This window comes from Apium graveolens, chromosome 9 (genome assembly GCF_009905375.1).
Source record: "Apium graveolens cultivar Ventura chromosome 9, ASM990537v1, whole genome shotgun sequence".
NCBI lineage: Eukaryota > Viridiplantae > Streptophyta > Magnoliopsida > Apiales > Apiaceae > Apium > Apium graveolens.
Window position 1 is genome coordinate 84,066,505 of NC_133655.1, and position 72,089 is coordinate 84,138,593.

The following is a 72,089-nucleotide window of genomic DNA, read 5'->3' on the forward strand; positions in this document are numbered from 1 at the left end:
ATTGATGATGAGGATGAAGAAGTTGGAAATTATGCACTTATGGCTTTTGAGCATGGAGAAGCATCCACTTCAAAATAAAAGTTACCAACTCTAACCACTATTGATGAGAATGCTAGTCAATATAAGGAGACTGTGGAAAAGATGAGTGTAGAGATGTTTCATATACACACTAGCTTAGTAGCAGCTACTGAGGAAGTCAGTAGGCTAATAAAAGCTAATGAGAAGCTTGAGAGTGAGAAACAAAAGATGGATCTACTGCTTATGGATTTTGAGTCAGTCAACCAAGAAAATGAATATCTGAAAAATAAGCTGAAGTGTGCAAGTGAGATTGAAGTTGTGTTAAGAGAAAAGATTGAGAAAAATGAGGTAAAACTGAAATCATTCAGGAATGCATCTGAGTTGGTTGGTCAGTATCATGAGAAGAACAAGCCACATGCTAACATAGCTTGGTCTTGATTATGATGCTTTGAATAACAACAAGAAAGCTATAGATGATAAAGGAAAAGCAACATAAAATAAAGATGTTCCAGCTATGCTGAGAAAGGTTGGTTTAGCTATGTTCAAATCATATGAAGTAGATTTCAGTGAAGAAGAGTTGATCATAAAGAAAGAAATTGCTGATGAAGATAATGAGAAGAAAAATATTGAAACAACTCCAACTTCCAAAGCTGAAAAGAAGCCCATGGTCAACCAAGATTCCAAGACACCTGTCAAGGAAACAAAAACTGAAGATACAAGAAAGAAGAAGAAGAATATAAATGGAAAGATTGGGATAAATAAGAGCAACAATTTTGCTTTTGTTGCAGATGCTCTAAGAAAACAATGTCAAAAATATGGCTCTGTTAATTATCTAACTCACCTTTGCAAAAAGGTTGTTAGTAAGCCAGGAGTGGGAGCATACAAGTACAATGAAGCAAAAGTTGAAGATCCCTACTCATTCTATGACAAGTTTGCATACCTTACAACATGAAAGTAATGACAAGTTGCCACAAGCTGAGGGTTGATTTTAAAGAAATCAATATTGAATCTTCAGCTAAAAAGGACAATGCACATCACTCAATGAATTCTATTCTTTCTGAATCATCAAACTTTACCTCTATCAAATCTGTTAACAAGAAGAAAGTACCCAACACTATTTGGGTTGCTAAACACACTTAAACTCATTGTGTGCAGGGAAAAAAGAAGAAAGTCATATTGATCATAGACAGTGGATGCTCAAGACATATGACAGCTAAAATGGCCCTACTATCACAGTTTGAGGAGAAGGCTGGCCCATTAGTGACTTTTGGAGACAACAGCAAAGGTTTCATAATGGGATATGGTAAATTAATTTCTGGAAATGTTGTCATTAATTATGTAGCACTGGTAGCTGGTCTTGAAGTGAATCTTCTCAGTGTCAGCCAATTTGCAAACAAAGGTTGTAAGGTTTTATTTAACAAAGAAGAATGCACTTTTATCAGCAAGAAAACTGGTGAAGTTGCCCTGAAAGGAGCAAGGAAATGAAGATTATTTGTTGCAGATTTGGAATCAGCAAATGAGGATGGAATTTGTTACTTCTACACCAAGGCATCTGTAGAGCAAAGCAAGCTATGGCATAAGAAGCTGTCTCACTTGAATTTCAAGGCAATCAACACTCTAGTCAAAAAGGAGTTGGTAAGAGACATGCCTAATCTGGAATTTGCTTAAAATGAAGTCTGTGATGCTTGTCAAAAAGGAAAAATGAAAAGATCAAGTCACAAAAGTAAAACTGTGATTCTATAAGTGCACCTTTGTAACTTATTCACATGGATTTATTTGGACCAGTTAATATCTAGACTATTTCAAGAAAAAGACATGCAGTGGTGATGGTGGATGACTACTCAAGATATACATAGATAGAATTAATGCACTTTAAAGATGAGACTCCATACATCATAATTGAGCACATCAAGAAGATTGAGAAGCAGGCTGAAGATCAGAATTGTGTGAAAAGATTGAGGAGTGATAATGGAACATAATTCAGGAATGCAACCTTAACTGAATTCTGCAAAGACAAAGGCATTGTTCAAGAATTCTCAATTGCTAGAACACCTCAACAAAATGGAGTAGTTGAGAGAAAGAATAGAACACTGGTAGAGGCTGCTAGAACAATGCTGCAAGATGCAAAGTTGCCAACTAGTTTTTGGGAAGAAGTTTTGAACATTGTATGCTATACTTAAAACAGATATTTCATTAACAAGAATCTTGGAAAATCACCCTACTCAATCTTGTCAAAAAGGAAGCCTACTGTGAAGCATCTTCATGTGTTTAGAAGCAAGTGTTATGTTTTGAAGGACAACTCTGAATATGTGGGAAAATTTGACTCTAAAGTTTTTGAGAAAATTTTTCTGGGATATTCACTGGAAAGAACTACCTACAAGGTCTATGTGCTTGAACAAAAGAAAATTATGGAAAGCACATATGTTACTTTTGATGATGACAAGTGACAAGGCTTGGAATGCCTTGATAAAAATGAAGCAGAAGCCCTGAAGTTTGAAAATCTCAACATTGATAGTGATTCTGATGATGAAGCTGAAGTCAACGCAAATCACAGAATAGATGAAAAGTCGACTGAATAAGTGAATTATGAGAACTAGAAGTGCAACTGTAAATGAATGTCTTCATGCATGTTTTCTTTCACAAATTGAGTCAAAGAAAACTGAGGAAGCTCTTCTTGATCCTGATTGGATATCTGCTATGCAGGAAGAGCTATATCAGTTTGAGAGAAATAAAGTTTGGAAATTGGTTCTTGTACCAAAGAACAGAAGTATAATTGGAATAAAGTGGGTGTTCAGGAACAAAATGGATGAAAATGGAATAGTCACCAAAAACAAAGCAAGGTTGGTTGCAAAAGACTACTCACAGGAAGAAGGAATTGATTATGATAAAAATTTTGCTCCAGTTACAAAACTTGAAGCAATAAGAATTTTTCTTGCATTTACTGCACATTCAAATTTTAAGGTATATCAAATGGATGTGAAGAGTGCATTCCTTAATGGTGAGTTGGAAGAACAGGTTTATGTGCAACAATCACCTGGCTTTAAAGATCCAGAATTTCCAAGTTTTGTATACAAGTTACTCAAGACTCTCTATGGACTTAAACAAGCACCTAGAGCTTGGTATGACACATTGTCAGAATTTTTGATTAAGCATCGATTCACTAGAGGTACTATTGACAAGAATTTCTTCTACAAGAAGCATGGTGATGATATGATCTTAGTTCAGATATATGTGGATGATATTATCTTTGGTTCTACAAATGAAAAGTTTTGCCAAAAATTCTCTAAGCTTATGCAAAGTGAATATGAAATGAGTATGATGGGGGAATTAGGTTACTTCCTTGGACTTCAAGTCAGTCAAAGAAGTGATGAAATCTTCATCAGCTAAACTAAGTATGTCAAAGATCTATTGAAAAGTTTGGTATGGTTGATTGTTCACCTGCATCTACACCTATGTCTACTGCTACAAAGTTGGATGAAGATAAAAAGGGCAAGAGTGTATATATCTCAAGCTATAGAGGAATGATTGGATCTTTGTAGTACTTAACTGCAAGCAGACCAGACATCATGTTTGCAACATGTATGTGTGCAAGATTTCAAGCCAATCCAAAAGAATCACATCCGATGGTTGTGAAAAGGATTTTCAGATACTTGAGGGGACTCCAAACTTGGGATTATGGTATCCTAAGGGAACAGGTTTTGAAACTGTTGGATACACAGATGCAGATTTTGCTGGATGCAGGGTTGACAGAAAGAGTACTAGTGGAAGCTATCAATTTCTTGGACAAAGACTTGTATCCTGGTATAGCAAGAAATAACAAACCATACTGTGAACCATCAGTTTCATATAAGTATATAACTAGGTAATTTATCGACCGATCATTGTTTAATATTACTAAGTTATATTACAAAATATAACTGAAAGATACGTAGCTGTATAATTCGGTTAATTTGGTTAAAATTGAACCAACATTCTAAAAACCGAATCAACCGAATTTAATTTATTTCAAACCGAAAAATTGAAATAACCGATTTTTAAAAAAAAACTCAAATCAAACCGAACCGAAATTTATCGGTTCGATTTTTTGATTTTAGATCGGTTTTACTCAACCCTACTTCACTACAAAAACATAAATCCTGTTAATTTTTACTTCAACATTTCTTGCAACCTAATGGTGGTAAAATCATATACAATCCGGAACCCGACTCGAAACCAACTCGCAAAAGTACGAATTAGGGTTGGGGTTTTTGACTTTCGGGTCAGGTTCGGTTTGGATAAAAATTTATCCAAAAAAAATCTGGTCATTTTTGGGTTGACCAGAAATATCTGAACCCGACCTGCTTATTTAAATAATTCATATATATTATGTATTGTATATACATGTCTGGTTATATTTTATAAGATATTTGTAACATTATGTTTTGTTATATTTCTATTTTTGATGTGAATTTGACATAACATTTTATTTTTGTAATGTTGCAAATTACAATTTGTTAACTTTATTTTTATTGATTAATTCTAAACTTCGGGTCATTTTGGATCAAACAGGTCAGTTTCGGGTAAATTAGGTACCTATCAGATTAGGCCGTATCACAATTTTTGAACATGGGTCGGGTCGGTTGTGGTCAGACTAAAATTATTCAAATACATCCAACAGGGTACGAACCCTACCCGAAACTCAGAATTACCACCCTTATTCCAACCCCCTTCTCACTCTTTTCTCCTTCATTTATTTTCTAATTTTAATTTATCATCATGCGATTTAAGGGCGGATCCATTACAAAGTAAGAGAAACATTGTTCCCCTAAAGTGAAATTTTACACTTTTTATTGTTAATTTTTTAAAAAAATATATGTTTTTTTTTAAAAAAATATAAAAATATATTTACAAAATATGGTTATCGTCCCACAAAATTAACTTCTCAATCCGCCTGGTGCGATCGGGGAAATTTATTAAATTTTGATATAGAATACCTTGAATAGAGGTTTGTATGTGTCCATTGATGTAACATTAAGGCAATATATACAATTGTGCCGTACATATATTTAAGTATAACCAGGGCACAAATGTTAAGGTATTTAATTGGTTGTTGATAAAGTTAATCTCATCAGTACTAGTAGAGTACCGATTACCCTGAAAGCATTTGTTGAATCTAGGTTTTGATGATTGATGGATTTGAGGGCACAGGCTGTAAGAGCGTACGATATCACCTTTGCTTCTTAAACTGCGCATCTCTTCAAGCTACTAGCATCAACCAGTTTAGTTATTACACTGTACGGTTTAAGATTATATGCCGTAACATAACGTGCCTGTTGGGGCACTAAAATTACAAGTCACTTATAACTTACGAGCTCGTAAGAGCAACTTTTATAGAGGGCTAACATGTTTCTTAAAAGTATTATTATAAAATTGAATTCTAGTATTTTAGAATATTTTATTTTATGTCAACTCCAACAATATTCTTTATAAGTATATCCTAATAATATTTTATCAATATATTCAAACTCTAGTTATGAATTTGATATGGAGAAAGAGAGAGAATTGAATTTTTTATTATTAAAATGAAGTTAAGGATTCACTAGTGGTTACTTATAAATAAACCATGAGGGGATGATACTAACTTTTTAAGAAAGCATTAAGATGTTATTGGAGCTCTATTTTATATAATATTCTCTAAATTTGAGTTTAAGATCTTAAATAACTAATTTGTTGAAGTTGCTCTAATAACTTATCTATAAGTGTTTGTTGATCCAACTTATAAGTTGAATTTACAACTTATAAGCTGATAAAGTAAATGTTAGTAATGATGTATTTTTCCTCAACTCATTTTAATTTTTTGCTGATTTATTAAGCTCAATTTTAAAATATATATTTTTAAATGTTAATCTAAATTAAAATTCATGAATTTAGATAATTATATTTAATAATTATTTATTTTAGTTCATTTAAAGAAAAAAACTCTGACTTATAAGTAAAACTATTCAAACACTTATTTAACTTATAAATATTCTTCTCCTTATCACATATAATTCAGTTATTCATTTTAAGTCGTAAGTTACTTATTTTCAGACATTTATATAACTTATAAGTATTAATTTATTTAGCACTTATAAGTTACTTATTCAATTTAAATTATAAGTTACTTATTTTAAAATTTTAGGTTCAATATATTAATATAAGATTACAGATATTGAGAATGGCAGAACGTGAAAGGTGATGGGAAGAGCAAAATTAAAAAAGCCGTCGAAATGGAAAGTGACAATAAAAGATAAATTGTGTAATGCAAAGTCCAAAGGAAATAACTGATGAATAATTGATAGCTCATCAACTCTGGCTGCTGCTGCTGCTGCTACAGTGCGCCTCATATTGTCAATTCTAACGATTTTCCACAATCTATGTACTATGACTTTCGATTAGACCTATCTCTCTCGCTCACAAAATAATACTACTAATATATTTATATTCATTTTCCTTCTCCAAGAAGCAACTCTCCATGTTTAATAATATACATGTCTATTAATTTCATGACTTTTTTGCCTAATCAAAAAAAAGAAGAGAAAATACGATTTTAGTTCCTCCTCTCCCCCGATCCCAGTGAAACTGAACGACAATTTAACTCAAAATTTGAGATGAGATTACAACAGACTCTCTATCTTATTCAATTCTATATATTACTTTTTGATACGTTTGGAGATAATAATTTCTAATATGCATGACTATCCTATCATGCTGGATCATCAAATATTTGAAAAGAAGGGTTTGAGTCCGTAAAATGGTTCTTAAAATCCTCCCGCTAATGTGTAAGACATATTTTTGATAATTTTTTTGATAATGAAATGAAATTATATATTTAATAGCACACGTTTATAAAAAAATACTTGACAAATAGCCCATCATATTATTCAGCGAAGATTTTTAAAACGAATTTTGGATGTATTTTTATTAGAAATATTTAATGGCCCGTTTGGTAAACTGAATTTCATTTGAAATTCTGGATTTGATCAAATAAGCTGTTTGGGAATTTAGATTTGGAATTTCATTTGAAATCCAACATTCACATATTAGTAGAAATACGAGACTTTGAAATGAGAACTAAAATCCTGTCATTTGAAATATCTTATTTGAAATGAAATGTAAGTTTCCAAACGCCCTCTAAGTAAAGTTGTTTGGCAAAAAGTAAAATAAAATGCAGATATAGAGTAATTAATGAATTAGGAATAGGTGCGACTGTTAAAGTTAGATACATTTACGGTCTGTAGCAAGAACGTGTGTCAGTAGTAGAATAATGAATTTTAGTTTTACGTGTTCACATAGTTTTCCTTGTCCCCCTTTGTTTAATGCATATATCCTCTGCAAATTATATTTGTCCATTGTGTTAATCGTTTAATATTTCAAATTAGATCTTGATCCTTAATATCTGGTTAAGTGTTCACTTAATTAGCTATATAATCTCCATGATTTGAAATTTTAAATAACAATTTTCCAATAAATTTAATATTAGAAATGTGAATTGCATATTAATTTACTACTATCGTATCTTGTTTAGATTCTGGTTTTAATGAGCTCTGAATGCCAACTTTTCATTTAAGCTGCAAGCAATGGAAATTAATTAGATATAAAAAAGAGCATGCACACACTTTCCGGTTTTCAACCACCCCTTCCCTACAAAAGTTAAGATACAAAAACACAAACACTTTCCTATTAATTTAGAAAGAACGGTTAGTGTAGACTAATTGTATAAACGAAAAAGAATATAAAAAGTGTTGATGTTTTTGGTTATGTATTTTAATTGGAGAAAAAGTGAATAACTTAAAAGCTTATGAGAACAAGGAAAGGGAGGTGATCAGTAATGAGTAGTATTATTATGTCATGACCACTTTGGATGAAAGGTGCCTATTTCTTCATTTTGTCATGCCCCCTGTCTTTTTATATGACAAATTTGGTGTACAAGTTATGATTTATCTTATTCATCAATAATTACATTTTTTTGACTTACTATGTCTATTCAAATGGGTGAGAAATATCAAAATTACGCAGCAACAGTAACTTGCAGAACAGTTCTTATATTTATGAATATGTTAGGGTTTTCGAAAACATAATTTAAGAACAGTTCATATGTTTACGAATATGTTAGAGTTTGCGAAAAGGTGTCATCGTAAGGTTAACTAGTGTTTAATACTATTAAGCCTAGTAGTTTAAAATTAACAGAGATGGTAAAGATAGAATATATATATAAACTATGAAAGGGGGTGGGGTGGGGGTGGGGTGAGAAAGGCAGAGTCCATAATCCGACTACTCAATGCTTTGATCCGCGTGCTTTGATGCAGTTTCTGGCCTTATTGGAGTTTTTGTTCAAAGCCAGGGGTCAAAAGTTGCAACCCCACTTAGATTTCTTTTTCTCAGGGTTTTGTTCCTTTTGGTTTTGGATTCTTGAAGCATGCTCCTCTCTCTCTCTCTCTCTCTCTCTCTCATTCTCTCTCCAAATAGATTTGTTTTGTATTTAACTACTCCAACTACAGAATCTTTCAAGTGTTCTATTCCCCATTTCACCACTCTTCTTACAAATCCCACAACACTTTCATGGCTAGCTAGCTGCTGTCTTATTTCTCTTTCTTTTCTTTAAGTTATTATTCTTTTACTGTGTCTGGTCAACTTTGTGTTCTTGGATGTGAAGACACAGCCTTTTTGATCTTAGGGGCGTGAGTTGTTTTTCTTTTTTGAAGATGGGTTTTCTTTTGTTGTTCTTGAGCTTCAAGTAGACATACTACAAGGACTAGAATTATGAGTTGTGTTGAAGATGTTCACAAGCCAGCAGGGTTGATCAATGGATCACACACACTACTTGAGGATATTAGATTATTGAAAGAAATGCAGGATCATCCAGGTTTGCTTATTTTTTCTGTTGTTACTTTTTAATTATGTTATGTTATGTTATTTAAAATGATTGTTGAAACATTCTTGTGTGTTGTTGTAGGAGTTAAGAAGCCAATAAGTTCAGAGCTATGGCATGCTTGTGCCGGCCCACTAGTGAGCCTGCCTCAGGTTGGAAGCCTCGTGTATTACTTTCCTCAAGGACACAGTGAACAGGTTTTGTTTTTCTTTCTTTCTTTTTCTTCAACATTTTTTGTCATGAAATGTATCTTGTTTTTTCATCCAGACATGACTTTTGTATTTATTACGAGTACTTCTGTATTTGAACTTTAAATTTTGAAGTTCTTTTTTTTAAGTTTAACAATTGACTAGCAGTTTCACTAAGAAGTTTTAACTTGATCATAGTGCATTCAGAGTAGCAACTAGAATTTTGGTGTATAATGGTAAACATGTTGAATAAACTAATTTGGAATTAGTGTTGAGAGGACTTGTTTACAGTGTTATATTGTTTTTTTGTTGTACATATATATTAGCTAGGTTCCCACACTTTGTAGTGCCTTAATATGCTGCAGAGTGATCTGCGAGAACTACTGGTCTCGCGCAAAAGTAAAATATTCATGCTCTGATATGTTGCAGCACTGATACTACCTACTTTGAAACTAATCTTGTTTCATATTATCAAATCAAACTCAAACACAAAGTAAATATTCCTATAAAATTGTAATGTAGTACTACAGTTGGCTTATAACAGGGCTATTCATTAAAAATGCACATCTTTCTTTCATACTGATGCTTAATTTGTATACAAATTTTGTTTAGTGGTGATTTTTATTCTGTGAAACTAAATCCTGCAAATTGTTTTGTTGCTTTATGCTATTCGAGATGTATCTGTTGCAATTTTTTTCATCAGTTTTTATTGGACCTGTCAAGTTCTGAAATTACTAGCACCGTTTGCTTCTATTATAGCTTCTCAATTTGAAAAAAATCTTGTTCTTCTTAAGAGCTCCCTAATACGCGGGTTCCTCTAACAGGTGGCAATTTCCACAAATCGGACAGCAACTTCACAAATACCAAACTATCCAAATTTACCATCTCAGCTACTATGCCAAGTTCACAATGTTACTCTACATGTATGTTCTCTTGTCCAAAATATACACGCAGTTCCCTGAATGTGATTGTATTAAACTTTTAAACCATTTAAACAGTAAATTCATTTTGCTCTGCAATAAACTTGGACTTCTTTTATTTGTTTAATAGGCAGACAGAGAGACAGATGAGATATATGCTCAAATGAGCCTTCAACCTGTTAACTCTGTAAGTTCAGAGATCAAACATCCGTTGTACAAATGTAGAGTTTTAAAATTTCGCATGCACCACCTCAGCTTATAATTATTCCTTTACACTGTTCTCAAATCAGGAGAAAGATGTTTTTCCCATACCAGATCTTGGTCTCAAGACAAGTAAACATCCAAGTGAATTTTTTTGCAAAACTCTCACTGCTAGTGATACAAGCACACATGGTGGATTTTCTGTGCCTCGTAGAGCAGCAGAAAAGCTCTTTCCACAGCTGGTGAGACATCCTGCTAATGCTTTTTTTTATTAATACTTTACCAGAGGTGGGATGATGAACTTTTGCACCCACATCCTTTATGCCCCCACTCAGAAACGTGAAAAGATACAAATATATATCCTCATTTAATTTCTATTCTGTTTCAGGACTTTTCAATGCAGCCTCCTACTCAAGAGCTTGTAGTTCGTGATTTACATGATAATACCTGGACATTTCGCCATATTTATCGCGGTGAGATGTCCTAAAGTTCTAGTCCATTATCTCTTCCTTTTTAAGGCGGTGATAATTTTTTTTCCAATTAATGTGCATTAACAAGTGTTGCAAAGTCAAGTAACAAAATGTAGTTTTTCTTCTTCTTTCTGCATTCTTTCTTATCTTTCCTCTTACAGTTTTCCTTTTTTTTTGTTACTCCTTGTATAGGGCAGCCAAAGCGTCACCTTCTCACAACTGGTTGGAGCATGTTTGTTGGGGCAAAAAGACTTAAAGCAGGTGATGCTGTTCTTTTTATCAGGTACCCTCATACATACTTTCTAGTAGCATGATTTTAGTATTTACTTCAAGTGATCTAAACAAGCACTTAACCTAAAACAGGAAACTTTACCATTCAGACTAGATTGATTTAGTAATTCAGAGAGAAAGACCGGGGCACACTCAAACAAGGTTGTCAATTTTTTCGAGTGTAACCTTTTTGTAATGCCCTTGTACAAAAATTGGAAGCCTTAATTTCTGAGTTGGAAGGAGAAAATAATTATTAGAAATAATAATGAAAGCAAACTAAGAATTAAATACGGGTGATACGGGGTAGTCTAGTTTAGAATTTGAATAGAGATAAGATATTCACAAGACAGTAGTGTCTGCTGTTTTAACTCGTTGGTAGGTTGGCCTATTTTCGGCTTTCTGTAGACGATTTCAATGGAATTTTATCCTCCATTTTAACACCATTTCTTAATTTTCTGACAGGGATGAAAAATCGCAACTTTTGTTAGGTTTGAGGCGTGCAAAACGTCAGCAAACAGCTCTGCCATCATCTGTTCTTTCAGCTGATAGCATGCATATTGGGGTTCTTGCTGCTGCTGCTCATGCTGCAGCTAATCGAACTCCATTCACAATATTCTATAATCCTAGGTATTTTGATACTCTTGAAATTTATTTGACATAATTTTAATATTTAAAAAATTTTAATTTTAAAACCTGTATGCATTATGCAGGGCATGCCCTTCAGAATTTGTTATTCCTTTGGCAAAGTATCGAAAGTCAGTCTATGGAACTCAGCTCTCAGTTGGTATGAGGTTTGGAATGATGTTTGAGACCGAGGATTCCAGTAAACGCAGGTAAATGGTGATTTAAAGTTCCCATCTATACCATCTTTAGGTGTAATAATATTTTGAGTTGTGCACAATCCTGGTTTTTTTTGGCCAACAATCTCTATGATTGCTTGTGAGCCAAAATCTTTTTTGTAATATACAGCTCTGAAAGTTTGTTGTAGATTAGAAAGATAAAACTCGGTTTCTAGAAATGAAGTGTATATTTTATTATCTATGCTAATTTGTGCAGATATATGGGCACAATTGTCAACATATCTGACTTAGATTCTATTAGGTGGCCAAGTTCCAAGTGGCGTAACCTTCAGGTAAGCAAGAAGTTTCTGGAATATGATTTTGTTTAAACTAGGGATGAAAATTGAAGTTTTATCCTAGAAGCATCAAGCATTTTTCCCGCTTTTATAATGAATGTGTTGTTTTATTGAATTTCAGGTGGAGTGGGATGAACCAATGTGTGGTGATAAGCAGAACAGAGTGAGTCCATGGGAAATTGAGACTCCTGAAAGTCTGTTCATATTTCCTTCTCTGACATCAAGTCTCAAGCGACCGTTTCAGTCTGCCTTTTTTGGTAAACTTATCTTCAAGTCCTTTTCCTTTTGAACTGTCTTCGGTTCCAAGTATATTAACTAAAGACATCTGTTCAAACAGGCGCACAAAATGAGTGGGAGATGTTAAATAGACCGATAATGCGGGTCCCTGATCACATGAATCCGGACTTTTCAGACCTTCCAATTTCAGGCCAATGGTCAGAACAGCTGATCAAGATGCTCATGAAGCCTCAAACAGCTGGTTATTCCGGAACACTTTCATCAGCGGTGCATGACCCTACGAATAATGGAATTCCTTCTCAGCGGACGAAGTTCTTGTCTCAGGCTACAGTTGATCAGAAAACTCAAGCTACAGAACATTTTTCAACACAGGCAGAAAACCGTGCACAGTTTCACCGCGTCCAACCTGAAGGCATAGATTCAAAGTCATTGCAATCAAGTTTACAGGAAAAATTGCAGCCTCAAAACTTGATTGAGACACAAGCACCGCACAGAAGTGATAAAATGATAAAACCGGAAATTGCTATCTCACCAGAAGAGTTAAAACGATTTGCTTCTGGGGGACAGTGCAGTGAAATAAGGCATACCAATCCTAATGTCCTTGTGAATGAGCCAGTTCATGTAAATGAAATCCATGATTCAGCCCAGCTTCAGTCAAACTCGTGGTTAATGCAATCACAGTTCAATCCGAACCCTTTTCTGCCTTCACAAATCGAAGCTGCTACTCTTAATGAGCTACTTCCCAACATTGATTATACTGAATGGAACTCAAATTCTTCCAACTCTCAAACCGGTGCGGGATGTCTTAGGTCTCCTGGATCTGCTGGTTTGTTCGCTGAAGCAATTAATCCTACTTTACCTCCAACAGGTCATGAAATGTGGGACCATCAGATAAACAATTCAAAGTCTTTGTCTGATGCAAGCCAATTTCAGTCATCATGTCAGCAAGACCTATGCAAAGTGTATTCTATATCTAGCACCTACGGTCTTAAAGATATTTCAGAAGAGAGTAACACCCAGAGTGATTTATACAGTTGTCTAAACATTGAGGCTAGTAATGCTGGAAGCACTGTGGTAGATCCTTCAGTTTCTAGCACGACTATAGATGATTTTTGCTCATTCAAGTCTGGAAATTTTCAAAACCCTTCAGCTTATCTCGTCAGCAACTTTGGTTCAAACCAAGATTTGCAGTCACAAATTACATCAGCCAGCCTAGCAGAATCACAGGCTTTCTCGCTGCAAGAATTCCCCGACAGCTCCGGTGGTGCTTCTTCAAGCAATGGGGAATTCGACGATAGTAGTCTTTTGCAGAACAGCTCGTGGCAACAAGTAGCTCCAAGGGTGCGAACCTACACAAAGGTAAGAAATTCTGGTATATCAGTTGGTAGTGACTTGATTCATGGGGTCATGTGTATCATGGTTGTCCCAATTCACAAATTTTTTTTCATGGGTTCTTCATTCCTATTCAACAGATACAGAAGGCAGGATCTGTCGGAAGGTCAATCGATGTATCAAGTTTTAGGAATTATGATGAACTTTGTTGTGAAATTGAACGCATGTTTGGACTTGGGGGCCTGCTAAGTGACACCAGAGGTTCTGGTTGGAAATTAGTGTATGTAGATTATGAGAATGACGTTCTTCTTGTAGGAGATGATCCTTGGGAGTAAGTTTTAAAGCTTTATATATCGAGTAACTGATAACTAATAAACTCCTTTTTAGAATCTCTGATTTTAAATTTACGTTATAATTGCAGGGAGTTTGTAGGCTGTGTTCGCTGTATCAGAATTCTTTCACCTTCGGAAGTTCAGCAGATGGGTGAAGAAGGAATGCAGCTTCTGAACAGCACAGCAGCGCAAGGTATTAATGGATCGGAAGGTGGTCATGCTTGAGATGGAAGTTACTGATTTGTTGCAGTCCATCCTGATATATAGCTTGCTTCTTACAGCTGCATTGTAGATAGGGTTGCTTGTTAAACGTAGTTTGTGCTTGATTTACCTCAAGAGCTCGTCTAGAAATATCTTTTATCGATTGCCTAAAAGTCGGAGAACAATGGTTGTATGAAAACGTTGATGTCACTATAATATTAGATCTATTCTATATATGTTTGTCTGCCGAGTAAAAACGAGCGTAATGCATCATCACAATGACCTCTTTGTTGGAGAGTAGCAACACTTTTTAAATAGTAGATTTTACAAAAAGACCTGATCACACGAAAACAAAATTATTATATTTTTGTTATAATATGATTATCACATGGTCAATATTGTGAGCTTGTAATAGTAGGGTTATGAACTAGCACTTGAAATTACATACATGCAATTAATGCCTTATTCCTTGCATTGCCTATAAAAGCCATGTAAGTGTGAATGAAAACAATACACCAGCAACAATCTCTCATTTGCTTGCATTCCTTTTATCACCTCTATGCCCCTTTTATTTAATCCTGCTTGCATTCCGTTTATCACCTCTCTGCCCCTTTTATTTAATCCAGCTATTGTTATAATATAGTTAGTATTTTACAACACGTTATCAGCACGAAACCCTGCTGAAATTGAGAAGGTATAATTTTAATTTAAATATGCATATATATGAGTAGACGTGTTATACCCTCTACATATAATTTATATATATATGTGTGACCGAAGTAGACGTGGTTACACCCTCTACTAATAATTTAAATATATATGGCCGGAGCACCGCCTATTAAAATTATTTTACGGGTACCATTTAATTTTGGGTAATACCGAAATATAGTGGGAACCTTAATTTATAAATTGCATAATTATCGGATAATAACTTTGCCCATAACTAACTTATGCAGGATTGTCCACTTTAATTTATTATTGGTCGGAGATAACCTGCATACGCACGTCCGTATGGCGGGTAAAAATCCATTTGTCATTTTATATATAGATTTGTTTATATTATCAATGATAATAATGATATATATACATTGATTATTGCATACTTGTTAACGCACCCGATTAAGTAGGATTTTATGTAATATTTACATTGATGAATTAAAATTTAATAATTTTCGTGTTAATTCAGATTTAGTATGACAAATATTACAAGCTTGTCGTTCGTTTCCTTGGACATTTCTGGCGATAATTATTTATCATGGGTACAAAATGTAAAGTTGCACTTGGGTTCAAAGAAATTAAGCGATACAATAAAGGCAGAAAATAAATCCACGGCTGAAGAAAACTTTACCTCCATAATTTTTCTCCGATACCACATGCATGAAGATTTAAAATCTGAGTACTTAGAAGTCGAGGATCTTTTTATTTTATGGGAAAATCTAAAGGATAGGTTCGATCACCAGAAACTAGTTTATCTACCTGCAGCTGAAAATGATTGGGTTAATTTAAGACTTCAGGATTTTAAGAGTGTCCGAGCATATAGCTCTGCTTTGTTCAAAATAATTTCTAGGCTTATTATGTGTGGTGAGAAAGTTACGGAAAAAAGAAAAATCGATAAAACACTATCAACTTTTCACCCCAACAATATCAACTTAGCAGAGATGTACAGGGAGCGCAAATTCACTAAATTCGGGGATCTTCTATCAACTCTCCTCGTTGCTGAACAGAATCATGAATTGGTGATTAAGAATCATCAATCCCGTCCAACAGGATCTGCCCCATTACCTGAAGTAAATAACATGTCATTCCAGCAGAATGTACGTGGAAAAGGGTATAGAGGTGGACGGGGCCAAGGGCGGTACCGTGGACGAGGTCGGAGCCACGGGCATTTTCGTCCATATAACAACTCTGGTCACCGGAAGTGGCAATCTGAATCACAGAGTAAAAGAAAGGCACCGCGAGGAGGAAAAACTGAAAATGTTTGCTATAGGTGCGGCATGGATGGGCACTGGACACGTAATTGTCATACCCCAGATCATCTTGTTAAGCTATACCAATCTTCTCAAAAATCAAAAGAGAAAATGGTATTAACAAATTTCGCCAACAATAATATAGATGATTTTCCGAGAATCACAACTGGAGGAATAAGCATTAATGGTCCGAATGAACCTAGCGAAACTCCTATATGGGAGGCTGAAGATTAGTTTCATATAATTACTATAGTAGTATGTATTGTGTGCTTTATTTTGTTTGAACTATGTAGTGTGTTATGTTCTTATCAAATAAATTATGCTTCTTAATTATATACAGAATGGATTCTGAAGATATATGCATTGCTGATTGTGGTACAACTCATACGATTCTACAGAACCGAAAATATTTTACCCAAATAACCAAAACTGAAGCTCAAGTCGGAACGATTTCCGGCATATCTAATATAATCGAAGGTTTTGGAAAAGCTAGTTTCGTCCTATCTAATGATACTCACATAAACATTCCAAATGCATTATATTCTAGTAAGTCTACTAGAAATCTTCTTAGTTTTAAAGATATTCGACTCAATAATTTTCACATCGAAACTACCTCTGAGGCTAATAGAAAATATCTTCTTATTACTTCCGCTAATCCTAGCAACAAGAAAATCTTAGAAAAGTTTCACTCACTTTCCTCAGGATTATATATGATGAAAATTAGAACTATTGAGTCACACAATGTCATTGCTTCCAAACTCATAGATCCAAAATCTTTTACACTTTGGCATGAAAGATTAGGTCATCCTGGCGTCTCTATGATGCGTCGTATTATAGAGAATTCTAATGGTCATTCTCTTAAAGATTTTAAAGTTTTTTCCAACAATGACCTTCCATGTTCAGCATGTTCATTAGGAAAAATGATTACTCGACCATCTCCTGTTAAAGTTCGGCTTGAAAGTCCAACTTTTCTAGAAAGAATCCAAGGCGACATATGTGGACCTATACACCAATCATCTGGCCCATTTAGGTACTTCGTGGTATTAATTGATGCCTCAACAAGATGGTCTCATGTTTGTCTTCTCTCAACTCGTAATGATGCTTTTGCAAAATTACTTGTCCAAATAATCAAATTACGAGCTCAATTCCCAGATCATTGCATTAAGTCAATTCGTCTAGATAATGCCGGTGAATTCACATCTGCAACCTTTGTCGACTATTGCATGTCTGTAGGAATATCAGTTGAACACCTAGTTCCTCATGTACATACACAAAATGGGTTAGCCGAGTCCTTTATCAAAAGACTCAAACTTATTGCAAGACCGCCGTTATTGAAAGCAAAATTACCTACATCTATTTGGGGTCACGCAATACTTCATGCTGCTAATATTATTAGGATTAGGCCAACTTCCTACAACCAACATTCTCCGCTACAACTGGTACTTGGTCAAGTTCCTAATATTTCTCACTTCAAAATTTTCGGAAGTGTTGTATGTGTACCGATTGCTCCACCACAAAGATCGAAGATGGGAGCTCAAAGAAGAGTAGGTATCTACGTTGGTTTTTATTCCACATCTATAATTAGATATCTGGAACCTCTAACCGGAGATTTATTTACCGCAAGATATGCATATTGTCATTTTGACGAGTCTATGTTTCCTCCATTAGGGGGATATAAACATTCAAATAAAGTTAATCCATACCTAACGGAATGCATCAGGATTATATTTTCTAGATCCACGTACCGGTCAATTCGAACTTGAAGTTAAAAGAATCATCCATATGCAAAATATCGCAAACCAAATGCCTGACGCATTCAATGATTCTAGAAATATAACTAAATCTCATATACCCGCAGTAAATACTCCAGCTAGAACAGATATACCAATTCAAAAATCAGATACAAAAGAATTGGTTACAGAATCAAAGCCATGCCTGAAGCGTGGTAGACCGGTCGGTGCAAAAGATGTTGCACCACGAAAAAAATAAAAATAAAGAGAATTGCCCCTGAAGTGGCACATGCTCCAGAAGAAGCAAATACCCCTGAAGTGGTATTATCTCCTGAAAAGATTTCAGTCCCTGAAGATACGGGATTAAACAATCATGAAATTTTAATAAATTATGTGCATGATATGAAATTATGGGATCGAAGTAAAGCCATAATCGATGATGTATTTGTGTATTCCGCAGCATTGGATGTCGACATAAATTCTGATCCTGTACCACAAAGTGTGGATGAATGCCGTCGAAGAAAAGACTGGCCAAAATGGAAAGACGCAATCCAAACAGAGTTAAATTCATTGCGTAAAAGAGAAGTATTTGGACCAGTTGTCCAAACACCAATTGGTGTGAACCCTGTCGAGAATAAATGGGTATTCATAAGAAAACAGAATGAAAATAATGAAATTATGAGATATAAAGCCCGACTTGTAGCACAAAGGTTTTCTCAAAGGCCTGACATTGATTATCAAGAGACATACTCGCCAGTGATGGATGGAATTACTTTTCGTTTCATATTAGGTATGGCATCTAAAGAAAAATTGGAAACACGTCTTATGGACGTCATTACTGTATACCTGTATGGTTCACTTGATAGTGAAATTTTTATGAAAATCCCAGAAGGATTAAAAATGGATGAGTTCAAGAAACCTCGTCATATATACTCCATTAAACTTCAACGATCATTGTATGGACTGAAACAATCTGGTCGTATGTGGTATAACAGACTTAGTCGTTATTTACAAAAGAATGGGTATATTAGTAATCAAATTTCGCCATGTGTTTTTATCAAAAAATCACAATATGGTTTTGTGATTATTGTTGTATATGTGGATGATTTAAACCTTGTAGGAACAACTACAGAGGTTGATGAAGCTGCCATATATCTAAAGACAGAGTTTGAAATGAAAGATCTTGGAAGGACAAAATATTGCCTTGGTATACAAGTTGAGCACTTGTCATCGGGAATTTTCCTCCACCAATCTACATATACAGAAAAGGTTTTGAACAGATTTTACATGGATAAATCTCATCCGTTGACTACTCCAATGGTGGTTAGATCTTTAGAACCTGATAAAGATCCATTTCGACCACGAGAAGATGGTGAAGAGGTTCTTGGTCCTGAAATCCCATATCTTGGAGCAATTGGTGCACTTATGTATCTTGCAAATAATACAAGACCAGATATTGTATTTGCTGTGAATTTATTGGCTAGATTTAGCTCTGCTCCGATGGACAGACATTGGAATGAGATCAAGCATATATTTCATTATCTTCGTGGAACAATTGATTTTGGGTAATTCTTCCCGAAAAACTCAACATCTCAGCTGATCGGATATGCAGATGCTGGATATTTGTCAGATCCTCATTTTGAAAAATCACAAACTGTATATGTATTTACATATTGTGATGCAGCCATTTCCTAGAAATTCACGAAGCAAACTATAGTGGCAACCTCAACAAATCACTCAGAACTTATTGCAATTCATGAAGCCAGTAGAGAATGTGTTTGGTTGCGATCTATCATCAAAAATATTCAAGAATCATATGGATTACCGGATATCACAAGAAGTCCTACTGTCATGTTTGAGGACAACACTGCATGCATTGATCAACTCAGGGAAGGATATATCAAAGGAGACAGGACGAAGCACATCTCACCAAAATTCTTCTACACTCATGAACTTCAAAAGAATGGTGAAATTGATATACAACAAATTCGATCATGCGACAATCTTGCTGATTTATTCATGAAATCATTACCGAATTCAATATTTGGGAAATTGCGACATAGTATTGGAATGCGACGACTTAAAGATTTGTTACAACAAACTTCAGAGAATGATTAGTTTTTCCAAGGGGAGATTGTACTCTTTTTCCTTCGACAAAGTTTTTATCCCACTGGGTTTTTTTTTGACAAGGTTTTAATGAGGCAATCTATGATCCATAATGACAATCAAAGGGGAGTGTTATAATATGATTATCACATGGTCAATATTGTGAGCTTGTAATAGTAGGGTTATGAACTAGCACTTGAAATTGCATACATGCAATTAATGCCTTATTCCTTGCATTGCATATAAAAGCCATGCAATTGTGAATGAAAGGAATACACCAACAACGATCTCTCCTTTGCTTGCATTCCTTTTATCACCTATGTGCCCCTTTTATTTAATCCAGCTATTGTTATAATATAGTTAGTATTTTACAACAATTTTAAATTTCTCTCTTTCATATCATTTTTAAGCGTTCTTCTTTCAAAAATACTCTAATGACACCTAAGATGTGAAATATATTAGAAAATGATATTTTATGCACCATTAGAATTATACTGAGACCATAATTCAATTTTTGATATGCAACCCATACCAACTCATTTGACACTTGAATGACATTTCTCATACATTTTATGTTAAGACACCCTCTTAACATCCTTCATTTAAATTGCTCTGAGGTGAAATAATGCCAAATATTTGACTCTGATGCTACAAAATATTGGACCGATGTTTTTCTCCGTTCCAAAAATTTGATTTATTATTCACTTTACGTTTTGCATGCATTTAATTAAACCTGAGTCGATATCCGTGTCGTGTCGTGTAAGTCGAGTTTCCAAACAAGAAAAAGGACAAGATACGGTAGATAGATATAGAGATTAGTTTGCCGACCTCTGTAGAAAAAGAAAAAGAAAAAGGAAGTACATGATACACAACACGTATATAGGATAAAACGTGGCGTCCTGTGGCCTTGACACCACTACAAAATAAGGGAAAGCAACAGCGATACAAAATACAAAAATATCCTAAAACACAAGTAGAACAAGGCCTGAGCCAAAAATGGGAGCATCCTCATCGACAGAGCATGCAACACCGGATGAGCGAGATGCTGAGAACTTGGTAGCATCAACAGCAGGACAAAGCCTAACGCTTCTTCAGGCTGCGTTTTCTATTCTCTCCCATCCCCACACTCATTCTATTCCTCCTTCCTCTCTCCAGGTTTCGTTAACATATTTATATTTATTTCTTGTCCACGTTTAAGCTTAATATATCATACAAATTGTATAGCAAACAATTTTTGTGGTGCTTTTCTCAGCTACTCAGCTTGAAACTTCTTTTATATTAAATTTTGTATTTGTAGCATGTAAATTGTTTGATCATAAGTGGATTATGATTTATATACAGGATTTTTGTTTTAATCCAGTTGCTCCTTATAAGCTAAGCTTTGACTGCTATATATATGTTGCTAAGTTTTTTGTTAAATATAGCTCATATTATCCATATGTCGTCAAATTAATACACTGGAACTTATTAGTACCAATATTTTTACTCTATTGAAAATTCGAATTACATTACATTTCACTACTGGATTGCTGGAGTTCAAGTTATAACAGATTCACAGTATATGTGTTACTGTGTTGGGTTTTTAATTCGTAGTTATAATAATCGCAAAGTAAGCACGGAATGCTCTTCCTTTTAATCAGTGTGTATGACCGTCTCTCGACCTTTTACTTGCAAAGTAGAAACTGTTAATATGTACAAAGGAGAGAAAACAAGGGCAAATCTGGGGGAAAAAATTTAGAGCTTGCAGAGAATTTGAATTATATATAGTACAGGTATCATATATTGGATATCAAGTTAGGTAGAATTATTTAGTAGGGAGAGATAGTTTTAGTACTATTATGAAGCTAGGATGAACTGTACAACATACTATAAATTTTTCTTAATTGAAGTTAAATCTTTTTCCAGCAATGCTTTAGCATAGACTATGAGAAGGTTGTGGGTGAATCGACAAAAACTCCTGCCGGATTTTCTGAGTTGCTGAAACACATAGGTCCCTCTGTCGTTGAACTGTTTTTCTTGGCTGAAAACGGAGGAATCAGTTGGATTGAATTCTTAAGAGGATATACCAAATGCTGTGGAAGAACAAGTGCATCAAATTCTTTCAACACCCTATGTAGAGTGTTCGCCATTGCAGCTGAAAAGGCGGGCCTGTCTACGAAACTGGAGTTTGAAATGGATGATTATGAGTGTCATATGACTGGATCATTATGGTCCGCTGATCTGCTGAAGCTTCTTTGGGTTTGCTGGATGATGTCATGGCATTATAGAGATAAGAATAATTCTCAGCAGGACACTAATTACAGTCTTCCAGATCTCAATCATATAGTTCTATCGGCTGTAATGTCGTGTACTGATAGTAGTAGTAACATTGATGTAAGAAGCTGTAATGTTTTGGAGTTGAAGGGGGAACTTTCTGCAGAAAAGATCTATACGTGGGCCTTAAAAACAGTGCCTTTACTAGCCGATATCTTTCGGCAATTTGTACAGGCAAAACTACAGAAATATGTACTCCATCAGGTACTGGATTCCGTTATTATAAGTTAGTTTAGTCACGTCCTTGTGCAATATAGAACCTTCTGTATATCAATGGCATGCACACACACTATTTTTTAGCTGCATATCATCAAATTATTTGCGCGAGTTAACTCAATTAAAAATGCATTTAGTATATATTTTATTTTTTCCCCCAAGAATCGGTTACTTGACATGTGCTTTTTCATATGTTTTTTTCTCGGTCTTCATCTTCCCTGTTCGTTATAGACCCACGAATGCAATTCATATTTTCGGTAGAGAAGCAGACTTGCACAAAAAAATTATCTACTTATGGATATATGCATAACAGAGTTCGGGTTAATATTGTTCATTGATTATGAAGTGAATTATGTTATCAAACATCGGATTCTCACTGAGTTTAAAGTGGGGGTAATACTATGTCATTATTGCTGACTATTGTAGTTAATCTTTATTTCTAATTGTGTACCTCTGTCTTGGATAAGCTCTTGGAATCAATAATTTATCAATATTGCAATTTCATTTGTAGCAGGACAATTCAAATACATGTGGCCCGTCTGTTGGCGGTATATCCTCAATTGAATGTCACACTTGCCTTCTGACCCCAGGAAAGGCCTGGGCAATTTCTCTTACCCTAAGAAGTACTTGTTACGAGGAAATTGTAAAGACGTGCTTTCCTAACAATGTTTGTGAGACTGACGAAAATCTACTTTATAGGTTTGCACTCTTCCTCTTTTGGTTAGTCCTAAGTATTGAATTTCTAGTTTCTTACGAGCATTATGGCTGCATCTATTTCTATTTAAGCATAAAACCTGGAAGATGTCTTTTTATTTGTGCATCGCCTTCGATGTTATTATCTGTAACCCATGGCATTTTGGTGTAATTTAATGATGTCTATGCTTCAAACTAAATTTTAAGTCTGTCATATATATGCTTAATCCAAGCGTTCCAGCCTCAAAGGCTAATATTTGGCCTTCCTGCATCTTCCCTATTATATCTACAGGAAATTAGTATATGTTTCCACTCTCCATTCTGTAGTTCCTGCAAAATAAAAGGATACAACTGCACAACAAAATTCTGGTCATATCAAAAGAATATGTTTTCCATTCTAATAACTTTATCTAGCAATATTCACAAGTTTAAATCTGAATTTAACCATGTAGGTCATCTCTTCATGGTAGAGGTCTGAACAGGTTCTGGGCAAAAGTTGAAGGATATGAAGGTCCATTACTCGTGCTGATAGCTGCTAGTTCTGGAGAAGCTCGCCAGGGTAGTGCAGATGTTGAGAATTGGATGGTTGGTGCACTTACTAACCAGGGATTTGAAAATAAGGATACATTTTATGGAAAGTCTGGTAGTTTATATGCTTTAAGTCCGGTGTTTCATACATTCTCAGCTTCCGGTAAGTATCTGGAAAATGCTTTACTTCTAATTTCTAAATCTCATGGGGCTGTAGGATCTATTCCTGGGGTTATGATCAGTAGTTTATATTCCTTTAGTTAATATCAGTAGTTCGTACTCTCCGGTGGAATGCTGAAATGTTCATTTTCATCAGGAAAAGAGAAAAATTTTGTGTATTGCCACTTGCACCCTGCTGGTAGAGTGTATGAACCCCATCCAAAGCCTATCGGAATTGGTTTTGGAGGATCTATCGAGAAGAAGAGAATATTTTTGGACCAAGATTTTGCGACTAACTTTGAACCACCATGCATCTGACAGAACTTACCAACCAGGTTCCCTTTGTCCCAATCAGGTATTATTATGTCTCTGCAATCTATATTACAGTATATATGTGATATTGTAGACTTTTATAGTATTATACTCTAAATTACCTTTATGATGGAGGAACTTTATAATTAGATGGGAAGATGCAGCGGTTGAACAAGTTACACGTAATTAACCAACCTAGGAATAGAAATCACTACAAGTGAGAGACTGCAAAGGCTAGCCAAACCTACAAGAAGAAAAATAAAGATTGTTCTTATAGCAATATGGTATATCCATCTTTTAGTAGCTGGTTACATTAATAAATATGGAGCTAGCTAGAATAAATTTCATAATCCTAAATATTTTAGCGTCTTATTAACATTAAAACTCAAAACATGCAGTGGCCTGCTTAGTATACAGATGTAAATCTGTTAGTTTTCCTAGTTTGACTAAAATGATGCAAATCTGTTAGTTTTCCTAGTTTGACTAATATATATTTCCCCTGCGATTCCAGGTGCAAGTTAGCTAGGTAGTCTAAACTTGCATAAATTATGATTTCTAATTCTAAAGGATGTTTATATTATTTTTGGGAAATGCTATCATGTGTTACCTGCATTCTCCTTGGCAGCATTACGAACTATTTGCTTGTAGAAGTTTAATGTAAATTGCCTTGTTGTAGGGATTCTTACCACTTGAGGCATCAGTAATAGAAGTGGAAGTATGGGGACTTGGTGGTACATCAGCGAAGGAAGTTCAACATGCACATAAAACGAGAGAAGACCTTTTTACTGAACAAAGGAGAAGGGTTGACCCTTGCTGTCTTTTTGAACAGTTTGTACGACTGGCATGAATTATTATTTGTTTCGTAGTAAAGTTCCCCATGTTTTCTTTGGCAGGTTGACCTGAAAACATTTGGTAACTGGCAAGACTCGCCTGAGAAAATGATGATGGATATGACCTCTAATCCCAATGCCGTCCGAAGGGAAGAGCGCTGAGAGAGACTTCTATAGGTGTTTTTCTGGTGTCAATTAACCTCTGTTGCCAGCTACATTCCTCTCAGTAACTACTTAACGATATTGATGCGTATCATTCTCCTGTCAGCACATATGTACCATAATTGTCTTCCGACAGAAATACAGTTGGTTGTTTGACTAGAATGTTTTCATAGAGAAGCTTTTCGGAAGATGTTGGATACGGACTAGTGGAGAATGAAGCTGCATGATCGTAGGAGAAATGGAGAATGATTAAAAGTGGTATATTGTATCGAACTTCTGAGTTTAGGTGATAAACTTGAAGAGGTATATATTTTTCGTTCTTTATCAGTTTTGTTCCAAGTTATTAAATGTTTTGCCAGATTCTCAGTCCATTTCGTATAAAATTTCTTCCAAGAATTATATACTTTATCCGGGAATCAACCTTAAGCTCGCATGAGAATGTGAGTCCCTAGTTCGAACAATTCGGCTAGAATGACGTTTCTTGCTTAAAAAGAATATACTGAAATTGGTTTTTTTTTGTGCTTTGAGTACATCAATTGTTTGCTGATGTTCGGTGACATTTTTTTAAAAAAACTGAAAACAAGGTGGGGTTGAATTTTACTATTTACGAAATAGATTGATTTTTACATCATAGATTGATTTTTTTGTCCTATTTATCTTTCCTTTTTTTTAGAAATAATCACATATTTCACAATATTGGCAGTGGTAGAGATTAATTGTTTTTTCCTTGCCACGACCATGGTGATTACGATGATAATCATCACGACGACCATTTTCATCTTTTATTACAACCGTGTTCTTTTTGTACATATTGTAACTTGGCTTTCCTATTCGCTGTAAATTATTTCTGAACGTAATAGTTTTCTGGGAAAATTTCACATAAGTAAAACATAAGGATGGGCAAAAGATCTGAGAGTTTCCTTGAACAGAAGTTTTCCAAAATGGGAAACAACAAACCAAAAGATATATTATTACAAATGGGGATTCATACTCCTGCATATTAATAACAAGAGAACATAATTTGACAAATTTGAATCTGAATGATGTAACCAGCTCATTACTGTTCTAAACCATAAAACAAGAAAACATCCCAATCCAAAATCCAGAAAATAAAGGTATTAATCACAATATGACTGATAATTAGCATGAAATCTCTTTTGACCGGACCAGAGCCATGCATCTGCTTGATGTCCCTAGTTATTATAGAGTTTGTTTGTTGTCTCCCTGTCCATTTATTTGCTTTATCGCTGCCACTTTTTTTTCTGACAAGCAGAAGTTTAATATAAGTGACGATAATTATGTGACCTGCAACTTTGCATTACTTGCATATAAAAACACAGAAGAAATACCTTGAGTAGGATTGTTTGCACTCCCCTTCGTGCTCTGCTGTGCCACAGATGTGGAGCGCTGTATGCGAGGCGAGCCTTGCCTGCCATTGGTGCCAGGCAGGGAGTGTCTCTTTTTGAAGTAAGATTCCTTGTCTAGCACATCAGGACTTGACCTTGGAGAGTTATTGGCATATGCTTTAGCCCTTGCAGATTCTGTTGCTTGCATGTAACTAGGGACAGATAGCCTGCTGCTACTATCTCTTGGTTCCTGATCAACATGATCAGTTTTCACCGAACCAAAAGAATTCCGACGCTTTCCAGATTTCTCATCTTTAGGTAATTTTTCTAAACTACTTCTAACGCCGGAATCATTACTGGGTAATGGTGATCGTTTACCGACAGATAAGGACTTCCTTTTTTGGCTAGATCCATTTTTCACATTTCTGGTCTTCTTTGATTTTGTGGATACCTGGCTAGAAGGTGTAGTTTGGGAGTCAAGAACAGTTACCCAGCCTTTTGGAGATGTTCCCGGTGAAGACTTGTACATGTGATTAACAGTTTCATGTTCCAATTTTATCTGCATACTGGAAGCATTTTTCTCCAACCTGTCCTCTGGCTTTGAGGATTCTGCATTGACAACTTCCGTATTGCTCTGATTTTCAGATTGAATTATATTGGGGTTGGAAAGGTCAGAATTTAAGCTGATGGATGGATCATCAACCCTAGCTTCTTTTTCCATGCACATGGTAATGTTCTTAGGATTGTTCACTTCTTCCTCAGAGATATTGACTTCAAGCCCATCCACAGCTCCAAACTCAGACTGCTCAGGTGAATCAAGAGTAGAAGTTATGGAAAGTTCAGTACCACATTCAGACCCGTCAAGTACAACCTTCGAGGCAGATGAATCCGCGTAATCAGCCAGGCTGGTGTTCCTTGTATTAATTGAATTTTCTACAGAGGAGGAAACTGCAACCTCGCTGAATTCAGCTCCACTTTCTTGATTGCAGATATTAACTGAATTTACTAAATTGGATGTGGACATTAGCTCTTCAAATTTTGAGTGGGCTGCAATAAATGCAGCATTACTAGCCTTCCTAGATCCAAACACAATCTTCCTTCCCTCGCTTTCAGGTTGTTCCGAGGCAACCCTTTTTACTGAGCGCTTGGGTTGCTCCTCCAGTCCAGGCTTGCTAGAAAGGTTGTTAAACCCTGTGTGAGGACTAAAATCTAATGTTTCATCAAGAGGTTGATGTGGATTCTCGCTTAACTTTGTAAGGTCCTGGAACTCAGGCCAAGGCTGCTCAAACTTTTGGCTAGCCAAGTTCTGCTCACTTTCAGATGGCATTGCTGTTTCCTTGGTCTCAGAGTTCAAGAAAGGGACAGATACCGGCATAGCAACAAACATAAAGTCTGCTGAGTCGGAATCCTTTTTAGCTGCACATACAGTTTCCACTTGATTTTCAGGATGCTTCACTGTCTCCTGATCCTTCAGTTCCGTACTTGGTTCTATTTTTGGAGATTGTTCAATTCCAGAAGGTGAAACTGACGCCCATCTTTCCATCCATTCCCAAGCCGCGTCTGGTCTCGAAGGATCACACTTGATGTTCATGGATTTGGTATTTGGTGATGATTCCAGAAGCTTTAATTGAATATTAATTTTATGTTAAATTCACAACAAGAATTCAGCAGATAATGACTTCTAAGGAAACAGTTGTATTTACAAATTACAATAGATTAGAGTAATTGAGTCATACCCGACGAGCAAAGCTATTACTAAGTAACTTCTCAATGGATATGTATGCTACATCTGGTTTGGCGCCTGATTTTTTCCCTCCCTGAAAAATAATTCAAAGATATCCACTTGAATTTGTTGTGAAGAGACGACGTTGAGTTTAACTTGCATTTGTATTGTATATCGATACATATAATATTAGTTTAAGAAGAAAAGAAAAATAGCCGTTGTAAGAGAAAACTACTGGAATCTTAGACCAAGAAGCATTACATCTGGAAAGTGTAAGCAACAGTTACAGATCAGATACAAGAAGCTTACTATTCATTATCGTTAATGAAAAGAAGAAAAATATATTAACAATGATTCCATTGTGACAATGAAAGCCTGTACCAAGCTTAATAGCCTGACAGAAAGGAGTTAATAAAATTCTAAAGTCAATTTGGCTGCTAACACGTACCTTCTGTGTGCGGTTATCATTCCCACGCTTTACATGCGGCTTCTCTTCATCAATAAATTCAACAGGAGAATAACGAGTATGGCGTGCACGAACAAGGATTTGCAATTTGATAATGGCTTGCACGCAACGCAGTGATCCCACAGCGTGTTTTCGAACCAGGTGTCCTCGTACAGCTGCTTGCAGCATAACTAAATTCTTTTGCTTTGATAGTTCTCTTTCAGCCTGATCAAGTCCATCGATAAGAATAGTAAGAATTGATGTCCAAAGGTACACCGAGCTTCTAGTACGGCTATTTTAAAAATTTAAGTTTTTTACCAAGAATCTTCTAATAGCAGTCTGGATAACTGTAACGACAGATTCATCAGGTTGAATTTCCAGTTTAGCGTCCACATTCGCTACGGCTACGGGCTCAAAAAATTTTGAGTTCAATGAAGCTGGCAGTTGGGGCATTTCTTCAGTCCATTGCATTTCAGACGATTTTTCTGGAAGACAAGCTTTAGCTTGAGTCTGATAGTCAACACTGACAGATTCAGGGCTCTCCTTATTGAGAGAAGATGGTACTTCTGAAATCACAGTATTGCTCAGCACTCGATGCCTCGCAGATCTCTTCCGGAAACTCCATCCACGTTTGTCAGCCGAAGACTTGTTCTTTAATAATTATAAACAGAAATTTTTGGAGAGGGAGTTAGAGAGAGACAGAGAGATCCTATAGTCACACTTAAACAATCATACACTGGTACTAGTTTTAAACAACAGGTCTTTGGAATTAACCTATTATTCTATATAGCTAACTGTCCACAAATGTCCATTCTTAGACAAGGAAAAGAAGGCACCGTGTTTATATGGAAAGCAAATATATTAAGAACAAAAGGTCAATTTGGAAAATTAGTACTGGAAAACTGACAGAGAGAGATTTTATTTGCCACAGTTTCAACAAGGAGCATTTACAATTATCAACTTCAGAGTTTAATTGGTCTTCAGATAAGAAAAGCGAAAAAATTTGAAAACATTTAACAGGAAAATGATAAGAATGTGATGTGTCAAAGAAATTGTCAACTTAAATGTGTATTCCAATATAACAAAAATGTCAAGGAAGCGCTTAAAAAAAGAAATTTGCTAGATCAAACTAAAGACAATAAGGTGATTAGAAGGTGCTAGTGTTGAAATCCAAATGCAATTTATATTTTTCTTATCAATTTCAGCCACTACAGGACTTTAGGATGGCAAAAAGTCACCAACACAAACCCATTTACCCTAATACTGAAATGAACGATAAAATAAATTGACATACTTTTTACAACACAGCACATAAACTTGTACTAATATTTAATTGTTCCTGACGTAACGTGGCAACTCTGAGGACAGCGTAACACCTCCAAAACATTGAACAAGGAAACCGACAGTGCAAAGCAGCAAAAGTTGAGCAGGCAATTGTTATTATTTATTCCTACGCTATTTACTAACTGCCAATAAGGTATTTTGTTCTGTTGTCAAGAACAACGTATTCCTTGATCAAAACAATATAATTACAAAAAAATATTCAGGTTCAAATTGTCCCAGTTGTCTTGAAATTCTCTACTCTAACATTGCATAGAAAATGATAACCCCAACTTATTACGAATTAGAAAGCACAGAAAACTTTACGTCAGTGTATTTGCTGACATATACAACACATGGATGCAATAAAAGAAACCTTTAGCTGACAAAAACATCGACACCGAAATTTCAATAGCTAAAAGTCCTTTGATATCTAAAATGCAATCCAACTCCAGATCACTAATCATAAATCAATAAATCATGTATCTGAGAGATTTTGTTTGTAATTGATTTTCTTTAACCAGTCATCCAAATTTTACATTTCAATGCTTTGGAATATTAACACTTAAAAACATACCATAAAGATATTCACTTTACCGAATATAAAGGCCACATTAACATTGTTGAAACAAGAACACAAGCATTAAACAGTAAAAATATTAGTATGTCAAAGAATAATTTAACCACATAAAAATTGACTTGGGGTTTTTCACATAAATCAGTAGCAAGAGATAAAGATTGAAACTTGAGTCAGCCAACAATGAAATTGAATCACAATGTAAAAAAAAAAGAATTGAGATATTAGCATTACATACATAAATATAAGTAAAATAAAATATACCTCAGAAACTTGAAGATCATCTCTATCAACAGAGTCACTTGCACAAGTGATGATCTTGAAGCAAGATGTAGTGGATCTTCCCATCTCTCTCTCTCTCTTTCTCTCTCCCAAATCTCTCTGTATTTGAACTCAACTCATAATAATATTATTACGACTTATTATACCGTTTATTGGGAAATGTAGCTAATATAGGGAGTGTGCGTGGGGGTAGGCGGACTTAAACACGCTCCTTAAATCTAGCTTGTTTTTTGCTTTTCAAATCCGCTACCTTATTTATTTCATCAATCATCATCCACTGTGAAATACTAATAATACAAAATTATAATTATCTAAAATAATACTCCCTCTTTCTCCCCCATTTTTCTACCTTTCTTTTTCAGATATCTCTTCCAATTCTTTATATTTCAAAATATATCAAAAATAATCAACGATCTTTTCATTCTCTTTTCTATTATTTTATAGGTATTTCTTAACCTCCGTGCCCAAAACAAATTTAAAGAATTGGTTATAATCTACTCTATGGTTAATTTATATACATTACTTTTTGACATGCTTTTTAATACTTTTTAAAACATAACTTCTTCATATTTTTTTAAATTTTTTTTTCTAAATAAAAATTTTATATTTAAACTTTTATTAAAAAAAAATTTAAAAAATATTACGAAATTATACTTTATAGAAGTCTCGAAATACGTGCATATATGTATATAACAAAGTGAAAGTGGGACGGAGGTAGTAATTATCTAAAATTTGTTAGTTATGTCTTAAAAATAATATTTCATTACTATTTCAAGTTTTATAAAACTTTATTATTTAAATATAAAAGTTGTAAAACTTTGTTACATGCATTTAGAGAGTTTCAACAAATATAATAAACATTATAACTAAAATTTAATTAAGAGAAATGTGTAAGAATACGTTTTACATAATCTCCCTAATTTTATTTCTAACGCCTTAGTGAATTTTTAGGTCAAAATTTCTCTCCCAGATATTTATTTACTAACCAATTCTATGTAAGGATCCGACCTAATTTATTGCTTAACGTCAACACAACAACAGTTAACACTTAACAGTGATGTATAATCAATATTCTTATCTCTTAACTGTGTGGTATATATTTGTTTTTTGCGTTATGTTTAAACAAGTTAAAGTCTAATTTTGTCTAGGATAATTTTTTTAACTTCAGACACAATAGAACACAACATTTTATGATCTATTTATGTAAATCCATTTTTGTCAAGCATTAGGATCAACTTATTTAAACTTATTTGATGCTTTTATACGACAGGGGGATAGCCAATTATGCATATTTGATGTTTAATCATTTTTAAATACTTTATATTCTTTGAGAGTGATTGAGAGTGAGAGCGGTCCTTCAGATTAATTAAACCAGTAAATGTTGAAAACATTAGTAAAGTTGACAGTACAGGTAACGTTATATACTGTATATGGATGGACTTTATAAATTGAACAGCTCACTAATTACAAATGTATACCAGATTACCTGTACTGTCTGAGTCAAAATGTTTATCCCATTTTGATTTTTTATATTGTTATTATTAATTTATGTTTAATCTCTAATATCAAATATTTATAAATATTTTAATATAATAAATTTTTTATATTTAATATTAATACGAAATTAAAGATATTAATAATAAAAAATATATATTATAAAACATATATAACACAACGTTTTTAGGGATGAGCGATTACTATTTTTAAATCATAGAAGTGTTGAGAACATTTAAAGCAGCTGTACTGTCAGTGGGTTCATAATTGGATAAAAACTGCGAACGTTCCCCCTGACTTTTTTAAATATATAAAGGGTGACGCTTCTTCAATCTCGTGTTTCATTGTTTTTCAACGGTCATATGACTATCTCCCACGGCTATGTTGAATTTCTGAACTACCGGAAGTAATTATAGCAAAAGTAGACCAGCTGAATAAAAATTTACAAAATTAGGGGTCATTTGGCATATCCAAAATATTTATTTCTGAATTATTAATATTTCTGAATGATTTGAATAAATCGAAAATCTGAATGTTAAATGAATAAGATTATTTGGTATATAATTTTTTTTTATGATTTCTTAATGATTAACATTGCAATTATATATTAAAAAATCAAGACTGAATATTTACAGTATTAAAATCTATGTAGTATTGAATATTATACCGAATTTACAAGAAATGAATAATTTGTTACGGATAATTAGTCTATTAAAAACGTATATGAAGATATTAAATAATATGTTAAATTTGGATTAGTAAATATTCTTATAAAGTCAAATAATTTGATTTATCAAATTTTATCCATCAATATTAAAACCTTTTATATTATATTAGGATCCGAAAAGTTTATTTATTTAACTAAATAATTTATTGATTGTAGGAGTATTATGTATTAAATTTAAGTGCAGGCGTGCAGCACGATATGAGAATACGATACGAGAATGTATGAAGAAATATTGAGTTACTCTTCTATTTTTTTAATATGACGTTTGACTTTTATGCACACACTTTTAAGTGTTTTGACCATATACTTAGAATAATAATTTTCAATTTTGTTTGTGAATAAAAATAAAGAACTAAAATTTTAATTTACAAAAAAATAATTTAAAAAAATATTATTTTATCTATGCGGTCAAATGACTTAGAATTGTGTGCAAAAAAACCCAATCGACATATAAAAAAATAGAGAGAGTAATAATAAAATGTAAATGTAAAATATAAAGGATGATAAAAAGGAAGGTAACAGCCCATGAATCATTTGGTTAAACTAGAGACTTTTTGCCCGCGTTACGCGCACTCCAAATTTCTTCAATTTTGATTTTTTTTCTCGAAGTTTGTAATTTTTATAACATAAACGGTTATCTTCTAGTTTTATTTAATTTATTTATTACAATTATTTAGGTTCCGTTTATTTTGAAATATAAAATTGATATTATAGTTTAACGTTAAAACACATAAATGGCGTGCTCGATATGATTCAGAAATCGGAAAAATATGTGGTCTTTCTCGCTTTATGGAGTTTTATGGAATTACGATATATAATCTTGTTTTATTTGATTATTATGGAGATGGGGTCTTTAATGTCAAGATATATAAGGAAGCGGCAATTGAGATAAACTACCCGACGATAGAACCAAATGAGTGGATGTTAAATAAACCGGAATGGAAAGACGAAGAATTCATGGTTGTCTATGGAAACATTCAGTTTCAGAAATCTGTTACTATGTTAGTTTATGATGCTTTCCTGAACAAAACTGAAGCTTACTGTATTAGCGTAAATAGTGCAGACTTGCAAGGTGATGGGATTCATCTGGTAAAATCTATTTGTAATTGTTTTCCATGTTAGGTCGCATTCATACTTTAATACCAGTGTGTATATGCTGAATACCTGAACAAATTTATTGTTTTCTTAATTTTTTAAGATATTTTTTTCCAGTTTTATTAAATTAATATAAGTATATTAAATTATATTACGAACCTAATTAAGAAAGAAAAAATAATTTTTTGTTAAATTTAACGAATTGCTTCCGTTTTTTTATGTATCTGTCCTCATTTAACGTTTAAATATATTATTATATTTAACTAACTGCATTGGTTATTTTTCGTGCATCTGTCCTCGTTTATTGTTTATAGTTATGAAAAGTGAAACGAAGTAGTACAATATTTTCATTATAAAATTATGGAAATATCTTTTTTGTCCGCTAACACAAAAAATCGTCCACTACTCATATAATTTTAACTATATTATAAAAAATGCCAAAGACTTAATTAAAAAAATGCTTAAGTCTTAACTTTTAAAGTTGTAAAAATTTACGTATTATATTCAAAAATGATGTAATATATTATAATTATGAAATTGGTAATCACTATTTTTTCTCCGCTAACACAACATTCCGTCCACAACTCATATAACTTAAAATTTATTCTAAGAATTATGCAAAATTCAAATATTTTCAACATATCTCATTTAATTTATTATATAATTAAATTAAATTAGTTTTAAATTATTAATTATACAATAAAAAAATTTATTGATCCATAGAAATGATATTTTTTTCCCGCAAACACTTAAATTCGTGCACAACTCATATAATTTTCATTGTATTCTAAAAAATGTCAGAGTCTTGCTTATAAAAAATGCCAAAGGCTTTTTTTTTTAAATTTTCTTAAATTATGTAATATATTTTTATTACAAAATTGTTAATTAATATTTTTTTCTCCGCTAACACAACATTCCGTTCACAACTCATATAATTTTAAATTTATTCTAATAATTATGTAAAATTCAAATATTTTCAACATATCTCATTTGATTTATTACGTAATTAAATTAAATTATTTTTAAATTGTTTAGTGATACAATAAAAATTTATTTATTGGTTCATAAAAAGGATATAGGTCAAAAGTAGTTGAATTTATTACTTCTGTCTAGTGTACAAAAGGGGTTGCATGCAGATATAGGACCAACCGTTTCTCTCGATTCCGGCTCAAATCCCCGGCGTAGAAGGTCTATCAATCCTCATACCAAGCTCAATCCTCAGATAATCTACACTACGGTACTAATTCCTCAATCCTCTGTTACTGTTTCTTTAATTTGAAGTTCGGTTGTATGCTTTAATTTGTCCCAATCGCTTGTTATAGTAGTTTATCTAACTTATCTGGTATGATCTGTATGATCATTGAGAATTTAATTCAAGTTGTATTGATCTTAATTGATGCACGTAAAGACTTAATCAGATTGGATTATGAATAGTAGTATCCGCATAATTTGAGAAGCAGAGCAAATTGATGTTTTATTTTATGAGTAGTAAACATGTAGGTATGTTCTATTTGATATATGCATTCACAATTGTAGTTTTTCCTTTTGTTTAAAATCATGGTAAGGAATTTGATATGGGATACTCTTCCTCAATTGTACATTATCTGTTATACTCGGTGCCCAATTTATCTTTTTTTAGTAGTCTCCACACAATGTGAGAAGTAGAGAAAATTGATGTTTAATTTTAGCAGTAGTAAACATCGAGGTATGTAGAATTCGATATATGAATTCACAATTGTAGTTTTTTATTTTGTTTAAAGTCATGACCAAGTCATTTGATATGCGATACTCTGCTGTGATTGTACAGTACTTGTTGTTATACTCGATGTAGAATTTTGATAATTTAGTAATGGTTAATACAGTGGCTTTAGTAATAGTGAATACTTGTTGTTCTACTCTATTTTTTTCAGTCGTGATACCATAGACGGATTTCCAAATTTTAGTTTGTTGCAATGGGCATACTGATTCGAATGTGTTCCTCATTCTTGCTACTTAATTGACAGTTGATTTAGTACAATTTTTCTGGCAAGTAAACATCGGAACAGTCTTGCTACTTTTTAGATGAATTAGGAGATGATAGTGTTACAGAGGTTCCGATATACAATCATTGTCATTTAATATGAGCTATATTGCCTGTTTATATTGCAGATATGAGTGAAAATACTGATTTCCGTAGTGCAAACATGCAAACCTTGAAATATTCAGAGATGGTAAACTAAAATTCACTATCAATCCTAGTAATGTACTATAGTATATTCATCATTTTTAACTCTACATATTATGTGTGCTCTTTATCCAACATTACATCAGCTTAGGTACTTTAGCGAGAAAAATCCATCGTTCTTTGTAACTCTCCCACGTGATGACAGAGACCTTCGTGAAATGGTATATTTTACTAATATAATGCTCATGTGCATTCTACTATCATTTGATCTTATTGCATGCCTGAAGAGTTTAATGATATTATATGATTTAAAAGTACTAATGTGAAAACAAATTTGTCAATTTCCAGAAACTACCTGATAACTTTGTCAATAGTCTTCGAGAATCTATTCCTATTAAAGTAATTCTTGTACTTGCTAATGGACATGAAACCTATGTGAATTTCAAGAAGTCGGAACAGTCTCTCTGTCACATGAAAGAGTTCAACATTGATTATCGGGGTTTGTTCGGTTCCACTTTGATTTACTCTTATAAGGGCAACGGGAAATTCTTTGTGAATTGTTTGAAGGATGACCTCTGCGAGGTTATATACTTCAAGAATAGGACAATTCCACGTGGCACTTTCTATGATCAAGGTACTATACACAAACTTCATAAAAATCTTGTTGGACTACTATGGTAAAAATAAAGTTTCTTATGAATGATATGATTTTTCAGATTTAATGACTGGTATAGGATGGAAGTTCCTGGTGTTTCTTAACAATCCTGCATTTCAAAATGGAGAAATTGTAAGAACACTATTTTCTATCGAAGTCAGTTATTTTATGTTTTCTGATATTTAGGTAAAAAAAGTAGATTACAGTGTTATCGGCCATATCCACTTGTACAAAGCCTATAATTCTGTGCAATTTAGTAATTTATCCATTTATTAGTAAAATGTAAAAGCTGGTACTCTATTAATCTTTGATCTTTGATAGCCAATTCCTGCACATTTCTGGAGAGCATTTGGGAAGCTGCTATCACCTAAAGTCCATTTCTACATGAGAAATGGAAGTCGATATGAAGGAACGTGTTCCGAAACTGAGAGAAAGATGTATGGCCATGAAGATCTTGTGCGAGAATATGGTGTGAGCGAGACTGACAAAGTTTTGTTTACCTACTTTGGTGAAGGAAACTTTTTTGTTATGATATTTGATAATTCAAATGTGGAAGCAATGATGCTTGACCAAGATTCCGAAAGTTCAGGTTATATCTACTATAAAAAGCATGTAATTAATTTTAAACTTACATATTCATTTTTTTTGAATTTAATGTTATTTATACTATAGAGTCAGAGATGGAGATTGTTGATGAACCTGTTCAACTTCCTGTTAACCTGGAAGTTGATGTTCACAACAATGAGAACATGACTTTTACCCATGTCATGACATCATCCAATGTGGACAACACATCTCATGGAGTGGTACGAAAATATTTTATAAAATTTTATAACACAGTTGCCCTGTTTTTTTAATACTTTGACTTGTACTTATTTTTTACATCTGTATTGTAGTATATCCCGAGCTACATTGAATCACCAAATGGACAATGGATAGCTGGTGACATGGTAAATTTGAAAACTGCTGCCGGGAGTTGGTATGTCGGTGTTGTCAAATCGGGGAAGATGTTTAGGTTTTCAAGTGGCTGGAATCAGTTTGTTAGAGACAATGAGATCTCATTACATGAAACAGTTGTATTTCAATTATTGGAAGAAGATCAGGTTGTAGTTTTTCTGGTGACTTTCCCACACAGGCCTTGAGATGTTTTTCCCATATAAGCAGCTTTAAGACTATGTTTTGTCGGTTCTGTTAATGTCTCAGACTACTGCTTCTCGTTCTCATCATGTTTTTCTAACATGTTACTTTACTATGGTTGTGTAACTACTTTATTGATTCAGGAATGTTTTGTTCGAATTTAATTACTGGCTTTAAGTTGTTATATTTTTGTAGAATAGTTAGAAATTCTATTGTTTTATCGTATGTTTACAATTTCTGATTAACTACCAAAAAATATAAAGTCATAAGTTTAATAATTGGTTATCGAAAAGTTTAACAATATTGTATGTTTACAATTTATCGTATGTTTATCGAAAAGTTTGATTGAGTACTTGTGGAGTATAAATAATTGGTCAATCTTTTATATCTTAAGTTTAATAATTTGTACAACGGATAGAATTAAAGAAAACTAAAAACAAGAATCTAAGTACCGGATTACATAGATAAATATATGAAACAATTTTTAATAATGATATAAATTATTGAAGGAAATTATTATACAAATTCTGGAAATTGAAAGAAACTGGATCATAGTACGTACAACTTGTCCAATCTGCAAAATTCATTTGCATCAATTCCGGAAAACAAAGTTATGAAAGATAGAATATGATGATCACAACTTGATAATGGTCATTATTTAAAACGAAATTCAGAAATGCTAAACACCAATCCAATCCAGCTTTCGTACATAACATCAAGCAAAATAATTGAGTGATAAACTGTTGTATCACTTCTCCTGCAAATTTTATCAAATTAAAAATTCATAGAATATGACCAAAACAACAGAAAAAACTTATGTAATATAGGTGCTTATTAATATATTTATACCAATCAATTCATATCAAATTGTAATGTAACTCAGACTTCCGTCAAGAACCAAAACCAATATGTAATCCTTTAAATTTAACGTAGAAAAACAACTTATCTTACAACTTATGAGGATAATTAATGAACGGAATGTAAGTGATTTAATGCAAAAAAACAAAATACAATGCATAAATGTATCTTACCTTTTTAATTTTTTTGGTAACTGATTTTGCAGAGCCTGGAGTATGATCAATGACATCAAGATCGACAGACTAACACAAAAATAATTACGCTTTATAAAGATTTGTTGGAAGACTAAAAGTTATAAAATTATAATGGTTCGAGTATTATAACATATAAAAACCAAACTTACATTAACGGAAAAGTTGATGGAGGAAGATTCTGATATATATGCAGATTCAGATGGACTTGGACTCCGCATAGTCGTGTCAAATATGTCATTTGCATCAAATATGGTACTATCCTCAGTTACATTTGCTTTGTTCAACTGAATAATGATAGTGACTTCGTTTCCAACCAAATCTTTAAGTACATGAGGAAGGCCTTCTTCAGGAGCCTGAGACAATGTAATAATTATTAAACACTTTATTGATAATTTAGAACATTACATTGGATCTGCTTTGTTGTAATGAATTTATACCTTCTCAAAATTAATATACGCTTTTGCTTCACTCGTGCCAACAATCCTTCTAGCAGCTCGGTCCATGAGCATAACATTACATGAAAATGTATCATCTTCGACAAGGACCATGATACGAAACCTGAATTTATAATGAATTATGTGATAAGTATTGAAAGTTGACTTTAATACAGAGTAAAACATAATAAATTTTTGATATAACTCTAATTTGTTCTACCTTTTAAGGGCAACCAGAATTATGCGAGGGCAATTATTACATCGAAATCTCCTGTCAAGCCGCTCAACCTCTTGTTGACATTTGTTACAACTGTAAAACCACCATGCTACATCCTCATCCACCTTAACAACTGAGAACGTGGTGTATATCCTTTTCTGTTTGAAGTGAAAAAAGTTCAGATTTAAAAATAAATCATATTCAATATGGTTGTGTCGTGCAAATTTATATAGGTTATAAAGCCTTAAAGTCATCCTATGTCAACTTTTCATTGAGATCCTTTAATGTCATTCTTTCCATAAAGGTTTGAACAAATTCAGATTTTGCCGCCTTAAGATATTTTTCTCTCTTTGACAAATATCCCTCCTCCTTCAACCTACAAAGATAAACATTGATGTTTATTAACTCAACCTCCTATCAACTGTTATTAAACATGTAAATGTGCTGTAGTTATGTAATTATTATAATTCTTAATCGTAGTACCTCATCCTCATATCAGTCACAGATTCATCATCTAGGTTGAGGTACAATTTTGAAGATGGCAAAGTACCAATCTGCACAGTATCTAAATCAAAACAATATAGTTCAGGAAATTGTTGTATAATGTCAAGGTCATGTATACTAAGTAGTTAACGAGAACTTACTCATAAAAGTTGTAACTTTTGTGCTCGTTATTATTGCAATGACTGGAGACTGGAGTTCTTTAGTATAAATGTTATTGGCCAACATAGTAAGATCTCCCCAAACACTGACTTTATGCTGATTACTATATTGAAAAATGAACATATATTTCAGGATATAAAACTTCCACATTAGAGGCGGGCTCAGAAAATAATTAAAATTAGGATAAATATTAAAACATTCGACAAACCTGGAATCACAAATCCTGAATTTGACAATGTCTCGCATGCCAAATTTTGTGTCAAGTTTCGTTAGAGGTTCAAAATCCTCAATAACTCCAATTACATCTAAATTAAACAGAGCAATATATTTAATTTAGTGAAAGATAAAATGTAGTGAAATATTAAGGTACGCATTTTAAAAAACTAATAATCTGAACCAAAAGAGTATTATATTAAGGTCACCTATAGCAAATTTAGACTGTTCTTGTGGCTGATATTTGCTGGCCTCAGCAAAAACATCACCTAAATCCAGAAATTCGATTTTGTAGGCAGGAATCATGCCATCATCTTCAACAGCGATGACCGTAGTATATTGTGAAAATCTAATGTAGATATTAGCTTGTATAGGCTTCAGATTACCGACAACATCTTTCACAGAAAATTGGTCAAAAACATAAACGCCTCCTTCAATCACCGGAGTTTTGAATCCATTCCAAATATTGGGATAAGCAAATGCATGGACGTGATTATTCTAAAACAAAAAAGGATGTTACATTTGGTATACAAAAGAAGGTAGGATTTTACATAATACCATAATAAAATTTTAGAACATAAGACTTACATCATCATCAAGCAGAATGACATTATATCCTTTGACTGATCCATACTCAGAGCTAACGCTGGTCCACATCCTAGTTACTCTAGCCTTAATCTTCCAATTGGTAGTCGATTGATCAAGGTCTTCAATAAGATTGAATACTGCAGACTCCATTGAAGCTTTTGTTCAAGTCAATTAAACAAAATGTCAAGCATTAACAATTGAGGAATTAAAACCTACAAAATATTAACAAAAATTGACAGCATGCACGATGAAGAAATAATGTTAACATATTAGATCAGTTCCTACCAATCGATGATGTTTTTAGATAGAACAAATTGAGAGGAAACCTAAAGTTTTATTTTTAGTGTCAGAGTATGTTTGATGTTTATCTCAAGGCATGAAATTTAAATGCATTTGCAAATGATATATGCAACTTGATAGGTTATGATTACTATTCAAACAGGTAAATTAATGCTAATTGATACTCTATTTTAACTGTATGATAAAGACTACCAACAATATGGTCCTGATTGATTCTCTAATTATTCATCAATTATCTTATTCAATCTGGTAAGTTGATGCTAATTGATACTTTTTTTAAAATATGTATGATAAAGACCGACAATAATATAATCCTGAATGATTATCTCATTAATCATCAATTATCTTCCTATCTATTCAATATAATTATTAAATATATAAGTACAGTTTAGATGTAACGGAATATTATATTTTAAATTTTGAGTTAATTAGTTAATTAAGGTTAATCAATTATATTAATCCAATCATCACAATCAAAGTGTTATTAATTCCATTTTTTATCAACTTGTATATTTTTGTTCATAACTATGTCTGTTTCTCTAATTCATTTAAAAATATGCATAAGATATGGAAATGATATGAATATTTATAACAAAATCGGTTTGATTCTTTCGAAATGGAATTATAACATCTTTTTTCATAACTTTTTTTTTTATCGTAGGTAACCCGCAGCCGCTACCCTTCGGGTGCGTACTGGGTAAACCCTATGTGTTCACGTAATAGCCTGCAAACCACGTGAACCAAGGTAAACCGCATTTAAGCGACAGGTTCTGGCTCAGGAGGCATAATCATAAATTCTCCTCCTGTGAGATTCGAACCTGTGACCAAGAGGTTAGTTTTCCTCTCTTTAACCAACTGAGCCAACCCTTACGGGCCTTTTTTCATAACTTTAGAATAAACATATTAAATTAATGTATTTATTTACACTGTTGAGTTGAGATAATGTGATCAGAATTGTTCCAACATTTAATAAAGACAAATACTGAGAGAATTATGTTTTACACAGAAATTATAAAATAATCCATAGCGTGGTAAATAAGTTTAATAAAAACAAATACGACAATGCGGTTGAATCAGGAAGTTTATCAGTATTCCAACAATTGAAAAATGACATGTCTCATCAATTTAATATAAATGCAATAAAAATAAAATGTCTTCAAGCTTCGTTGACGGGAATGGTTCTGCAACGTCTAATTTGGATTTGTCAAATGTCCATCAACCTATATTGCACAGTATGTAAAAATTATAAGCGTTTATATGAAAAAAATGATGTAAAAATCAAAAATATATAATTTATATTTAATTACCTCTGCCTCAAATAAAAGACATAAGGATAATCAAGATTGACAAAAAGCCTTGTTGACGGAATATTGCTGATCTGCGCTCTTCCTGTTTTTAAGAGCGAAAAATATATATTATTTAAGAGCTAGAAGAAATTCTATAACTTATGAGAAGGCTTACAATTTTAAATGTTTTTAATGTAAAAAATAAGACACTAACCTCGATACATAAAGACTCTAACAGATGCCGGAATCACAATTTTGGGTTCAATTTCAGTAACTTGGTACAATGATTCAAAATTTGTTGGCAAAGAACCGCTAAAACACACTTGGATGGCCCTCCTAAAACGAATATAATAAAATGCCAAATACTTATGATTGTTCAATAGTGTTAATACATAAAATATGAAAATTGGAGGATGGCGTAGTATTTTTATAATTGTCAAAAAATTTATTGAAGAGTCTTACACGCCATCTGAAATTCTGAAGCGTAACACTTCCTTTTCACCAAATCTTGTCATAATAGATTGTACTGGTTGCAGGAGTTCAACAATTCCAATAACATCTACAACAATAAACTTAAAGTTAAAAACAACAAATTGTAAGCGATTTGTTCTAAAATTTAATACGCAATACCGGTGGAATAAATAGGAAGCTCATCGAGAGCAGAACAATGAAGAGAATTATATAGGAGCGTCACAGGAACCAAATCAAATTTATGGCGTGGTATACTCAAAATTTCCTCAGGTTCCAACACCACCACAATGATGGGAAGAAACATGATGTAATTTGCAGAACGTACAGGCCTCAAAAACCCAACAGCTGGAAGAACCTGAACATTTCTAATACGTAACAATGTGCCAGGATGAATGATAAAGGCAAACAAATTCCAAAGAGCTGGTGGAACAATTGCAAGTATGTGATTATTCTGCAAAAAAGAAAATCTTAGGGTAGAGGTTGGAAAACACAATCATAAATGTGGTGTAAGTCATATAGTTATTCAATCAAACCTCACAGTCCAATAAAATAAGACTGTGCCTGACTAAAACACCTTGTCGATTAGTTGATACCCACATTCTTGTCACACGGACCTTTAAAGTCCAAGCAGTATGATTACCATCCAGATTGGATAAATGATGATGGTCCTGCATATCTGAGTAATGAAAAAGTTAATAGATGTTATCAAAAAAGGAGTATGTTAAATGTTCATATCAACAAAGAGGTAATGAATTATAATTATACTTGGATGTTATGCCATATGAACTCTGAAATTAGTTTATGAGTTGGATATAAAGCAAAACAAATCCGAATGTGTGGAGCGTTTAAGACAATTGGTTGTATTTTTAATAAAGATATACACTATCTTTATAGTTAAGGTGATAGGCTGATAATTAGTCCATGAAAATCTCAATCAATAGATATCTATTAGAGTTGTATGATGATTCTTAAAAGCTTACACTAATATTAGAATGGAAAAAAGATTGTGTTAAAATTGAAGATCAATTAGTAACATAAATGTGATATTAAACAAATATTTAAATATGAGTTAGTTATCTGATAGATAATGTTGTTATCCCATAATCTTCTCTGATTATCATAATGTCTCCTTATCAATATAAAACATATCACATCTAATTACATTGAGAATTTGATATGCATCGAAAACTATTCGAGAATCTGCCTTTTACTTCGCATATGAGCATCAATAACCAATATGACCTGATGTAATTCTAATTTAATAACAAATAATTTCTCAAACTACCAATTATAATAAAATGATGAGTAACTTAGTCAGGATTGTAAATGTTCAATATAAATAACTAATCTGATACATTCTCATCATTTATGCTCGGTAGGTTGTAAAATACTTCTTCATAGACTACATTTGATTTAATATTTGTGGTGGTACCATCATCACTGTCGATGAGAATGTGGAGACCTCCTGGTCTTGTAACTCTTGAGATGGAAACGTAGACATGGCCATGAGAAAACACTGCTCTGGGAAGGTATAGACCAACCGTGTCAAGTGATTGGCCCTGGCTCTTATTAATTGTCATTGCACAATAAATCTGGAGTGGGAACTGAATTCTTTTAAACTAAAAGGCCAGCTGGTATCTGTTGGAATCATCTCTATCCTCGGGATCAAATGTTTTGACCCAACCTGGGATCCGCATAATATTTCACACTCAATACTATTCTTCTTGCAGGATGTCACGATCATTCGCGTGCCGTTACACAATCCCATAATTTGGTTTAAATTTCTCATAAGCATGATAACGATGCCAACCTTGATGTTTAAATCGTGCTTAGGAATGCAAGGCATATTTAATGAGTTCAAATAATCTACTGGAAATGCTGATCTGAATTTATTATCTTCATCACCAACATCATCAATTGAATCCTGACTAAGATATGTGTGTAGAGTTCTGGGAATTTTCTCAAGAATGCTGTTATTGATGTCGTCCACCACAATATTAGTTGGTGTTAGGATATCTCTTGATCTTAGATAAGAATGTGAAGACATGTTTCTTAGAAAATCCGGGTAAGTAATTTCAAAAAGACTTTCTATAGGACTTTGCGTGGTATGAACAACATATTGATCTGGAATCTTTATTAGCATTTCACCAGTGTCTGCAGTAGGACGAAAGTTCTCAACTTTACCATCGCCAACTAAAAGCTGTCATTTACTGAAATCCGCTATAACCTTATTCTCCATTTATGTATTTCCTGCATGAAGCCACATATTTTGCTTAAGTAAAAATACTTGGAAAAATTCCCAAATCTTTGATTTATTGAGGGTGGAACCTACTACTTCAGCTCTGGATGTCTTTGGAATTACGGGTAAAATCTGCCTATAATCTCCGCCAAAAACTACTGTGATACCACCAAATGGCTTCTTTGCTCTTCTTTTGTCAATAGCAGACATTATATCCCTCAAAGAACGGTCAACAGATTCAAAGGCATGACGATGTTGCATTGGCGCTTCATCCCAAATGATCAAATCAGTTTGTTGGATTAATTATGCAATATCGGTTCCATGTCTGATTCCGGCTGTACTGTCCTGATCAAGTTTCAAAGGAATATGAAATCTTGAATGTGCAGTTCTACCACCAGGCAACAATACGGCTGCTATTCCACATAAGGCAACATAAAGCACAATCTTTCCTTCTAAACGAAGGCGACAACATAATGTCTACCACAGAAATGTCTTGCCGCATCCTTCACTTCCATATACAAAGAAAATACCACCTACCTTATTATAAACATTTTGTATGATAGAATCGTAAACGTTCTTCTGTTCAGGGTTGAGCATTCCATGATTCTTTTCATGCAAAATTTTCAGTTCTTCTTTATCATATGAAGTTTCTTCTTAGAGTAGTCTGTTAATAACATTGCTAAAATAAACTTCACCTGGAAATGACATTGTCGCGTAGTCCTTCAAACTCTTCCCGATGTCATTAAACAATTTTTCAATTTCTGTGGGCAAAAATATATATGAAGTGTTATGTTAGTTTAAAAGTATACTACATATAATATCTAAAATATAATTACTTTAATTATTCAGGTATTATGATAATGAGATATAAACCTGCAAGTGCATAATTTTTCAAATCTTCGTCTGATAGGTATAGATGAGGATCATTAAGCATATGTTGCCTGATGATGAGAATACCGTCTGACATACATTGCCAATTAGCTTCCCAAAGTCTAAGTGGATCTTAAATAGGACTATATGCCAAAATATTGACAAAAATGATGTATGGGAGTTCTCGGCAATTGCTTCATGCCATTGGTTATCATTTTGTAGAAGACCAAGGGCCGCACATGCTTCCTTGAATATTTCATGGATGTGTCCATCAACAGTTTTAAGATCTTCAAAAGACCCGGAACCTTTCTTTCTAAGTAACAGCATGCGGAGATATAATAGTTCACCAATTGATGAATGCACTTCAGAGAGTCTCCCAATAACATCTCCTCTTTTCCTTTCTTTCCAGATACCAGGTCGAGGATGCCAAGTAAATTTATTTGGAAATTCAGAATAACTATAATTTCTCGCATTTGGGAAAGTCTGATTTGCATCAAACCATGTTTTTTATATATTGTCTTGTCGCAAACATCCTCCAAGACATCTCCAGCCTTAAACGAAACATGCTTCTCTCCTAGTAAATGTATCAGTAACCTCTCTACCGATGGCCAACAGGAATGAATGTGAAAAACAAATATCCTCCAAGATGCTTCTGACGCGCAAACATATCTCCCATCCAAATAATGTTTTACCTCATCAATCGGACCTTGTGGTGCTTTTTTTGGGAATGTTGCAGAAGTACCTGTACGTGTTTTCCTCAAGCACATTGTTGCCGTGTCATGACCCTTTAGACATTATTTGAAAAGGTACTTTAATGATCTTGAATTATTGCAAATCTCCAGATTCATGTGACATTGAAAATGCACCAAAAGATCGCGATTGAATGGGACAACAAAGCGATTATGAAGATTGACCCCTTCTTATTAATGGTAATTCCAGTCCTCCTTCTTTTATATATGGGGAATCCACACTCATCAAAAAATGTATGAGAATTATACCTGTAACAAAACATATTTAAAATTATAAAAAATCTGGTAATAAAACTGGAGGTATTGAAAAAGTAAAGTATTTATAATTTAAGGATCTTAATGAAAATACCGCTTAGGAAAATGCTTTATACAGTTGCCTTTGACCATGCATGGAGATTTAGTATAATCAGAACCACATGGTTCGTGGATCATATAATTTCTCACGACATTATATCTAACTGGATCAATTTCTGGATCGGGAATTTCAGCTGATACCATTTTATCAATTTGCTCAGTTGTTTTAGGTCTATCGTTGGGGTGCAACCAAATTAATATATGAGCGTGAGGCAATCCACGCTTCTAAAATTCAATTACATGCATCACTATGGAAATATTGTAGAAAAATGGTTAATACCAGGCAAAATATATACTAAAAGTGCATTTTGATAGAACAATTTAGGAATAATTGTGTGAGTATAAAAAAAATTAGCGAAAATCATACCTCCTATACATCTGCCAAAACAATTATTATTTTTAATCATATCCATAAGTTGATCAACCTTCATTTTAAAGACTCTGACTACAACATCAGGTGCATCAACAACATCAACACCTGGCATATGTTTTAACATACGCTGAATTTCGTGCCATTTTGTATTAGTGGTCATAGTAAGGAACAGTGAAGGATGTCCTAAAGTTTAACATATTGCTAATGAGTCTTTAAAATACTAAGTCATATAGCGCTTACTTCCGGTGAATGAAGCGGGAAGAATGATTGCTTTACCAATATTGGATGGATTTCTATCTCCCTTTTGCATTGCATCTCTGATATTATAATAGAGATCAGATCTTATAGTAGTTTGATGGTCTCTAATCCAGTCCAATCTGTACTGCTCAATTGCGGTGAAAGCATCCACAACATATTGCTGCCATAAATGACCTCCAAGATGTGGTGTCAAACCTGTTACAGTAAAAGGTATAAATGAATCGAATATAACTAATTATCACAAAGTTGAATAGCTGAATATGAAATTATACTTCTGTTAAATAACAAATTTGTACCTTCTGAAAGACGTATCATTAGTTTATAATTATAAAACTCTCTCATTGTAATATACTCTCTAGCACCTTTTTCGTCAGGATCTCCAGATTCGGTAACTTCTACGTCTCTCTTAGAATGCTTCACATGTCTATTTAATGGGATCTCACGGTAATATCCAATATCTCCGTGAGGGAAAAGTAATGGATATTGAAGTTGCATGAAGCGTGGATCGGTCTCAAAAATCCTCTGTAATCCATCAATTCTAGAATCAATGACAGTATCTCGACAGCCTTTTGCATAAGTAACAATCAATTCTGCTACCTCATTTGATGAAGCAATATGATTTGGTCGGCCACTTGCTGAACTCGATGAAATCAGAACCAATTTAAACTCATCTACTGCATTTTGCCTAAACCTTTCGCGAGCCATACGAAAACCTTTAACCAACCTGTTATGCTCATCCAACATATGCAATAAAGATTGTACAATTTCTTCAGTAACAGCATCCCTGCCACCATTAACTGCATTGATCCTGTTGTTGATTTGGCGCACCACCTCTGTTTATTGAATGGTCAATCTTTCCTCCAGTAGAACTCATGGCAAATATGCAGTTGTAAAACCTTATGTTTTGTTTGAAATGCTTAAAATGAACACCACCAGTAAGGAGAGTAGCCAGAGGTTCAGGAGGCTGTTTTTCCTTATCCAGTACGACTTGACCATTTTTACAACAAAGAGAAAATGTTGGTGGCTTATTAGGAGAAATCTTATTGTTTTTTTCGTGATTCACATGACAGCATCACACATTGAACAGATTTTATCAGGAGCTCCAAGATCCAAGTATCCGTCCCACATAGATTGATTATTGCTCAAATATTCTTCATCAATATCCTCAATATCACTTGCCATGTCTGTCGTAAAAAATGCAAATTTTTAAAAATCATCATTGAGCAAAAGTATGTGATGCTTCAAACAGTAAAACAATTATTAATGTCCTGCAGAATTAAACAAATAATTCGAAAACAAATAATTAATACCTCCATATGTTGTATCACTGTCGATGGTAACATTGTCATCAACATCGTTGAACTCATTCATTAATTTTTTTTCCTAGAACTTTCACCTTTTTCAAATGTACTCTTTACATTTGCTGTATTGAACGACGAAGGACCTGGTGATAGTTTTCCACAAAACTTTTTTGAATGATTCTGTTCTTCTTCACTGTCAGTAATAATTTTCTTTTTGACACTTTTTGTTTATGAACGGTTGTCACACAAGATTCAGGAATTGAGAATATGAGAGAACTGTTTCCACTGCTGTTAATATTATGAATTTCTGCATTTTTACTATTATGTTCTGCATGATATACATTAGTAGATGCAGAGTATTAAACATGACACATTGTTTAAATAATCCTTCAGAGTTTTGTAATTCAGGAATAAGCCACAAAATTTGATACCTTTGACATGAACGTTTGGAGATATTATGCGTTGAAATTGGTTTTTACTTTGTTCAGCTGTTTGAGAAGAGGAATACATTCCTGAAAAAAATATTTTTCAGAATACTGAAATTTTTAGAATTTGACATAATTTCGTAATCCACTGATACATCCAAAATTGCATTTTATTGTTTAAAAAATTACCCGATGATTGTGTATTAGTTGTAGAAGAAAACTGAATGTTAGGCGATGACGTACATTGTCCGGATATTTTTTCTCAAATCTGGTAAGGTGCTACGAAATACACCGAGATTTTCTTTGTTGAAATTCGTTGGACGAATCCTAACTTTATGCACTACATAGAAGATGGGAAATATATTTTAGCATTTGCGCTGATAAACACTCATGCATAGACTGGAATAAGAAGTTAATGAAAGTAATGAAAATTAACCTGATTTTGAATTTGATGGAATATTAGGAGATATATTTTGATTAAACCTTGATAGAGGACTCGGCAGACACGATTGTGATTTTTTTACCACAACAGGCTGCATCATAGATCTATTGTTCATTGCTACAACTATTCCCACAAAATCCACAATTTCAAAAGCAATTTTATAACAGATGTATCAGAAAAATGAGATATATCAAGAATTATACCATTAGGTTTTTCTGAACAAATTATGTGGCTTTCAAGATTTTCTGCAAGAGAGGTCTGCAGAACACTTTGCGTCTGCTGTGTTAACCGTGAATTATGAGATGAAATACTACATGAAGCATGTCTCCGCTATAAATTCTGGCAATTATATGTTAAAAATAGTAATCGTGAAATAAATCCAACTAAATTTTACCTCTTGACGATCTTAACGATATACTAGGCGGCACACGTTCATCAGTTCTTGATAGAGGAGTTCTCATTGGATGACCTATATTATTAACTGAAACTTAACAGATATAGGCAAATTGATGGCACAATTATAAAAAGGTATGATACATCTCAGAATGGAGTAAGAATGATACCATTATTGTGCTTTGGTGTCATTCTATTGCTTTCTCCATCTGCTAAGGTGTTACGAAAAACACCGAGATCTTGTTTGTTCAAATTCTTTGAACGAATTCTTACTTTTTGCACTACAAAGAAGATGGAAAATAAATGGAAGCATGAAACATGACCAACATCTCCTAATAGGCTGGAATAAGATGTTGATCAAACTATTTTAAAATTAACATGATTTTGAGGCTGTTGAAATATTAGGAGATATATTTTCATCAAATATTGAAAAAGGACTCTTTAGAATACTTTGTGGCTGCTGTTTTAAACGTGTAAACTGAGATGAAACAGTACCTGCATGAAGTTGTTAATTAGTAGTAATGGGTAAAATCCATCCTTATTTTATCTATTGATGATCTTAACAATATATTAGGCCTAAATTATTAACAGCAACACAAGATATATAATAAATGATCGAAGACAAAATTGCAAAAAATGTATAATACCAATCAGAATGGATAAAGAATGATACCATTATTGTACTCTGATGTCATTCTATTGCTTTCCGGATTTGCTGCAACACCGTTATGCGAAACACCTTTCGAAAACTGTCTTATTCCTGAGTTAATAGAAACTTCAAGTCACAATTATAAATGCACGTATAAAAAGAATCAGATGGATAAACAATGATACAAATACCTTATTTTGGTGTCACGCTTTGATCAATCATTGATTGCGGAATTGTTATAGAATGACCTATTTTATTATTAACAGCAACACGACACATATATGCAAACTGAAGACATCATTACAAAAACTGTATAATAACAATCAGAATGGATGAAAAATGATACCATTGATGTAATCTGATGTAATTTTATTGCTTTCCAGATTTGCCGCAACTCCACTATGAAACACACCTTTCGAAAGCTGTCTTATTCCTGAATGTTAATAGAAACTTCAGGAAACATTTATCAATCCATGTATAAAAACAATCAGGCGGATAAACAATGAGACCAATACCCTGTTCTGGTGTCACGCTTTGATTAATAATTGATAACGAAGTTCTTACAGAATGACCTGTTTTATTAACATAAGCATATCAAATATATGTATAACAATGTACATTATCATTACTCATATGCTTAGTCGGAGAAGATACATGGTATGTTACATAACATGGTCTGTCAAACATATATACACATCAACCAATATGAAATTCTTTAGAGAAAGCTTACGTGTATCATATATGTTCACTGAATTTATGAGATTCTTGTCCACATTCTTCCCACGCGTACGACGTTGGACAACTGAATTAATACATGAACATCATTATCACTTTCAATAAATGAATCAGAAATGGAATTAAAGTGTACACTACCTTGATTCTCTGGTTCTGATGGATTTTTAAACACATTTTCAACATTGCGTCCACGAACACGTCATTTTGAACCTATAAGAAAATCATGATCAAATCAGATATTTGCAAAATGACGTTATTATAAGTAAACTGACAAATGAGATGAATACCTGATGTACTTGTTCCTCGAGAATCCATCCGGATATATTCAGTAAATCATGAACCTGGTTTTAACAGATGAACAACATATTTTGTAAACTTGTATGACGAACATGATACACATCAAATTTTCATCAAGAATTTTATGAAAAAATTAGGTCATGCTTGCAAAGAATGAGAGAAAATAAGGAAACCAATAATTATCATTGAATTAGTGTTGTAACAGATGTGAGAAAATCATGCAAATCTTTCCTTAGATAAGATGTTTAAATTTTAAAATTCAAAAAATTTCCATGTTTAGTGTTGTGATGGGTAAAAAAATGGGTAAACTTATATGGATATATCCATGGATATATAGATTTTATACTTAATATGGGTCATGGGTAAATTTATTTACCCATTGGGTAAATTTTGTGGATATATCCATGGATCTAGTAATTTTATACTTAATATGGGTTATAAGTAAAAAAATTTACCCATTTGGAAAATGGGAAAATTAAGTGGCATATGGATCTTTCAGATGTATAAAATTTTTAAACAAATAAACTGAATGTATGATTCGGTCATATAAGGAATCATTCATGAGTATTCATGGCTAAATAAATGGGACCTTAGTGGAATAATTTGAGGCTAATTGAAGTGGCGTAGTGAGCATTTTTTTATTTTTTCTTTTTTCCTCCCCTGTTACCGTAGTAAAACGAGAATTTTGTAAAATTTATGTTCTAATAAGATTTTTGAGAGGATGAAAAAAATGTATTATTAAATATAATTTTTTTGTCATAGTAAAAGTATAATACTTGTAGATTTTGGGAAAAAAATAAGAATTTTTTTATGAAAATATAGTTTTTGACCCCTGAAAATGGTTTCTTAAAAGGAAATGTGAACAAGTACAAGAAATATTGATTTTTAATTTTTTTTTAAATTGCTATTTACTCCATATTTTAAATTTTATGATTTTATATAGTAGTATTTCTACGATACTTTGACAAAAAAGGGAAATTTGAGAAAAAAAATATATAGATAAATGGTTTTTAACCACCCGAAAATGATATGTTGAAAACACAAGTAAATGGTATATAAGCTCGAAAATGGTCCAGTAAATTGAAAAAAAAATATTTTTCAGATATTGAGCATACTAAATTTGAAATTACAATTATATAGAATGACGTAGTACATATAATTATACTCCATTTTTTTCTGGTATGGAACAAACATAAATTAGCAAATATAGAATAGTTAAGTTCAGATTAGCAAAAATGGTATATCATGATATTTTTTTGTTTCTCAAGTTAGGGACGCCATATATGATAATGTTGTTTTATAGACAATCGATTTGGATAATAACACATTACAGTCTTGAAAAATATTGGATAACGAAAGGAAAATAGAAAATACAACAACTTCAAAGCAATAATACTTGAAAATACAGCTTCGAGCTTGAAAATAACTAGGGAAAATCACACCTTCGAATTTATCACATTCGAGCGTCGTTGATAGTGGTTTCCACCTCCCGCGCCTTCTCCACCATATGAGCACGAATCGCTACCAACTTCTTCTGATAATAGGCCCACAATTTCATCTTCATGTCATAGTGTTTCATGTCCATCTCCTTGTAAAGCTGGTGAACAGCTTCTAAAGCACGTCATGTTAGCGGCTCATCGATCCAAACAAAATAAGCACATGTCCGGCTCACACATCGCTCCCAACGCCTATCGGTGTATTCACCGATCCATATATTAGATATCTAAGGTTCCACACCACAAAAACACATCTCCTGTCTCTTCACAACATTAGTTAATGTAAATATAAATGAGATTACAAACTTATTTGAGAAATGATAATTGGTGCGTTGTATATATAGGCAAACATTAAAGGCAACCTAATCCCTTTGGATTCATATCTTATATAATACTCGAAAATTTTTGTGACTGCAATTAAGTGTTTGATAAATAAATATATTTTTTTTAATTCCAATTTGGTGCATTTTCATTTTTCTGAATTTCAAAAACGTAATTTAAAGTATCGTCATCGGTATTACGTGTTATCCTTTTTGTAACATGTTACGTATTCTAGCATGTTTAATATTTATTTTCGGGATTTATTATTATTTTAAAAAATATTTCATTTTATAAAAGATTATTGAACCGGGCCCCTACACAGGACGTCAAAGCCCTCAAAATACATGTTTTAATTTTTATAAAATCACGGGTATTTCAAAGATCCGTTATTTTTGCATTTTTTAAACATTCATAATTTTTGAGGAATTTTGACATATAATTTATTTAATCAAAAATAATATTTTTCAAATTGTTCCCCATAAAATTGATTTTTGGGCTAATTATTTTAATTATGGGAACACAACACCCTTAATTGATTTTAGGGGTACAAAATTTCAGTAATTATAAATAGCTAAATTAGATATTTTATTAATTATAATTTCCTAAAGTCTCACATAATTATAAACAAGTTTCAGAAATTATGGTTTCCGTTCTCGGTGATTAATTTAATCGTTGGAGGTGATAAAATCGTTTGTTTTTGAAGCTCAAGTAACCGAATCGAATCTTGCATCTTGATCTATCTTGTTCTACCATCAATTTCATGAAAAGAGTATCAAATCTATCCTTTTCGATTTCAATTATACTCGTCAATTTTGGGTTTTTAATCAATGGTGATTGTTGTTGATTGAATTCAAGGGTATAACTGCGTTTCATACGTTGAATTGAGTCTATTTATACGAGTTTTATGTATGTTTGTATTCGAAGTTATATAGGTCGACATATGGGGTTCCATCGCGAGCTTCAAATTGATTTTCTGGACTAATGGTTGATTGATTGTTAATTATGATTTATGCAATAACTTTGTATAGTTATCAAGTTTGTTTTAAGCTATAAATCGTTGTTATTGGTGAGTTTTGGGCCGACGTTGGAGTTGGTCGGCATTGTCGATTTTTGCTTCGTTGGCCGGAATCGATGTTGTAATACGTGGTTATTGTTGATTTTTGAATATCTGAGTTGTTAGGATCGTATTGAACGATTTTTAACTGAAATCCGTTTCAAACTGAGTCGTTTTAGGCAACATCGGGGCTTGGCCGAAAAATTGAACCTTCATCGGAATCTGCAAAAATCCGGCAGGTCTATGTTCTTCGTGACCTGATTGCTGACCCGATTGTTGACCGGTTTCACATGAATGTGATCCACCCAACCCCTCTTTTGTATTTCAAGTTTAAAGATTTTAAAAAAAATTCTAAACTCCTCTTTTTAATTCAAAAATTTATTCAGTTAATTATTTTTAATAATTAACCAATTTCTTTTAAATCTAGAAAACAAATTCCTTTATTTGAATTTTATTTAGTTATTTTTAGTTTATTTTAGTTAATCATTTAAATAATTTAATTAGTTGATTAAATTATTTTAATCAATTAATTTTATTAATAAATGATTAAATGAAATATATTTAATCATAATTGAGTTAAATAAACTTTTAAAAAATTAAATTATTTTGAGCTTTAAAAAATATTTACTGTTATCGAATGATCAATTAATATTATTATTAATTGAATTATTCATATTTTATTGATATTAAATTGACCGTTTGTCCGTTCTAAATGAAACAAACGTGTCTAGACTCAAAAAATTATTCTGTTTTCATTTAAAATAATTTCGAGACGTAAATTCTTTTATATCAAAAGGTCGCTAATTTTACAAATCTTTCTGAGTCAGATGATTTCCGTTTTGAAAATACCTGTAATATCCGGGGCATAACGTGTGATTATTTTTATCAATAAATAATTATTATGTGATTATTATGTGATTTTTCGGTGAATTATCTGATGATTGACAATAATATTTGGATATTTATATATTATAAAATGTGAGTATGTCAATTTTATTATATCCAGAATAAAGTATAGATAATTATGGTATTTTCCTGATAATTTTCGAACTGTTATATGATTTTATAATGATTTATGAATTTATTAATTCTTTTCTAAATATTTTCAAAACTGTTTTATTAAACCGGTAATCATCCAACTTCAACCTTTTTACGTTTTTACCACCCGAAACTCTTCGAAAAACTTCTTCCTAACCTAATCTGATTATTCAGGATATTTTCCGTATTTTGACTTTTTCGATCCGGATTACAGTTTGACCCGTACACGTCCCGACGCAAAATTTTTGATAGGATAATAATTTCGATAAATCAATAAAACCCGTATTCTCAAGAGACGAGATATTATTATATTATTTTCGTATATCGTGTTTTATAAGAAGCTCGGTTGTGATAATTATCCAATACAGCTATCAAATCGGATCATTTTTGAAGTTACTTAGCGGTTAATTAACTTATTTTTCGATCCAGTACGATCCAACGGGTATTAATATTCCATAAATATAAATAACCTATTTCTTATATCATTTTATTCGTATAATCATAACCGATCAGTAAAAACATAGAAATTACAGAGAAAACCCCCTAAAATCATTGCGTTCTTGAGAATCAAACCCAAAAATGAAAGCATTATCGAGCTCGGAATCGAGCGTGCCATATACCGAATCAAAGCCCACGAAAATTTCTTTCAAAATCCACCATCAATTTCAGTGCAGAAATCAAGGTTATTTTCCTATTTAATTTATTAAATTCGAATTTAATTATGAATAAATTGGGGCTTTTTTGATTTTGAAGTTGTTTATGTGTTTTGATGATTGCATCTTGTAGATAATTTTATTCTGATCATTTTGGTATATCATATGTTGGATTTCGAGCTTCACATCATATAGAAAATTGAGTTTGATCTTCGAATCTGTGAATTAGGGTTTATATGAACTATGAATGTTTTCAATTGATTTTCGGCATTTCTTTGTTAAGGGTTATCTGTTGAAATTGATTGCATGAATGGATAGATCGTAGAACAGGGAATTAATTGGTATTGACGAATTGAACGAACGATAACGAAAAGGGATTCGTCGTAAAATTCGACTGAACCAACGGTGAGTTTTTCCAGTTATTTTTCCGGCCAATTCGTTAATTTGTTGGTGATTATGTTTGCATAATTGTGTTTCTGGGATGGAGTAGAACATTTGCTGATGTTTTGGCTCGTTTTTGGGTTGTTTTCGAGCTGGTCGAAAAGCTCCAATCGCCGTTAATGGCGACTGGCCGGCTGTGACAGCGGAACGACGGGGAAGACGGTAAAATTACCGTTTGCACCCCCTCGTTTCCAAAGTCTGCAAAACTTGTACTATTGTTTTAAAAACTTATAAAAAATGGATTTCTGGTTAAAAAAATTATAAAAACGATATTCTGTTTATATTAATTTTCAGAAAATTGTTTTTTAATTATTTTAATTCAAAAATAAATCTTAATTCTTTAATTAATTAATTTTAGTTGATAACTAATTATTTAATTAGTCAGTTAATTTTAATATTAATTGATTAATTAATTTAATTAGTTATTAATTAATTTTCATTGATTATTTAATTAGATTTAATTATTTATTTTGATTTAAAAATTCTGAAAAATAGTTTCGAGCATTAAAATATTATTTTAAATTATTATCAAGGCTCGATAATTATTATTAAATTATTTTAAATTCAGATTCGGGTGTTCAAACTCTATTAATTAATTATAAAATGATTCAGAGACTCGTTTTAATTCCAAAATATGTTCAAAAATTCGTATTAAATAGACAGTTCATCCGTTTAATACAAAACGAACGCGTCTAGACTTAGAAAAATATTCTGCTTCCATTAAAAATACGTTCGAGACATAAAATCTTTTGTTTTGAAAGGTCGCTTAATTTTGTAAATGTTTCTAAGTTGTGTAATTATCGTAAAATTGTATTTTGACTCGATTTCAGTTTTTAACATACCGAGTCGAATGTTTTGACGAACTGAGTTATATGTTATATGAAATATGTGATACTGTTGCCCAGTGAAGATACAATTGTTTAAGGGGGGTTGGATACAATTGTATAAATGTTTCGAACAAGTAATAAAATTTAACAGCTTTTTATCTATCTAATAAAAACTGTTACAAAACTCTCTCAAGAAATACTGATGGTCTTGAGAGCTGCTAGGTCGAATGATACTCGAGATCGATACCCTAAGTGATGACCTAAACTGTGTTTATATACTACACAACTACAACAAATCAATCTAAGATATGCATTATCAAAAGCTAAGTAAAACTGATACATATCATTAACTGAATATATAAAGTCCTATAACTCAGACGTAAAAGATATCTACTCCACAATACAAGGAACATAACAAATCTTCTAAGCTGACTGTCTCCAAATACTGATGACATCCAAATGCTGATGATGTGTCAAATCCTGATGATACATCAAATACTGATGACACTAAATAGCCAGATCCTGAGCTTCTTCTGATCATTGAGAATTCAATATGTAACAATCTCCCCAAATTTATGCTTAATGTAATGAAGCACAAATTCCAATCTCAGTGATACCAAAACCAATCTACAAAATATACAAGGAGTAAAGCTTACTTCAGTATCTTCAGATAACTGACAGTTGTTTCCATAAAGTTTTTTCAATCTTTCTTCCTCCTTGTCTCGTAGGACTTTGACAAGCTTTTTCTTCAACTCTCTCTTCTCTTCAGTGTCTTCTCCAAGCTGATAGATGGCTAATCTCAACTTAGAAATTGAGCTTTTGTTTATCTCAAGATCACCAATCAATATGAAGCTTAAACTGCCATCTTCATGATCAGAACTGAAGGATAACTGAGGACTGTTGAGAAAAACTTGTAGCACTACAGCTCCCTTTTTCATCTTCATTTCTTGACCAGTATTAGTTCTGTACTCAGGAACATAATCACCATTGTATTTATCATCTTTTGTCATGACTCTTCTTCTGATGACTTCAAGTATCATAGAAGACCAATTTCTGGTGACACTGTTCTCAACTCTAAGTAGATAGTGAATGTATTTCATTTCTGTCACAGTCTTCATTAAGAGTTGCTGTAAGGTAAAGCTCTTTACTTTACCATCCCTGAAAAAGTACAGAATCTATTCTCTGACATCATTATCAATTATCTTTCTATAAACAATCTTCACAGCTTCAACTTTCTCAAGATGTGAAGGAGAAATTCTTTCACCAAGATTCTCAGTCAAAGTATTTATATCCAGCAGATCAGATCTTAGAATCTCCATATCAGAATGACCAATGCCTCCTCTGGTTCAAGATTTGACAAGTTTCAGTTTTTCATTGTATTCCACCCAATAAGGTTTCTTGATGGACTTATCAACATCTTCCTGTTCTGAAATAGAATCTCTTAACCCCGCTGACACAAATTCAACATGCTTGAACCCTTTAGGATAATCGAATGTATCAATGTCTTTCCATCTTCTATCCTTCTTGCTGAAAGGAGCATAACTTGTAGACAGATCATGAATCTTCCCTTTCGCTTAATGCCATAGCTCTCTCTTTGATTTTAAAACTCTCTCTAAATATTCTTTGCATGCTTGATCAACTTTCCTTCTATCAATCTTTTCTTTTTTATCAACCTCTGAAATATGAGGAGTGACTACTGTAGTAAGGGCTGAATCATTTAATGCTTCAATCACTTTTTCATCAGAGTCAAAATCAGTTATCAGCTTCATAGCATCATGATCTGCTTTTACCTCAGGATTTGTGTCTACATCAGGAGTTACATTCTGATTTGCTATATCAGCTTGATCAATGTTAGTGGATGATCTTTTCTTTCTATGTATAATTAACTCTTATGGCATCTGAACTTTTTCATCTCCTTCATGTCCTTGTACAGGAACATAACCTTCTCTGGATAGAAAATTCAGAAAAATAGAGTCAAATGCAGTCACTTGACTTGATTTAGAAGTTCTTCCTCCTCTTCCTCTTCCTCTAGCTCTTGTAGATCTCCCACCTCTTTTTCCTCTTCCTTTAAAAGTGTTAGCTTCAGCTTTAATTTGAGCCATTCACTCCTTTCGTTGCATAACTGCTTCTTCAGGTGCTAGATCAGGAAATTCCTCAGTTATATACCCAAGAGCATTCTTGGCATTCTTTTGCTCAAACCTCTTGTCTTTGTAGTACAAGACGATCTCTTCACATATTTCCTTATGTCTGTAAGGAAAGAATAATCCTTTAACATCTGCTAAATTAGAGATTGTAACATCATCATCCTCAGGAGCACCAACAGTAGTCTTGTGCTTGGCTTTATGAGCACCAATAGACTTTCTTTGTCCTGAAGAACCAGTCTTCTTGGAATGTTGAGGTTGTTGAGCAGTAGAAGCAATTTGAAAATCTATAACTGGATTCTTATTCTTATCACCATCATCATCAATATCTTTATCCTTTGTCTGAATAGAATCTGGTGTACATTTTGTAGCAACTATCTTCTCCCCCTTTTTGGCATCAGTATTTGAAAGAAGAGAAAAGAGAGCATCTAGTTTGTCACCTATAGAAGAGACCTTATCTTTTAAGGAGGAAAGTCTAGAGGCCATGCTGTGTTGAGATTTAACAACATCTATGATAGTATTTTTCACACTTTTGAATTCAGCTGAGGTAGGTGTGTGAAGCAAAAATCCATCAATTTTCTCCTTGACAGCAGCATGAGACTTCTTCATTTCATCAAGGTCAGAGTGAATTCCTTTAACAGAAATAGTGGAGTCCTTAAGATGCAACTTCAGATCAGGAGTTTGAATTTCATCATAGGCACGATGAATATGTTGCAGGCCAACAGCAGATGAGATAGAAGTATTTGCAAGTTTCCATTTATAATCCCATTTTGTCTGTCAAAAATGCTCAGCATCAGCATTGTAATAAGAAGGATTTTCATTGAATTGCGAAGAAGAACCAACATTGGACTTCTTAGATGCATCAATTGTAGTCTTAAGTTGAGCTGTGTTAGAATCATCCGCATCACTTTCATTATCAGAATCAGACAACCCATCAGAAGAATTTACAGAATCAGGAAGAATCGCCTTGCCTTTAGCCAAATCCTTTGCAAGAGATGCCTGTGGCTGATGAGATCCTGAAACAGAAACAAGGTAACATCTAAATCTCTCTGTTCTTTTCAAGTGATCTCATCACTTCTCATACACTATATTACTTTTACGAGTAATATTGTTCTCACAGAAGAAACTTTATAAGTAAAAAAAACTTATAAGATTCTTGTCTCAAAGCTACCTCTCATTTTGCCAGTACAGGAGACTGCCACTCAATTTTTTTCTATGATATTTCACACAGTCTCACAGAAAGGCTCAATCACACATTTAGCAAAGAAATAAGAGATGGTTGAGAAGAGTTATATGCTTATCATATAAATAGAGGTAACCTCAAAGAAGAGACTATTTATAATCATACAAACATGAGAATATCTGAGGAAGTTAGCAATACCTGAAGGTGAGTCCTCAAGTGAAAGTGAGGATAATGGAGGAACAAACAACACATCAGGATGCTTTTACAAACTAGCAATCAGTAAGGGATCATCAATAGTAGCTAGTTTAGTTGAAGGATGAATCTGAGTAGGAGCTGTTGTAACATCAGGATTTGATATGTCAGGAGAAGGTGAGAGACCAACATCATTACTTTGAACTGATGGTTCTTGTGGAGTCTGAGAAATGTGAGCTGCTTCAGCAATGCTTGGTGAAGGTTCTTGTGTGCTCTTCTAAAAAATAGGATCATTTATGATTGCATCCACCTTTGACAGTATTTCCTGATGAGTTTGTTTTTCCTATAGTAGTTGAACAGAGTCAACAAGAAGATCACTCTGAGCAATATTAACAATGATTTGTGCAGCCTCGGTGTCTGCATCTTCCCTTTGAGAAGATGGTTCTTGTGTGACTGGATGTGTTGCAATTGCTAAATCCCTTTGAGACTTAGGCTCTTGTGTATTGACATCCTTGGCAAGAGGCTGAGTTTTCTTCTTCTTTCTGATGTATCTAACTACTTCTTCACTTTTTCTTTTCAACTGGCTCTTTGCAGTTGTCTTGAGTTTAGCATTTGCTTTAATTACTGGAAGCTTGTCGAGCAGAGCACTAGCATCAGTAGTTGGCTCCTTGGTTCCAGTAGTGTCTACAGAGTCATCAGGATGTTGATCAATGGATTTCTTGATTTTTGACAAAGACCCTATTGACATCTGATCATCTGAGTCAGAATCATCATGTATGATCAGTCTTCTTTTCCTGACTGGAAAGTAGTCTTTTTTCTTATCACTCTCACTCAGTGAGACTTGTTTAGCTTTCTGTCCAGATGTGACAAATTTCTTAAACAACCTTTTCTTTGTTACAACTGATGTCTTTTGAGAGACAGCAGAGGAGGCTAATTTAGAAGTTGGGTGTGTTTGCTGTTTGGAAGAAAGAATGCTTGGGTTAGAAACAAAATGGGTGGTTTCTTGATTCTCAGCATCAGGAACTGTGACAGAGGTGCCAACATCAGGATTTGCAGGCATTATGTAGAAGTAGGTCTATTTCTTAACAGAAATTTCTTGACCTCTCTAGGAAGAAAGGGAGGTCTGTTGCATATTAAATTCTCAATGATCGGAAGAAGCTCAGGAACTGGCTATTCGGGTGGCATCAGTATCTGATGTATCGTCAGGATTTGATACATCATCAGCATTTGGATGTCATCAGTATTTGAAGCCAGTCTGCTTAAAAGATTTGTTATGTTCCTTGTAATGTGGAGCAAATATCTTTTACGTCTGAGTTATAGGACTTTATCTATTCAGTTAAAGATATGTATCAGTTTCAGTTAGCTTTTGATAATACATATCTTAGATTGATTTGTTGTAGCTGTGTAGTATATAAACACAGTTTAGGTCATCACTTAGTGTATCGATCTCGAGTATCATTCGACCTAGCAGCTCTCAAGAACATCAGTATTTCTTGAGAGGATTTTGTAACAGTTTTTATCAGAAATATAAAAAGCTGTTATATTTTATTACTTGTTCGAAACATTTATACAATTGTATCCAACCCCTTTAAACAATTGTATCTTCACTGGGCAACAATTGGTATCAGAGCTCACTGATAAATTTTCAATCAAAAACGATCTAAACATGTCTCTGAACAAGTATGAAAGCATTAAAATTCCCATTCTAAAAAAGACTGAATATCCAACATGGAAGGTGAAGATTCTCATGCACCTGGAAGCTACATATCCAGATTATCTCGATGTAATCAATGATGGACCCTTCATGCCAACAAAACTGGTGCCTGCAACTCCTACTATTGCTGAACATTATCAGCTGAAGGAGAAGACTAAATGGACACCAGAAGAGAAAGTAGTTGTACTGAAAGAAGCAAAGGTAAGAAACATTTTGCATAGCAGTCTCGATTCTGTGATGTCAAACAGGGTTATAGCCTACAAGATCGCCAAAGAGATCTGGGATGCTCTTGAAACTCAATGTCAAGGAACTATGGCCATCAAGAAGAACATTAGGGCTGTTCTGATTCAAGAATATGAACAGTTTGAGGCCAAGCCTGATGAAAGTCTCACTGACATCTATGACAGATTTCTGACCCTGCTCAACAATCAGTCTTTGGTGGGAAAGGTGTATGATCGAGAGGATTCAAACACTAAGTTCTTGAGAGCTTTGAGTGAAGAATGGGAGACTTGGACTTCAATCATACGACATCAGTATGATCTGGAAGTAATTACTCTGGATGAAGTCTATGTCATGTTGAGAACTCATGATTTGGAGGTTCATCAAAGGAGGGAGAGGAAAAGCAACAAAGGGAAATATGTTGCTTTGAAAGTAAATGATAAAGCTTCAAAAGAAAAGTCTGTTGGAGCTGTACGAAAGAAGAACAATTTGCCAGAATCAGATACTGATGATTCATCATCAAATCCTGATGATGATACTGATTCTGAAACTGATGAGAACATGATAGATTTTGATGTCATGCAAATGGCCGCATTGCTGGTTAAGGGCTTCAGGAGAATGCAATTCAGGAAGTCTAAGAACAACAGAAGCTTCAGGAAGAAGTTCACTGGAGGTGAAAAGAAGTCAACTGGGAGAAAAGATGGAAATGACTCTAAAGCTGGGAAGGTAGACATGACAAAGATCAAGTGCTATAACTGTGATGAACCTGGTCACTTTGCCTCAGAGTGCAAGAAAATAAAGCATGATAAAGGGAAGAACAAAGATCTGATCACTTCAAGCAAGAATTGGATGGACTCCTCTGATTCTGAAGATGAAGACACATACTATACACTGATGGCTAGTCTTGATGATCCTGCTTCCTCTGAGTCTAAGGTACAAACTCCTTTCTTCTCCTTTGATACTGAAAATATATCTGAGTTGAAATCTATTCTTAAATCTTTACATGGAAATTTTAAGAATAAGACTCTAGAAAATGATAGACTTATAACTGAAATTGAGATCTTGAAATCTAGGAATGAACAGTTAGAGTCTGACTTAATAAACCAGATAGATTTAAAGAAAGAATGTGAAAGAGCTAAACATACAGTAAAGATTCTTGAGGATAGATACAGTATGTTAGAAAATGATCTAGAAAATGAGAGAAAAACCCTTAAAGCCTGGACTGATTTAGGCAAAAAGGTTCATGAGATAATCTCAAAGAAAAACTGGAAAGAATGCCTAGGATATAAAGATGGAATTAAGGATGTTGACACTGAAAATAAAATTACCCTTAAAACTCCTGTTAAGTTTATCTCTACAGAAGCTGATGAACCCAAATCCACTTTTGAAAAGGGTTCAACATCAGTATCACAGGAAAAACTCTTAAGTAATAAAACTCAAAGAAAGGAAAGCAAGGAAATCATTAAGTCTGTTAAGAAAGAAAAGAACATAGGACTTTTGTCAGCAAGACAATTGAAAAAGAAATTATCTGAGGTTACTGTCAAACCTCGAGTAAAAAGTCCTAAATGATACAGGGATGGTAAGCAAGGTATTTCTAAGGATTCAAATTACAAGGTTGTTCCCAATGCTCCTAGAAAAACTTGTTTTAACTGTGGAAATACTAATCATCTTGCTATTGATTGCAGGAGGAATAAGAAAATAAAAACTTCTATTCCTGAGTCTGATGTTAGGGGTAGATCAGTATTTTATAAACCACAAAATACTTGTTTTCATTGTGGTAGTAGCTGGAATTCGATTTATACTTGTAGTTCTTATCACAAGTTGTATCACAATTATTATGAACCTTTTCCTAAGTTTAATAAAGTTGCTTGTGTGCTTAATTCTGTTGGTTTTACTAAATCTGCTTCTGACAAGACACATCCCGACAAAGGAAAAACTGTCAAAAGTACTCCTGACACACAAAGGCTTAAGTTATCCAAAAAGAGGGCCCAACAAGTGTGGGTTCTTAAAAATTCTTCTAATTAATTATTCTTATGATTGCAGGGTAACAAGAAAAATTCACTTGTCTTGGATAGTGGATGTTCAGGACATATGACTGGAAATAAATCCCTGTTGTCAGAATTTGAGAAGAAGGCTGGCCCAAATGTATCTTATGGAGATGGAAATGTAGGACACACTCTGGGATATGGTAACTTGGTAATTGGAAAGGTAGCAATAGAGAATGTAGCTCTGGTGGATTGACTAAAGCATAATCTTCTAAGCATCAGTCAAATGACTGATAGAGATTATCATGTTGTATTTTATGACTCACACTATGAAGTTGTTCATAACAAGTCAAAGAAAACTGTCTTGATAGGATACAGACATGGTAACTTTATGAAGCAAGGCTACATAAAAGTCTTGAAAAGGAAGCTACTTGCCTTATATCTAAGGCATCGGTAGATGAGAGCTGGAACTGGCATAAGAAGCTCTCACATCTCAACTTTAATTCAATCAATGAACTTACCAAGAAGGAGCTTGTAAGAGGATTTCCAAACATGCTATACTCATCCGATGGTCTTTGTGATGCTTGCCAAAAGTCAAAACAAAGAAGAGTATCTTTCAAAAGCAAACTGATTTTTCCATTTCTGAGCCATATCACATGGTACATCTGGATCTCTTTGGACCAGTGAACATAATATCCATCAACAAGAAAAGGTACACACTTGTAATTGTTGATGATTTCACTAGATATACATGGGTTTATTTTCTATACAGGTAGGATGAAACTCCAGAAATTCTTCTGAACCACATAAGGCAAATTGAAAATGGATCCACTCATAAAGTGAAAATTCTGAGAAGTGATAATGGCACTGAATTCATGAAATCAAAAATGGAGGAATTCTGCAAGTACAAAGGCATAGAACAACAATTCTCATCTCCTGGTACACCTCAGCAAAATGGTGTTGTTGAGAGGAAGAACATAACCTTGATTGAAGCTGGCAGAACCTTGGTAGAAGAAGTAAAACTACCCACTTACTTTTGGGCTGAAGCAGTAAACAAAACATGTTATACTCAGAATATCACTCTGATAAACAGACATGTTGTTACTCCTTATCAAATGCTAAAAGAAAAGAAGTCCAGTCTCAAACATCTTCATGTATTTGGGTGTAAGTACTTTGTTTTGAGAACTCATACTGATCAGCTTGGAAAGTTTGAATCAAAGGCTGATGAAGGAATCTTTGTTGGATACTCACCATCAAAAGCATACAGAGTGTTCAATCTGAGAACATACACTATAGTAGTCTCCATAAATGTATCTTTTGATGATAAGAAGATTCGTGGTTTTGAAGAAGACACTCATAAAAGCTTAATATTTGCAAATTAAAGTGCTTTGTTGGAATCTGGATCAAACTCTAATGAACTGTCGAATCCTGACGATCCAAATCCTGACACTACTCCAGACTCTGATATAATCACTGTGCTAACGAATATGCACATGTTAAGGGGGAGCAACAGCAAGAGTCAACTGATGGTACTAACACTGAAGAATCATCTCAAGATTCTTCTCAATCTAATCTCTCAAAATCAAATGTTGATTCAACATCAGATGAACATGATTCAAGTCCCAATATTTCATCAGGAGATAACAAAACAGATTCGGGGGGAACCTCAAATGCATTTGATGAGGCATACAATTCAGGGGGAACATCTAGCTCCAGAGGGACACTTCCCAGTGCCAGAAAATGAACTAAGGGTCATACTCCTGATCTGATCATTGGAAATCCTAATGATAGTGTAAAGACAAGAAGTGCAACTTAGAATGACTGTTTATATCATAATCTACTTTCAAAAGAAGAACCAAAGAAAGTAGAAGATGTACTTAAGGATGCAGATTGGGTCATGGCTATGCAAGAAGAATTGGATGAGTTCGAAAGAAATGAAGTATGGAAGCTGGTGTCTAGACCTAAGAACAGGTCAATTGTAGGCACAAAGTGGGTCTTTAGAAATAAGACTGATTCTGATGGAACAATCATCATAAACAAGGCAAGGTTGGTGGCTAAAGGATATTCCCAACATGAAGGTATTGACTATGATGAGACATTTGCTCCTGTTGCTAGGCTAAAAGCAATCAGAATCTTCTTGGCATATGCTACTCACAAGAAGTTCAAAGTCTTCCAGATGGATGTCAAGAGTGCATTTCTCAATAGTGAACTTGAAGAGGAAGTCTATGTTGAACAACCATCAGGATTTGTGAATCCTAATCATCCTGACTATGTTTACAGACGTGATAAAACACTCTATGGACTGAAGCAAGCACCTAGAGCATGGTATGAAACCCTTGCTCAGTTTCTACTTGAAAGTGGATTCAAAAGAGGTACAATAGATAAAACCTTATTTTATCTGAATAAAGGTAAAGATTTGCTTTTAGTCCAAATTTATGTGGATGATATCATTTTTGGATCAACTAATCAAACACTGTGTGTAATAACCCCAATTTTTGGAAATTTTTGAAATCCTTATGAATAGTGATTTTGCTGATTATGCTGATTAAGAAAATTTTTCATGCACACTATGTAGGAGTTCTTTTATTGATATTCTGAGATCTTATTAGTACTCCATAAAGTATATGAGTGTATGTAAAGATCGTCGGAATCCAAATTCGAACACTTTGATTTTTCCCGAAAATCCACCAGATATCGAAAGAATTGAGTTTAAGGTAACATGATTAAAATGATTTAAATTCAACGATTATGAGAGAGGATCATAAAAGGAATATAAAATATTGCGAAAGGTTAGGGGAACCCAAGTTATAAGATCCCGGATATGATCCCTGAAACGACGAACGAGAACGAAAGTTAAGCGAACCGTATAACAGATATGCGGTCATTAGCCAAGTAATTAAGGGTTAATCAAAGAGGTTAGTGGATGATGATGTCATCACACCACAAGGGGAAGACAAGTGTTAAAAAGATGACACAACCATGGTGACATAAGCATGACAAGTGAGATTGTTTTGTTGGATGATTCTTGGCCAAGTAAAACTTACCATGGTAAAAACCTAAAAGTATCCAAGCCATAAAAAGAATTAATCAACTAATTCATTTCACAAAACAGCAAATTGACTTTGCTTTCCAAGAAGAGAGCTCTCCCCCCCCATTTCAAGAAAAAGAAATCCAAAACTCAAGATCCAAGCTTTGTTAATTTGCAAGGTAATTATCCAAGGTCCCTTATGATTAGTTATGGCTATCTTAGGAGTTTAAGCTCCCAATTCCTTCCCAATATTTTTCAATAAATCATTGAAGAAAAGAGTGAATAGTGTTTTCAAGAATTTTAAATTGTTTGATCTTGTGTTTTTGGTTAGATTTAGCTTTGGTAAGGACTTGCAAGGGCTATTCCAAGCTTCTTAGTTACTTCTACTCACCAAGGAAGGTAAAAACTCATACCCTAAGCTTTACTTTGAGTATTTATGAGTGGTTTTGAATAATATAGTTCATGAGAAGCATGATTCTTGTATGTTTAGAGTTTGGAGTGATTTGTAATGATTTTGAGTTATAACTCTTGGTTATTGGTTAATGAACCTTAAGTATAGTTAGCAGCTCTTGTTGTGATTGAATGAGTTAGGAAAATCATGAGTTTATGGACTGATGTAGTAAGGTTTGGATGAAGTTTGGTTGTACTGGTGGTTATGAGTTGATTTGTGGTCGATTGGAGTAGTTTAAAACTTGGTAATCGCATAAACATAGCCGTCGTAATGCCCGTTTTCATTCAACTTCTTATTTTAGTGTTCGAGACAGAAACCTAACTGACTAATCTGTAACTTTGCTATTATTAGCTAGATCGTGTCGTAAGCTTCGTTTTGATATGTGGTTCGCTTGAATCCGATGTACGGTTTAGGAGAAAAGACCGTTTTAAGTAACGGCGTTTCATGAACGAACCATTATCCCTCGCCTTACTTTGAAACCTTGATTAAAACCCTTAAATGACTAATTGGAGTACAAAACAATTATGTAAGGTTAACTGATCAGTTGGTAGAGTATTCGCGAAAGAGTCGCCTTAAAATTCATAACAGTTAATTTTATAAAAATGGTGGAGCCGAGTATACTCGAGCAACTTATGTGAATCGTTAAGTGTAAAAATGAACGTTAGGGTCCAATTGGTTAAAGTCTAGTTTCTTAAGCGACCGTGGTTTAATTCCAACTTATATGTTGTTTATAGGTTACCAGACTCACCCCAAACCTTTTACCACCCCCAGTCGCTCAGGCAAGTTTTCTACCCGTTATACAGTTGTTGTGATGTACATATTTGTTTGTGCATTATCTTGTGATAAGTGCATGGTTGTTATTAGCAAGTCTTGCGATATATTGGAGCATGTTGATATAATATATATATGCATGCCTGTTCCGTAATTTTGATATCTCATTGTTGATTCAATTGATTATAAACTGCAAAATACGTATGCTAGAGATAAGCAGTACTTGCATATACCCTTAGTATAGGGTACCCGGAGTTGAATATTTTCTATACCGGGAGGCGATATTCCCGAGTATATTATATATATATATAGTTTTCAAAACTATTAAACAAATAATGTTTATTCAATATTTTTATATTATAAATGAATATTGTTTTGAATATTTATTCGAGGACTTATGACTCCGCTTATTTTATTTAATGAATATTATTTTGAATATTCATCTGAGGACTTATGACTCCGCTTATTTTATTTAATGAGTATTATTTTAAATATTCATTCGAGGACTTATGACTCCGCTTATTTTATTAAATAATATTCTTTATTTTATTAAAGAATAATGTTTCGATATTTTCCAAGTATTCGGAAAATAATTGATACTATCAAATCATTCTTACTTTAAATATTTCCAGAGATTATTTTCAAACTTTATCAAAACTATTTTTGGAAAGTTAGAGTGGATCCCAAAACTCGTTTTCAAATTTAAGATCTTCCTTTCGAAGGGGATTTAAATACTCGCTCAAAAATCTCAGGGATCCGGCTCCGTGATTTATTTTTATATTCACAACAAGGTTGCTGTTTTGACAAAAGAGTTTTTGATTACTTACCCAACACTCGGGAAGTAAAATTCTTGGAATTAATCCATTAACAGGCATCGCCTGGGAAATATTAGTGAGTTTTCCTTTCCAACTAGATACGACTTCTTGGTGGAGCCGTATCAATAAGTTTCTACTTGGGGAAAGGGGGGACGAGCTTTACGTTTTAGAGTCATGGATTTCATCTGAACTAGGAGTGGCGTAAATGGTCGAGTGGCGCCGGCCCAGCCTTGTTATATTGGCCCAAATGGCCTGGAAGTTCCACTAAGACGGTCCATTCTTTAGGAGTCCAGTGTTCGGTTGACAAGTAAATCCGACTGTTCTCCTCTACATGTAGAAAATGGTGGGGTTGCACTACTGTGACTGATCATCGTGGGTGGTCTTCCTGGCGCGGCAAACTCCCGTAAGGAGTTCATCATCCAGTTGGATATTTCTGCAACACTACCCAGAGCACTTCGATAGAAAGGCTACGGCTGGACGATTGTTGAGTGTTGGCAGGGTCGAGTTTTCAAAATGATGTTGTCATCAAATGAAGTATCTCGTAACTTTATTTCATTTTGGATGATATTTCAAAGATTGATTCTATACAAGTTTTGTCTTATAGCTTCATCTATGGGATGAACTATTTATACCTTGAACAGTGGTAGTTCAAGTAGTATTCGAAAAAGATATAAGTATATTGGAGTGCCTTGTAACTTCATATTTTCAACTTATATCTAGTAATGATTATCTTATGCATGACAAAGATTTTCAGAAAAATATTGGGACAAGGTTAAATATATGAGATCACCTTGCAACGATATTTTTATACAGTTATAAAACTGGAACTCTGTGTATATTATGCATGGAAGAGGATTTCAAAGATTTTGAGAAGTATATATGTATATATATACTAAATATTTTTTGACTTCGTCGCATTAAGATATCAAACTTGGTTCATTTCTTCTTGACCAAGACCTTCATGAGTACTATGAGAATGCTCATATATTATTAATTATTATACATATTATTTCGGTGGGCTTGTTACTCACCCTTTCTTTCTTCTTTCATCACACAACAACAGATAGACAAGACGAACATGACCAAGCTCCCAATTCGCAAGTAGATAGGAAATGTTGCGCAGTTTCCGGTAGGCGTTGATACCGCTGTAGCTGAGTTAGGAACTACCAATAGGCTAGGTTTTCAACTGTTGATGTACCAGACTTATGTATATTATGAATTTTAATAATGGCAAGGAATATATAAATTTATTCAGAAACCCCTTTTGAGGTGTAAT

At 33.5% G+C, this 72,089-nt stretch overlaps 4 protein-coding genes and 1 pseudogene across 5 annotated transcripts; 3 read left to right on the forward strand and 2 right to left on the reverse strand.

Annotated features, from left to right (window-relative positions):
* Nucleotides 1–8,270: 8,270 nt before the first annotated feature.
* LOC141683991 (auxin response factor 5) lies at nt 8,271–14,428 on the forward strand. Its single transcript, XM_074488824.1, has 14 exons — nt 8,271–8,902; nt 8,993–9,105; nt 9,921–10,019; nt 10,147–10,203; nt 10,307–10,459; nt 10,606–10,690; nt 10,880–10,970; nt 11,420–11,584; nt 11,668–11,790; nt 12,014–12,089; nt 12,214–12,349; nt 12,430–13,688; nt 13,802–13,992; nt 14,083–14,428. Exons 1-14 carry the CDS (start codon nt 8,800–8,802, stop codon nt 14,216–14,218), a joined length of 2,787 nt encoding a protein of 928 aa, XP_074344925.1. The 5' UTR covers nt 8,271–8,799; the 3' UTR covers nt 14,219–14,428.
* Nucleotides 14,429–15,567: 1,139 nt separating this feature from the next.
* Nucleotides 15,568–16,395, forward strand: LOC141685374 (uncharacterized). Its single transcript, XM_074490479.1, has one exon. It carries the CDS (start codon nt 15,568–15,570, stop codon nt 16,393–16,395), a length of 828 nt encoding a protein of 275 aa, XP_074346580.1.
* A 4,502-nt stretch (nt 16,396–20,897) lies between these two features.
* LOC141684362 (uncharacterized) lies at nt 20,898–25,534 on the forward strand (annotated as a pseudogene).
* Nucleotides 25,535–26,152: 618 nt separating this feature from the next.
* Nucleotides 26,153–31,049, reverse strand: LOC141684360 (protein IQ-DOMAIN 32-like). Of its 2 annotated transcripts, XR_012560632.1 has the most exons (7): nt 30,886–31,049; nt 29,043–29,375; nt 28,728–28,949; nt 28,293–28,373; nt 26,560–28,177; nt 26,261–26,472; nt 26,153–26,203 (listed from the first exon to the last, which is right to left on the reverse strand). XR_012560632.1 is itself a non-coding variant. In XM_074489286.1 (6 exons), the coding sequence occupies exons 1-6, from the start codon at nt 30,967–30,969 to the stop codon at nt 26,411–26,413; spliced, it is 2,400 nt and encodes a 799-aa protein (XP_074345387.1). In that variant the 5' UTR covers nt 30,970–31,049; the 3' UTR covers nt 26,153–26,410. The 2 variants fall into 2 exon arrangements, 1 of the variants encoding a protein (XP_074345387.1); XM_074489286.1 differs by having other exon boundaries at nt 26,153–26,472.
* A 7,874-nt stretch (nt 31,050–38,923) lies between these two features.
* LOC141685375 (replication protein A 70 kDa DNA-binding subunit C-like) lies at nt 38,924–41,492 on the reverse strand. The gene is made up of 11 exons (XM_074490480.1): nt 41,343–41,492; nt 40,964–41,252; nt 40,750–40,846; nt 40,523–40,644; nt 40,362–40,443; nt 40,191–40,254; nt 39,882–40,036; nt 39,665–39,785; nt 39,377–39,580; nt 39,207–39,275; nt 38,924–38,932 (listed from the first exon to the last, which is right to left on the reverse strand). Exons 1-11 carry the CDS (start codon nt 41,490–41,492, stop codon nt 38,924–38,926), a joined length of 1,362 nt encoding a protein of 453 aa, XP_074346581.1.
* Nucleotides 41,493–72,089: the final 30,597 nt, after the last annotated feature.

What these genes read in the sequence shown, in the direction of transcription:
- LOC141683991 (XM_074488824.1), top strand. Translation starts at nt 8,800, where the DNA reads ATGAGTTGTGTTGAAGATGTTCACAAGCCAGCAGGGTTGATCAATGGA. An exon ending in AGAAATGCAGGATCATCCAG is followed by an intron (nt 8,903 to 8,992) that starts GTTTGCTTATTT and finishes GTGTTGTTGTAG; the next exon opens with GAGTTAAGAAGCCAATAAGT. An exon ending in CTCAAGGACACAGTGAACAG is followed by an intron (nt 9,106 to 9,920) that starts GTTTTGTTTTTC and finishes TTCCTCTAACAG; the next exon opens with GTGGCAATTTCCACAAATCG.
- LOC141685374 (XM_074490479.1), top strand. Translation starts at nt 15,568, where the DNA reads ATGCATGAAGATTTAAAATCTGAGTACTTAGAAGTCGAGGATCTTTTT.
- LOC141684360 (XM_074489286.1), bottom strand. Translation starts at nt 30,969, where the DNA reads ATGGGAAGATCCACTACATCTTGCTTCAAGATCATCACTTGTGCAAGT. An exon ending in ATGATCTTCAAGTTTCTGAG is followed by an intron (nt 29,376 to 30,885) that starts GTATATTTTATT and finishes TAATTATTAAAG; the next exon opens with AACAAGTCTTCGGCTGACAA. An exon ending in ATGATAACCGCACACAGAAG is followed by an intron (nt 28,374 to 28,727) that starts GTACGTGTTAGC and finishes ATTATTTTTCAG; the next exon opens with GGAGGGAAAAAATCAGGCGC.
- LOC141685375 (XM_074490480.1), bottom strand. Translation starts at nt 41,492, where the DNA reads ATGGAGTCTGCAGTATTCAATCTTATTGAAGACCTTGATCAATCGACT. An exon ending in AGGCGGCAAAATCTGAATTT is followed by an intron (nt 40,037 to 40,190) that starts GTTCAAACCTTT and finishes CACTTCAAACAG; the next exon opens with AAAAGGATATACACCACGTT. An exon ending in CGTATATTAATTTTGAGAAG is followed by an intron (nt 39,581 to 39,664) that starts GTATAAATTCAT and finishes ACATTGTCTCAG; the next exon opens with GCTCCTGAAGAAGGCCTTCC.